Raw genomic sequence first — 72,089 nt, 5'->3', positions numbered from 1 at the left:
AAGGCCAGCACTACAGTCACGTCTAACAAGATTGGTAAGTCTGTCCAATTCTGGGTCAATATAAGTAAGCCTACTTTGCAATAAATAGAAATGCCTTACCCAGTTTTCATTCTCTGTCTTAATATTTTATGTGTGTTTTAACATGATCAGAAATTGAGTGGGGAAGAAGAGTGCTCTTACTGCGTGCGACTTCTGAAAATCTCAAAATGAGCACATGTTTTCATGCAGTCAGTCGACCTGCCTAGATTGAAGGGAATTTAGAGGTCTATATCTTGTCTACCTTGTAAAGCCAGTATGCAGTCCACTGCTGTTCACTGTGTACTTGAACTCAGTGCATATTAAATAAAATGTAGCTTATATATAAATGTTATTGTTGCATCCTGGACAAGGAGATATTTCAATGTTAGTTGGAATTTTAAAAGTTACCTCAAACATATGAGTTCAAACATGAAATATGAAACACATGAAATTCAGCAATCTGTTTTAAAGATCTGATGCTGCTGAAATCATTAAATGGGACTTTCAAGAATGTCCAGGGCACCTGGGTAAAGTGTCCAACCCTTGACTTCAGCTCAGGTCTTGACCTCACAGTTTGTGAGATCAAGCCCTGCATTGGGCTCCACACTGAGCATGGAGCCTGCTTGGGATTCTCTCTTTCTCTCTCTCTCTCTCTCTCTCTCTCTCTCTGCCCCTCCTCTGCTTGCACTCTTTCTCTCTCTCTCTCTTTGAAAATAAATACACATTAAAAAAAAAAGAATGATGTCCAGTGCTCAGTAAATGAGCCATCTTGATGTGTGATATCCTGGGAAGTTAATTTTTCAAGTTTAATTTATCATTGACTTTATTCCTTCAAGGTTTTCTATCTCATGCTGAGTGGATTACAGTCCAGCAACTACTCCTAGCAGCTAGCCAGCTGGTGATAATTGCTGTTAATTTCCTGGTATTTGGCAACCAATTGTTCCTTGACAACTGGAAGGAGATGACAGAAGTGTCAGAGGGAATTGCAAAAATAACATTTATTGCTTTTGCTTGATTATAAAAATGGTACATTCTTCTTGTTGAAAGTTTAAAAAATATGGAAAATATAAAGAAAAAAGTAAGAGTTTAACATGACTCTTCTACTCAGAGGAAATCACTTGCATAATTTAGTGAATTTCAGCTCCACCTATCATCTATCTTTATATGTCTTGATAAATACATACAAATAACCACCACCACTTCTAGTAACAAAAATGTTGCATCATACTATTTATTCAGCTCTGGATTGTACTTTTTTCTACTTAAAGATATATCCTCAGCATTCCCCCTCTTTAGTTTTCAGAAAGGTTATTTTTTTGGCACTATAATATTCTTTCAGACGGTTGTGGAGTATATTGGTTTAAGAAATAACCAGGAGCAAAAAAGTCCATCAAACTGGCAATTTATCCTGAAATTTATTGTTGAATACAGGAGGAGTAATTCTCAAAAGCAGTCAGATAATGTAATTTCACTTGCTAACCAGAGCCTATTAAAGGCCTAGGCAGCCATAGAAACAAGCCCAGTGTTGTTGGACACTATGCTATGTTTTTATTGCTTATATTAATGAGTAAAAACCTAGATATAAGGAAATGAGTATTTCTTCTTTTTTTCTGATGTGTGTGTGGGGGAGATATTTCTCTCATATCTATTTGTTTTCAATAGGCAAACCTTTCTTTCTTTCTTAATAACTAAATCTGAGTCTAACCTAGATTTACCTCCCTGGTTTATGGGTAAATTCAGTCATAGGTCTCCTCCTTCTCCCAGGTATGCGATGTATCCATAGTTCAGTGCAGCATCAAGATATTTTCTACCTGTAAGTGCTAATTGGGGTATAATGCTCACTGACCTAGCCTACAGGTGCTGTTCTAATGCTTAAAAATTACCTTAAAGGTTGGGACTTGTATTAGTCAGAGTTTTCAGGAGAAGCAAAACCAAGAGGATCTATAGAGATATACATAAGAGGATATTATTACAGGAATTGGCACACATGATTATGGAAGCTAAGTCCCACAATCCACCGTCTGCAAGCTGGAGAATCAGGAAAAACAGTGGTATAATTCAGTCTGAGTTCAAAGGCCCCGGGAACCAGGAGCTCCAATGTCTGAGGGCAGAGAAGATGGATGCCCCGGCTCAAGAAGAGACAGAATTTGCCCTTCCTTTACCTGTTTTTTCCCCATTCAGGCCTCCAATGGATTGGATGATGTCACTCATATTGGTGAAAGTAAATCTCCCTTTACTGAAATAAATGCTAATCTCTTTCAGAAATATCTGCACAAATACAGCAGGAAATAATGTCTTACCATCTTTCTGGGCATCCCTTAAGCTAGTAAAGTTGACATATAAAATTAACCATCACAGTACTCCTTGGTGAGTACTGTTTGGATGCCAATTTTTTAGGTATGTAACACAAGCCTTTCTGAGTCTTACCAGCCTCCCAGCTACTGTCCTAAAGTACATAGGGGTGAAACTATCCCCCCCACCCCATTCTCCAAATTTATTTTAGTCTGTGGAAACATCTTCTTTCATTTTTATGATCTTTGAAAACATATTTTAATGAAATAGGCTACTAATTAAAATAGGAAAAAATACTGTCTTCCAATAGTTTCTGTTTTGGTGAGCAAAAATCTTTAAGCTAAAGAAGCATCATGGTCCTGAATAACTGTTTGGGCTGGAGTGAAAAGAAAATCACATAAAGTTTAATATATATTTTTGAAAACATGAATGGATAAATGAATAAATGAATGAAGGGTCACTAATTTCTAAATACCAAGGATTTCTATAGTGTAGACAATCACATATATTGTCTTATTTTACCTCACAACAGCTCTGAGGTAGTAATCATTATTCCCATTTTTAGAGGAGAAATAGATGCTTGAAATAGTTTTTAATTGCCCAGGGTCACGTTGTAAAAAATATCCATGTAGTTTTGATCCTATGGTAAGTGTTTATTTTGCCAAACACGGCTTTTCTGTTATGATGGGGTAACCACTAGAGAAAGAAGAAATAGCACAAGAGTCTTAAGAAAACTGAACATCTAAAAAATCTGTATCAAGCAGTCAGAGAAATGGAGACTGTGTCTCACAAATGGAGACAACAGTTCTGTAGCTTTCTAACTAATACATATGAGACTTGTGGCATCAAGGGTCACACTTGGGAGGAACATGGGTTCTGTGAAAGAAAGATGAGAAAATATTTGGAAATCAAGACAAAGTCACACAGAGATTTTAGAAAAGTGATATAACTAGGAGAGTAGAGGGATAAACTGATCTACTGGAGCTCTAAAATCAGTAAGCATGTTCTATTATAGGAAACATAGATTTCTGGGAAAAAAACAATTTAGCAGTGTAATAAATCCCCTGAGTTTCAGTGATTCCAATAATCCAGTTTTGTTCCTGGAAAGAACTGATGATTTGTTGTTGACTCCCTGCTGAGGGTTGTAGAAAGAAGGGGATCCACTGGAAGATGTGCTCTTTAAGTAAGGAATTGTAACAGACATCCTGCCTCTACTCAGTCTAATCTGCTGGATGCTAATTGTTGCTGCTGAGTTATAATAAGGAGGTAAATGATATTTCCAGAACGAAGCTCCCTAAAATCTTAGAGAACTGTGTAATGTGGTTTTGAACAGCAAATGGAAGTACTTCAAGGAATAGTGATGTTTTCAAGTGAATTCAGACATTACAAGTGGTAAAAAAGGGCATCTAAAATCTGAATCCTAACACCAGAAGCTCGAGTCCTTGACTAAGAAATTAGTGTCACACAAACCAAGAAGAATGTTTGTTTTTTAAAAATGTACTGTATTTTATTTTATTTTACTTTATTTTATTTTAATTCCAGTAAAATAAACATATAGTGTTATATTAGTTTCAGGTACACAATATACTCATTCAACAATTCTATGCATTCCTCAGTGCTCATCATGATAAGTGTGCTCTTAACCCCCTTTACCTATTTCACCCATCTCCTTCCACCTCTTCTTTGGTAACCATCAGTTTGTTTTCTATAGTTAAGTGTCTGTTTTTGGTTTGTCTCTTTTTTTTCTTTCTTTGTTTTGTTTCTTAAATTCTGTATATGAGTGAGATCGTATGGTTTTTGTCTTTTTCTGACTGACTTATTTCACTTAGCATTTTACCCTCTAGATACATCTGTATTATGGCAGGATTTTATTCTTTTTTTTATGGATGAGTAATATTTCATATACACACATATATACCACTTCTTTATCTATTTATCTTTTGATGGACACTGGGGTTGTTTTCATAATTTGACTATTATAAATAATGCTGCAATGAACATAAAGGTACATATATCTTTTTGAATTAGTGTTTTTGTATTCCTTGGGCAAATACCCAGTAGTGGAATTACTGGATCATTTGGTAATTCTGTTTTTAACTTTTTGAGGAAACTCTGTATTGTTTTCCACAGTGGCTACACCAGTTTGCATTCCCACCAACAGTGCATGAGGGATCCTTTTTATCCACATTTTTGCTGACTCTTGTTTCTTGAGCTTTTGATTTTAGCCATTCTGACAGATATGAGGTGATATCTTATTGTAGTTATGATTTGCATTTCTCTGCAAGAAGTGATGTTGAGCATCATTTCATGTGTTTTGTTGGCTATGCTTATGTCTTCTTTGGAGACATGTCTGTTCATGTCTTCTGCCCATTTTTTAATCGGATTATTTGTTTTTTGGGTATTGAGCTTTATAAATTCTTTGTATATTTTGGATACTAACCCTTTATGAGATATGTCATTTGCAAATATCTTCTCCCATTCAGTAGGTAGCCTTTTAGTTTTGTTGATTTCCTTAGCTGTGCAAAAACTTTTTATTGTGTTGCAGTGCCAATAGTTTATTTTTCCTTTTGTTTCCCTTTCCTCAGGAGACATATCTAGAAACATGTTGCTGTGACCAATGCTGTGACCTTTTCTCTGTGATCAGAGAAATTACTGTCTGTGCTCACTTCTAGGATTTTTGTGGTTTCAGGTCTCTCATTTAGGTCTTTAATACATTTTGAGTTTATTTTCGTGTATGGTGTGAGAAAGTGGTCCAGTTTCATTCCTTTGCATGTAGCTGTTCAGTTTTCCCAAAACCATTCTTTGAAGAGATGGGTTTTTTTTCTCATTGCATATTCTTATCTTCTTTGTCAGAGAATAATTGACATATAATCATGGTTTTATTTCTGGGCTCTCTATTATTTTTTATTGATCTATGTGTCTATTTTTATGCTAGTACCATACTGTTTACTACCATTTTGTTATATAACTTGAAATATGGAATTGCAATATCTCCAGTTTAGTTCTTTTTCAAGATTGCTTTGACTATTCAGGGTCTTTTGTAGTTCTATACAAATTTTAAGATTATTATTATATTTTTTAAAATGTTTATTTATTTACTTTTGAGAGAGTGTGTGAGTAGGAGAGGGACAGAGAGAGAGAGGAAGAAAGAGAATCTCAAGCAGGTTCCACACTCAGCACAGAGCCCAACACAGGGCTCAATCTCATGACTGTGAGACCATGACTTGAGCCAAAATCAAGAGTCAGATGCTTAACCAACTGAACCACCCACGTTCCATGGATTACTATTAATAAATACAATTTATTTAAGACACATTAAAAAATAAAATTTATGGGGCACCTGGGTGGCTCAGTTGGTTAAGCATCTGACTTCAGCTCAGGTCATGATCTCACAGCTCATGGGTTCAAGCCCCACATCAGGCTCTGTGCTGACAGCTCAGAGCCTGGAATCTGCTTTGGATTCTGTGTCTCCCTCTTTCTCTGCCCCTCCCCCACTCACACTCTGTCTGTCTCTCTCTCTAAACTAAACTAAACTAAACTAAAATAAATTTATGGTCTCAGATGTATCTTATACCAATTTCCAGGGTATGGCTACTAAATAAACTAAATGTGAGATTATTACATAAGGTGGTAAAGTTTAACCACACTAATGTCCTGAAGAGTTCTTGGAATGGATTCACAAAGGTGATAAGCAATTGGAACTTGTAAAAATACACATAAAAGTCAGGAGAGGAGGACCAGCAGTAGCCAGCATCAGGAAGAAATATGATAATATATGCTGAACTCGCAAATTCACTGGAGCTGTAACTGATAACAGATGTGAATATAATGTCCTCCTAATGCCAGTGCACATATATTTTATGTGCACTCATCTTCGTGGAGTTAGGAACCTCTTGAAGAAAACAATGTGAACAAAACAAAAATGAAACAAATCAAACAAAATAAACCTTCACTTGTTCAGTACTTAGGGTATAGATCTAGGCTAGATAGGCATTACTGGTAAATTGAGACTATGGGAGGCATCAGAGGCCAAATTATAATGGGCTGAGGGTGGGGGTGGACTCTTTGGCACCTGAGAAATAATTCTTTTAAAGGAAAGAAAAATTTTGAGCATCACAGGAGTGCAATGGCCTTGACTGTAATGGGGAGTTGGAAGAAAAGTGAGTTTATAACTGAGTTCCTCACGTTTTTCCTTTGGGCAGGCAGTTTTGACTGGACTCTACCTCCTTATGAATGAATATTCTGGTGAAATTTTCAGGCTGGAAGATAAAAAAAGATCTTCCAGGAGCTCCTGTATACTGACCACCTATTGTTTTAGCAGAGAACTGGTTTGAGAGGTCTGTTTATTGTAAATAAACCTATAATTTATGGATTGATGAGATATAGCCAAACTGAAAAATAGAAATTAGTCACATAATTTGTGTAGCTACCTGATTTGTAAGGTGTGAAATCTAAGAGAACCTCAAATTAAGCAGCTTCCCTGTAAAGTTTATAGCAGACACTGTTAGTGCCGGTCATTCTAACTTGCAACACACTTCAGAGTGGAAGTAATTCTAGGAAAGGGACTTCTGGTGGAGTTAGGACATCCCAGATTTTGATTTGGCACTGATTATGTCTCCTTTCATGATTGTGTCCTTTGTGAGTTAGTAGTAAGGCTTGGTGCTGGGTAAGATGTTTTGTGTAATCCTGATTGAGAACTGAGCCCTTTGGAGGAGGGCACTAGCTATTACCTGAACTAAAGATGGACTAAGAGCCTACAGCCAGACATGAGAAATTAATGAACTAGCAAAGTCTAAGTCTGTGACTTAATGTTAAAATGACATCAAACTGGAGAGCATTTGTGAGAAAGTAAAGGAGAAAAGTGCTCAAGTAACATCATTATCATCTCAGAGCCAAATACATAAATGCTACTTCTTCAGAATTCTACATTTGAAGGTGACAGACTAACAGATGGAGGGAATGGATGATGTGTTTCTGACACAAATTACAGAACTGGCACAGAGGCAAAGTGAGGGACTTTCTGGACATCTGCTGGAAGTCTCAGTTGGCTAAAATCACAGTATCTGACAAGTTCTTGATTTGCCTTGCTGATGACTTCATCTCCCAAAAGGCAGAAAAAGCAAGAACAGAAATTGCTCTCCTAATTTTGACCCTCTTCTCAAAATAATTGGTAGGCTAAAAGAGATGGAAAGCCTTGAGGAAAAGAAACAATGCTGTTTTGGAAGTTAGTAAAGCCATGAAGGAAAGTCTGGGTGTGTATTGACAAATAGTCTACATATGGTGAAGGTCAGCTTTATAAATGCATGGATTTATAGGCTCACTTCCATGAGCTAGAACTCCACGAGGGAAGAGTTGTGAGTGTATTAGTTTTCTATTGCTGCTATAACAAATTATTACATAATTCATGACTTAAAACAGCACCAATTTGTTATCATAGGTTTGTGGCTCAGAAGTCTGGACACAGTGAGGCTAAGCCAGATTCTTGGCTTAAGGCATTATGTGCCCAAACTTAATATCTTGTTTGGACTAGAGTCCTACTGGAGGCTCTGGGGAAAATTACACTGTTTTTTAATGTTTATTTATTTACTTAGAGAAAGAGAGTGTGCAAGCAGGACAGGGGCAGAGAGAGGGAGAGAGAGAGAATCCCAAGTAGGTTCCACACTGTCAGCACAGAGCCCGTGGTGTGGGGCTCGATCTCAGGAACCGTGAGACCATGACATGAGCTGAAATCAAGAATCAGATGCTCAATGGACTGAGACATCCAGGTGCCCTGGGAAAATTTCACTTGTAAGTTCATTCAGGTCGTTGATCAAATTCATTTCCTTGAGGAAATGTAGTACTAACATCCCTATTTCCTTGCTGGCTGTCAGCTGGGGCTAATCTTTATTCTTAGGTTGCCTATGTTCCTCTTTCATGCTTTTTATGTCACTGTTTTCAGTAACAGCACATCAAGGCCCCCTCACATTTTGAATATCTCTGACTTCTCTTCCTCCTGCATCTATCTGACTCCATATGTACAAAATTCTCTGCCTTTAAGACTCTTGTGAAGGGCACCTGGGTGGCTCAGTTGGTTAAGCATCCAACTTGACTCAGGTCATGAACTCAAGGTTCGTGGGTTCAAGCCTAGCATCAGGTTCTGTGTTGACAGCTCAGAGCCTGTAGGCTGCTTTAGATTCTGTGTCTTCCTCTCTTTCTTTCTGCCTCTCCCCTGCTTGTATGGTCTCTCTCTCTCTCTCTCAAAAATAAATAAGTAAACGTTAAAAAAAAAAGGATTCTTATAATTAGATTGGGTACATATGGATCATCCAGAATCCTTGACCTTTCCTAAAGCCTGTAACTTTAATTATGTCTTCAAAGCCCCCCTGTATTTTTTTTTCATGTTAAAAGGCAGAGATTAGTGCATGGGTATCTTTGGAGGGCCATTTGCATACCACAGTAAGGATCTTCTTAAGATTTGAACTATACAAAGGATAAAAGTAAGGTATGAAAAAGGCAGATTAAATTACCTTGAGCTCACATTTTAAAAGAGTATTTATAAAAAGTTTTTTAAATACTTAAATTTTAAGAATAGTGTCGGGAAGACTAATACCCTAAATGAACTGATACATTCAAAATGTTTAAAAAAATACTGAGAGAGCCTTTACATTTATATTTTCTATAAAGAGATAAGGTTTTAGTCCTGGGGCTGGCTGAAAGAAGAGTATTAGTGAATATCCAGGAGATAACGGAACTTTGCCCTTAAGATAAATAATCTTGGTGGAAAAAAATTCACTCAAGAAATGTGAGAACTAATTGTTTTAGATGCTCAAATGAGCTGTGTCTTGGCCTACTTTAGCTGAATTATATGTTAGAGCAGTGAGAGGATTTAAGGAAGAAAGTACCAAACATGATTTTTAAGGAATCCTATTAAATGGGAGAGATTCAAGAAACACAAAGGAAAGGCATTGACATTGTTTTGTTCTGTTTAGTAGTTTAGACACTGACTTACATGGAGATATAGAAAGGGTTGCTCAGAAGTATCTTGTTCTTGGGGCACCTGGGTGGCTCAGTCGGTTAAGCCTCCAATTCTTGATTTCAGCTCAGGTCTTGACATCATGGTGATGGGTTCAGGCTCCATGCATTAAGCTCCTTGTTGGGCTCAAAGTCTTCTTAAAAAAATAAAAAAAGTATCCTGCTCTTTAATCAAGAAGGAGAGTTAAAAAGAAAAGGAGAGTTAAGACACATTTAAACTTTTCAAAGTTCTGATTTCAATGTTTATCAATGGCTACTAACCATGGATACTTATTCAGATGTCATTAATTGATGTTGACACAAATAGTGGCCAGATAATATTCTTCAAAAGATAAAAAAGAATTTACAGTGACTGAAGACTATTTTTGTTTGAGATAAACAAAAATACAAAGATATATAAGTTCTGATATCAACCTCTAGTTTTTCTATGTTAAGAAACTCAAAACCCATAACCAGTATGGAAAAAATTAATTTTCTGTTGTCTGACCTATAGTCTTTATTTCAGAATTTGGTAATTCTTTTACAATTGGGCCATGTTCCTCTTGTCCTGAACAAAAAGGGTTTTATGACCACTTTTTATTTTAAAATGTCAATAAAAATAACGTATTCATTTTTCTAACAAGTGATTTTTGAATACCTGTAATAGGTCAGAGCTGGCTCTAGACAAAATTGCATTCTTTCTTGCATCTCTGCTTGTTTGTGAGATTAATTTTCTTTCTGTAATGTATTCCTGAAGATAATTTCCTCCACTGAGGATCTGTTGAGGGTAAACTTCCTTAATTCTTATGTGTCTGAAAATATCTCTATTTCACACTCACTGTTAGATGATAGTTTAGGTAGGCATAAAATTCAAGGTTAATTGTTACTTTATTTTAGATATGAAAAGTATATTTCTTTTGTTTTACAGTTTTTTTTTGTTGTTGTTGTTGCTGTTGAGTTCTGTTATCTACTAATTGTTATTTTCTCGGTGATCTGTTTTTTTCTCATTGGTCACTTTTCCTTGTCTTTAGCATTCTACAGTTTCATTTTGATGTGTCAAAGTACAGATTTGGTTTTGTTTCATTTTCCCTGAATTGTTTTTATACTTTTTAAAAAAGTTTATTTTGAGAGAGACAGAGACAGAGAAAGTAGGGGAGGGGTAGAGAGAGAAGGAAAGAGAGAGGGAATCCCAAGCAGGCTCTACAGTGCCAGCACAGAACCCTATGTGGGGCTCAAACCCACAAAGCTACAAGAACATGACCTAAGCCGAAACCAAGAGTCTGACCTTTAACCAACTGAGCCACCCAGGTGCCCCTGTTCTTATACTTCTTGATTGCTGTTACTTGATTTTCCTTTATCAATTCTATAAATTTTTTAGTGATTTTTTTCTTTGAAATTTTGCCTCTCCCCTATGCTTTCCACTTGGTAAAATTTATACCTTTACTCTCTCAAGAGTCATTTAATGTCCATTTATAAAACTTTTCTCTCTTTATCTCTGCCTGCTACATTTCAGATAATTTCTTCAGCTCTAACCAGCATTTTATTAATTATCTCTTGAACAATGTCTGGTCTGTACCAAACCATTGAGGTTTATTTTTATTTCAATGACCACATTTTCAATTTCTATAAGTTCTTTGGCTTCTTTTCCAACTTTCCTGGTCTTGTTTTTTTATAGATTTCTTTCTCATATCTTCAATTTTTATTTGTATAATTATTTTAAATATCCATTTGATCATTTTTTAACTGTAATTCTCAGGGGTCTAATTATTGTATGTGTTGCTTTTACTGACTCTCACAATGTTTTTTTTCCCTCCCATATTATGGAAATTTGTATAATATGCTTATTTTCATGAGAGATTTATCTGTGGGAATCTTATGGGGCCTCAATTAAATATATTTTCTTCTGTCAGGCACCTATGGGATTTATTATATATAAAATTATAAAGTCAAAATTCACACTCTAACCTTATATGATGGCAGGACTTTGCAAATTCTTAGGAGGAGACTTTTTGTTATTATTTCTATCAAGATTCTAGGCAGGAATCAAATTTTCATTTGTTAGGAATTCAGTAATTTTTTAAATGTGAATATAAAATGCAAGGTAGTTTATGCAGAAAAGTGGGGCTTAATGATGGAATGCAGTGTAGCTTCATTGAGAACCAGACAGATGAGTTATAGAAAGTCATACAATCAGACACTGGCAGATAGATTATACCCAACCCATCTCTCTCCCTCCCTCTGTCCCTCTTTACAGTTATTGGGAAAGGGCATATGGCATCAATTCATACAATCTGGGAGCTTGTTCATATCATGCAAAATGGATTCTAGATGACTAGCTCTTTAGATAGGTAGAAAATTAAGGAACGGATAACTATAATTTTGAGACACTTAGGACTATTATTGGTATAATTTAAGCTAACAGCTCTCAATTCTCAATTACTAGGCTTATTTAGAAAGTCATATGGTAACTGATGGTATCAGCATATCAATAGAACTACCCAAGTGAACATGAAAGTTAGAGAGCAGACACATAATGAAAAATCTAAATTATGAAACCTAAAAGAAGAATGGAAGGAAACATGAAATGTAGAGAATGAAGAATTTAACAGTCACAAAGACCACTATAAAGACCAGGTACTGTAAATGAATGATGTCATTCAATCCTACAAGTAGTTGTAGGGGAAATGGAGTCAATGTTTTACTGATTTAGAGAATGGAGACTGTGAAGTTTAGGTGGCCCAACATCATACAACTAATAAAAAGAACTGGCATTTGAATCCAGGTCTTGCTCCAAAGGTCATCCTAAGAGCACAGTGTTTTGTAACGCTACACCATGAGGGGAGCACAGAATCATGCGACTCAGATAGACTTGAAGACACCATGTTCTTCCAGTAAATTTTGACAAGGAGTCACAGCATAGCTTCAGAATGAATAAAGAACTTACCTATCTTCAATGAATGAAACAAGTTGGTTTTAAAAAATCTACTTTATAACCTTGGTTTCAATCCTTTACCTACTGTGATGAATTTTTATCCTTCATGTAGTCTCTTCTGAATCCACATCCAAGTAAAACTTTAATTTCTTATGTCCCTCTCTGCTCTGCACCAACTAGTTCCTCAGTCAAAAGCCCAGGCTTTGGAGTCAAACAACCTGACATGAATCCTGGCTTCACCACTTAACAGCTGTGTGACCTCAGGCAAGCTATAAAATCTCTCTGTGTCTGAGTTTCTTAGCTAAAAAGCAAAAGGGAAAATAATAATAGTCAATACCTCCATATGGCACATAATAAGAACTTCCAAAATGTTAACTTCAGAAATATTCTTGATGGAGAGAGGGACAATACACATATGTAGGTGATACACAAAATCTTTATGTTTGGCATACATGTAAACCAATTAGAACACATACTGACCCTAACACTGGAACAGGATCCTGGAAGCATTTAGCTTTTCATTGCCAAATAGGGGGAGTCCCATGGGTCCTAGAAAACGACGAAATTATTTGGGCAGTGAGAAGGAACTCAGAGGACAAAGTGCTGGTGCTATTAGCCAGTTAATGTATGAGCATTCTTATCATAAACAAATAGTATAGTCACATAGTATGTACTAGTTTGATATAGTCCTGAGCATATGAAAAAAAAAAAAAGACGGTGATGAGAGAAACTAGTGTCTACAAAACTAAAACTAGCCAGGCTCAAGATTTTATATTGGAACATTGTTCTTCTGATGGGAAGATTGCCTTTAAATCTCATTCCACTAGTGTAGTTGGTGAGAAAAATAATAATAAATATTGATTGAGCATTTCTTAATTGTGAGGCATTGTGTTAAGTAATTTTCATGCAAAAACTAAGCTAATCTTCACAAAAACATATTGAGGTAGCACCATTAAAATATGTACCTTGCAGAAAAAATGAGGAAGACAGAGTGTTAGAATTCATTGAGGAAAGCAAAATACCAAGTATTTCAGAGTACATTTAATATGGAGGATAAAATAATGATGAAAGTCAAATAAAATAATGATGGAAGAGAGCAAAAAGGGGGTGCCAACAACATCTAAAGATAATAATGGTTGGGGCCACTGGGTGGTTCAGTAGTTTGACTTCAGCTCAAGTCATGATCTCATGGCTGATAAGTTCAAGCCCCATTTTCAGGTTCTGTGCGGACAGCTCAGAGCCTGAAGCCCATTTCAGATTTTGTGTCTCCCTCTCTCTCTGTCCCTCTCCTGCTCTCTCGGTCTCTGTATCTCTCTCTCTCAAAAACAAAAACGAAAACAAAACAAACCCGCATTAAAAGTAAAAATGGTTAGTAGCAGACATCATTCCTGGAGCTAGGAAACAAAAGAGAAGAGATATATTATCAGATCATAGGAGATTAGAGAAGACAGCCTACAGGGTTCAAGTTTGGACTTCTTTGGGGAAGCTCTGCTCACCAGGGCTCAGGCTTGGAATTCTTTGGGAAAGCTCTTCTCAACTGGTGTCAGATCTCTGTGAAAGTGTCATAATCTGCAAGGTACACAGAGCACCAAGGATATTATTGGATACTTGGATAGCCTAAGGATCATTTAAACTTTATTATGTAAAAAAGCTTATTTATTTATTTATTTATTTATTTATTTATTTATTTATTTATTTTGAGAGAGAGGGCGGTGGAAAGGAAGGGCAGAGAGAGGGAGAGAGAGAGAGAGCAGGCTCTCTGCTGGCAGCACAGAACCCGATGTGGGGCTCAAACACAGGAACCATGAGATCATGACCTGAGCTGAAATCAAGAGTTGGACGCTTAACTGAGACTACCCAGCTGCCCCAACATAAAGGAGCATTTAGCTCAAAGGATAAGTAAGTGAGGCATAGGAACAGGTTCAGGTTTATATCCAAACCTGAGTGGGTATGGTGAGGCCACTGTTTGATGTGAAAGAAGAAACCGTAGGCTACAGCCAACAATTTGCTGCTGTTGGATCAGTGCTGATGGAAACTGAATAAAATGTGATTCAAGGCCCTTCCCTCACACACTTTCCCATTTCTTTTTATTGCCCCCCAAGATAGAACCTAACAGCTGACAAAGGAGTCTGGAAAGTGTAATTTTCATAGACTCCACACCAACATCACAGAAAAATGTATGGAATGAAGAGCTTGGAGCTGAGAGCTGTGTTGCATGGTATTTTGTACAATGTAGGTATATATAGTTTAAAATGCAGAATTTGGAGCTGTGTTAGTTATTTGCCCTCACAGAGATTAAGTAAAAAGCACCATCTCTGGAAACCAGGTTTCTCACTGTTGGGAGGGTAAGTTTACAGATAAGCATGGGAAAGTGATCAGAATATTCCATGTGGCATGGATTAGAGTGGAGATGATCAATATGAACTCATTTTAGCTTAATATAGACACAAAAGTATGGTCACAAACAAAAGCATATATGTATATGCGTGAGTGTATACAATATGTGTGTATATATACACACATGCATGTGTGTGGGTTAATATACATGCATATATTTCCTTCTTTTCTCAGCTAGAGAGTCTAGAAGCAATGGCATTTAGTAGCAATGATCATACTCAAAACCCAGATCTTTTTTTTTAAGAGTTGGGCACTTAACCAACCACCCAGGTGCCCCCCTTTTTTAAAAAGTTTATTTATTTTTGAGAGAGAGAGCATGAGGTGCAGAGAGAGAGGGAGGGAGTGGATCCCAAGCAGGCTCCATACTGTCAGCTCATGGCCCAACACGGGGATTAAACTCATAAACCATGAGATCATGACCTGAGCTGAAATCCAGAGTCAGATGCTTAGCTGACTGAGCCACTCAGTTGCCTCCCAGATCTTATTTTCTAATGACATTTACCAGTAAAAACAAAAACAAAAACAAACAAACAAACAAACAAAAAAACAACAACCAGGGCTTCTTGGGAAACTTGGCTGATTCTAGGACTGGGAAAGGAAATATATGAGATGAGCCTGTAGCATCATATTATGTGAGAATGAGGAAAGTGCAAATTGCTTTGAAGGAGGTATGTCAAAGGGCACAAGAACCAACTGAAAATTCTCCCAGTGGAAAATTTAAGCAACAAAATAAAGTAGTAATGGGTTATAACATAAAATATAAAATAAATCGATGTGAGTCTATACTGATATAAATAGATGATTAAATAACACATAAATGAAGAATAAGAGAGAAATGTCCTATGCAAAAAATTCAAAATAATATATGTCAATACTCTGACCTTAGGTGGTGGAGCATAACTACTTTCTCCTTAAATGTGGGTTGTACACAGTGACTTCATTCCAAAGAGTACAGTATGGAAAGAGGTGCAGGGAGGATAACTTTACAGTGGAGAAACCTGACAAATACTATCTTAGCCAAGTGGCCAAGGTTAATATCAATAGTGGTAAGTCATGTTTATAGTTTGTACCTTTGGTATGATGTGATGAAAATGACACTTTATCCCTGTGGTCTTCTTCCCATCACACCAAATCCACAGTCTAATTTTAAGAAAAATATAGAGACAAATCCTGGTGGAGGGCCATTTTACAAAATACCTGACCAGCAATCTTTAAACCTGTCATGGTCATGAAAAACAAGGAGAGTCTGAGAAACTGTCACAGTCAAGAGGAACATAAGGAGACGTTATGACTAAAGGGAACGTAGTGTACTGGTTAAGACTTTGAAACAGAAGGAGGGCATTAGGTAATAGCTAAAGAAATCTAAATAAAGTATTGACTTTAGTTATTAATAATGTTTCAATATTTGTTAATGGTAACAAATGAACCAACTGCACTAATGTTCACAATTGGAGAAACTAGGTTGGAGGTATGTGGGAACTCTGTACTATTTTGGCAATTTTTCTGTAAATCTAAAACTATTCTAAAAAGTCACCATCTCCCTTGGAAATGTGGATTATATAATTTATTTTTGTATATATACGTGCATATAAGGTTAGATTATACTATTTTACATAGATTATATTATAGATTATATTGTAAGACTGGATAAGAGAAGATTTGTTGAGGGAAAGGGCACTATTTTATTACCTCACATTCAAGTTCTTAGGAAAAGAACCTGTAATCTGTCTTATTAGCATGCTCGGGGGATCTTAGAAACTTGGAAAAGATAATGGGGCATTTGAAATGAGGTGATGATGCGAGGTATGTGTTACTAGAGTGTCGAGGAAAGCTCAGAGAGGTAGGTACTGCAAGATCTCAGTACCCAACAGATAACATGTGCCCTAGGGTGCTAATAGGGTATCTTCTTAACAACAGATCAAGGAATGTACTATAAAGGGGGCTATCAGCAATACTGAGAAGCTCAGTGTTGCCTATCCTGTGTTGAGCAGGGTTGGTTGTAGGAAATTCTGGTGAAAACAGGTTCTCGAGTGTCATTAAAATAATAGCTTCCCAGAAGAGGAGCTAGGGATAGCACCTAAACATTTGAGGCAAGGTAGATGATATTAACATAATGGTCAGCAGACCAAATTGCTCCAAGGAGTTATCAACTGCAGGGATCAGCCTGGGTGTTCTTGGGCACTAGGTGGATTAGAACTGGATAAGCAAGTGGCTGATGCCACCTACTGCCATGGAAAATGACCATCATTATTCAGGTTTGAAATTTGATCCATTTCTCAGACCTAGAGCCCATCAATTGATGAATAGGCCATGTTCTCTAGAAGAATCCCACAACAAACCAAAGATATACAGTAGTGATTCCCTCAGTCATTAACCCCCCAAATACTACTGTCATTTCTCAGAGTAACTGCATTCTGAGGAAAAGAAATTTCCAAAACTTTTGAAAGCTGTTGGATATAGGGTTCAAACTTACACTGATATTGGGAGTTCAAAAATGCCATCAAAGGGACACCTGGGTGGCTCAGTCGGTTAAGCATCCGACTTTGGCTCAGGTCATGATCTCAAGGTTTGTGAGTTTGCACCCCGCATAGGGCTCTGTGCTGACAGCTCAGAGCCTGGAGCCTGCTTCAGATTCTGTGTCTCCCTCTCTCTCTGCCCCTCCCCCACTCGTGCTCTATCTCCATTTCTGTCTCTCTCTCTCACAAATAAATAAATATTTTGAAAAATTTTTAAAATGCCATCAAGGAGCCTGTATTAGATTGGGGCTTATGGAGGTCAGTTGAGAGCTCAAGCATCTCTTACTGTAATTTTGAGGAGTCCAGGGCTAACCCGTGTGGTTATTTGAAAATTTCCTGAGTGTCTGATATGTATATATTTAGCATATGGAAGAACCATCATACTGTTTCCATGTAAGGAAAAGCCAGATCTCTAAAACTATATTATCTTGGCCAGATTAATAAATCAGAAACTATAGTGCATCTGAGATGCATAAATGACAGAGTTTAGTGCCACCCTCAAAGATCAGTGACTACAAAGATCAATGACCCTCATTATATATCAATATAGTTTACTAAGCTGGCCCCTTCAAAGGCAGTAGATTGTAGTGAATCACAGTGGAATACTACAAAATTTTCCCCATGGGTGGAATGAGAAGAGTGGTCTTATTTGAGCAAAGAATGGCTGTTTCTTGTCTTTGTCCTGTATGGTTGGGACTGACCTGGGAAAGTATTACACCCATCACTACATCTATGGGAGGCAAAAGAGGGCATTGATCAGAGGGTTTTGTGGAAAAATAGTCTCAGAAGCCTTTGTATGGGTTAGGTGCAACAGCCCCAGGGGACTCCCTTACATAAGGCATAGAGCCTACGGAGGGGTGGTGATGCCCTGGGTGCTAGTAGTGGGGGATACACAGGGGAAAATATACCTCTCAAAAAAAAAAAAAGAAAGAAAGAAAGAAAGAAAAAAGGACACACACAAAAAAACAATAAAAGAGAAAATATACCTGTCACCATCTTCAGATACTGCAGCACAGTGGTCAGAAAGCACATATATGAGATCTGACACATGATTTTAACATAAGATCCAACACATGAGTTCAAGTCAAAGGGTGAGCAGTGCACTGCTGGTATCTCAAAGTTCTGAACTCATTCTATGCCCAATGTTAGTGAGCATCATACACAATCACTTGTCAGGGGTATTCTGGAAGCCAATCTTATGTAATCCTGTGAAAGAAATAATACACTGGCTTGCAGAGAGCAAGGCCACCCTCTAGGCCACCCTCCAGGAAATAAGGCCTAGCCAGGGGCCTTGGGATGACCTCCCAGGCATGAGTCATGGAGCACCTTGGGGCTTCTGGTTGATCTTGTGCACAGGATTGAAATTTGGGAAGTATCTGAAAGGGAAACACAGAGACCAGGGGAACCCCACTTGGCTCCTCCTCTGAGCCTAAGACTTTGCCCTGACATAATTTCTGGCATCAGCTGGCCCCAGGCACAGAGGGGGAATTTTAACAATTTTGAGGAAAGCCCATGAATGTGTGGGGCCTCTTGAAGAGCAGAGCCTGGATCTGAGGGAGTTCTTGGTCTCTATTATGAGTTCCAAGAGGGCAGGAATGGGTCTGTTTTGCTCATGGTTTCCCCGTACCAAACACTTAATTCATTTTTGAAGGATGAGTGAATTGGAACTTGATTGCCCAAAACATGAAAGATTAGTTAATCATGGAAAAATTTTAACTGAAGTTTGTAGTTCCTTAAATGTAAAGTATATAGCTTAATGCCTTTCTCATAAGATTTTTTTTTAATTTTTTTTTAACGTTTATTTATTTTTGAGACGGAGAGAGACAGAGCATGAACAGGGGAGGGGCAGAGAGGGAGACACAGAATCTGAAACAGGCTCCAGGCTCTGAGCCGTCAGCACGGAGCCTGACGTGGGGCTTGAACTCACGGACCGTGAGATCATGACCTGAGCCGAAGTCGGACGCTTAACCGACCAAGCCACCCAGGCGCCCCATCATAAGATTTTTAAAAACATTACTGTAGTAAGTTATATAAAGTGCTTAGAAGATTATCTGGCACAGAAATATACTTAATATATATTTGTTAAGAGATAAATGAATAATTAATGAGCCCATGAACAGAAGAAAAGTTTTTTTCAGTTTTTCATGATACTGACTCTATCATGATTTAAAAAATTAATTTTAGAAATGGTTGTTCTGGCTCTGATTTACCCTGGCTGATAATCAGGAGAACACAGAGATTTTGTCTCCTGACCATTTTTCTTCCTTCCTTCCTTCCTTCCTTCCTTCCTTCCTTCCTTCCTTCCTTCCTTCCTTCTTCCCTCCCTCCCTCCTTCCCTCCCTCTGTCCTTCACTCCATCCCTCCCTTCCCCCTCTCTTTCCTTCCTTCCTTCCTTCCTCTCCTCTCCTCTCTTCTTTCTTTCTTTCTCTCTCTCTTTTCAAAGAATGGAACTTCTGGGTTGAAGGAAACCAGTATTTACCTTAGTGTCTACACACAGTAGGTACTTAGTAAATTTTAGTAGAGCTCAGTTGACTTTATGAAATAAAACTAATTGATTATAATGGTGGTGCTCTTGTCTAAAAGCTTGCCAATATCTTTATAGGAGTTCCCAGGTTTTTCTTATCTGCCCTGTGTGTAGAGGCCTTGAAGATCCTGAGAAAAATCAGTTTTAGAAACTTTCCACTAGAAAGCCTAAAAAGTGAATTTATAGGAGTTAATTTCCTTATGGTTATTTCTAGTTTTTCATTTATTTAAATTTAAAAATAGCACTCTCAGAGGCTCAAAAGATTACAGAAAGCATAACTCAAATATTTTGAAGCCTATAGAAAAATGCTTGTTTTTCATTTAATCTTAAATTATATGCATTGTATAACAAGCAGCAATATGTTGGATATTTAATTCATCTGTAAGACTCTCTAATTCATATTAATAAAAAATATGTTGAGATTTATTCCCATTGTAGTTTTCCTTGGAAAATCTTTGAGGGCTAAGATTACTCTTTTATACATACATAAAACCCTCAGACTCTGGCACATTTTATCTGAAAATAACAACTACTGTTCAAGAAAAATGTATTAATTCCTTGGTAGCTAAAAGCTAGAAAGATCTCTGCAGAGGTTTAGCATATTTTGAAGGAGAATAAAAGAAAGTCTAAATAATCTTATTTGAATGTGGGTTTAAAATACTGAAAATGTGTACTTTTTTTTTGGTATTTAAAAAGTCATTAGTATGTAAGGGCACATAACTGGTATCTTAAAATGTCAGCCATATTGCTCATCTTTACAAATGACTGCATTAGGAGGACAGCTGTCAGTATGATCTTCTGACATAAAATCAGGACTCTGATAATTTCCACTGTTGCCTTAGTTACCCATGAAGATGGTGTCATCTTCAATAGTAAGTAGAAAACTGTCCTCATCACAGGATGTCATGATTTCCTTTAAAGTATTACAAAGATTCAACATGAATATGCTAATTAACATCATGCTAATGGGCACTTTATTGTTGATAATAGAGACTACTGTGTTTCCTTCTTTAAGGAAAACAGGACAACAGATAAGTTGCATCTGACGAATGCATGGCTGGACAGCAGCTATACATTCTTTGCTCATGACTAATATGCGCAGCATTTCTCCGTCTACTACTTTTAAAGCATCATTTGAAAAATAAAGCTTTTTTTTAACATTTATTTATTTTTGAGACAGAGAGAGACAGAGCATGAACGGGGGAGGGGCAGAGAGAGGGAGACACAGAATCTGAAACAGGCTCCAGGCTCTGAGCTGTCAGCACAGAGCCCGACGCGGGGCTCAAACTCACGGACCGCGAGATGTGACCTGAGCCGAAGTCGGCCGCTTAACTGACTGAGCCACCCAGGCGCCCCATGAAAAATAAAGCTTTTAAAAAAATCCCTTACTCCTTTCCTTACATAGAAATCCTGAAACAATGGCAGTGGCCCCTATGCTTTCGATTATTGTAATGATCATTGCTTTTAGGTTTCATTAATCTGGAATGGAGATTTGTTTCTGTTGAGCCTCACCATCAAACCTGTGAAAACACTGATGGGCTATGCAGTGAAGCACCTGTAAAAGGGGAGTATGTTCAAAGAGTGAGTGAGGGTGTGCTTTAGCTCTTTCTGCTTTCCTAATTGCAACTGAGTTCTGAAAACTGAAAGCCTCCACATTCAGAATGTTTTCACCTTGTGGAACACTTGTTCCACACTGTATGTTTTTTTATTATTTCTGGAAATTGTAACTGGTTATAATATCACTAATTGAACTTTTAGTTTGCTTGTGCTCATTTGATCAATTTTGATGTTGTGAGCATGCAATATACATTGTTAATGAAGAATGCAAAGAAAAATGATCTCACAAACAGATCTTGTTTGTTGAGTTATATTGGATTAAATACAGTAGGTATGTGTGGGGTGGGGGGGATCCAACAGGAAAGAAAACTATTGTTGATGCCATTCTTCTGGAATAATTCTATCAACTCAATCCAATGTATATTACTCACATCTAGACATACCTAATGTTAAAGATATATAGATATATACAAAAAGTAATAAAACCTATATGAACAGCAGAAAAATTAGTATTTAAAACAGATTAGTAGATGACAAGGAAGTTCTAAACACATATTTGAATGCTACATGACTTACAGATTTCACCATCATATCATTTTTAGAAAACTTTCACCATAATTTTGGGCCATTAATCACTGAAATAGACAAAGTACATCTGTAGTGACCTAGTTTAGGCTTAATATACATTGAAGTTTAATTTGGAAGGATTTTTAAATTAAGGTTGCTTTTAGGGCACCTAGATGGCTCAGATGGTTAAGTGTCTGACTTTGGCTCAGGTCATGATCTCAAGGTTTGTGAGTTTGAGCCCCTCATAGGGATCCCTGCTGTCAGCTCAGTGCCCCCTTCAGATCCTCTGTCCCCCTCTCGCTCTGCCCCTCCCCCACTCCCCCCTCTCAAAATGAATAAACATTTAAAAAATAATTAAATTAAGATTGCTTTTTTGCATCTGATATTAATGCATGATAACAATTAGGCAGTCTCCTAGTTTTCTTGACTCTCCAGTTATACCTGCACACATTTAGCATTCCCTTGATGACAACTCTGCTCCATCCCTAAGCTTCAGTCCCTTCCTCAGCAGTAGATATTTAAGACGCTTTAGAGAGCAGCTTGGCCTCTAACTACTTTTGCTATTATTCATGCTCTAATTGGCCCCAGACCAAGTATCTGAGCTCTTGTCTAGAGTCCCTCTCTATTACATGGGTTCCTGCAGTATTGGCCTCAATCTCATTCATATTGAATTTAATGCAGATCTCATACTACATTTCCTGCTCATGTTATGTTTCACACATTTTGGTCCCTGTATTAGTTTACTAGGGCTGCCATAACAAAGCACCACAGATGGGGTGGGTGGGGGCTTAAACAACAGAAATGCATTTTCTCACAGTTCTGGAGGCTGGAAGTCTGAGATCAAAGTGTGGGCAAGTATGGTGTCATCTGGGGCCTCTCTCCTTGGCTTGCAGGTGGCTCTTTTCCTTGTATTTCCACATGGTATTTCCTCTGTGCATGTCTGTTTTCTGTACTTATGTGTGTTTTAATCTTCTCTTCTTACTGGAATGGAGCATACTCCGATGAGCACACCTCATTTTCACTTAATTACCTCTTTAAAGACCTTATCTATAGTCATATTTTACACTGCGGGTTAGGACTTCAATGTATGAACTTGGTAGGGGAGTAGATTCAGCTTATAGAAGTTTCTTCTTTTGTTACAATAGCAACAACTATTATTATTTTTATGGCTAACATTCATTGAGTACTTATTATATGCCAGCCACTGTTCTAGCTTCTTCACATCTTCTGTGCCATAAAGACTGGAGCTCTGACCCCACACCTCAGATCTCTAACTTGTGATGTGAGTCTTGCTATCAGCTGCCAGATTCTCTGACATTAGCTGCTTGATGCCTGACTTTGCAGAGGCAGGGTTGCCTAGTTATGAGTGGACTCTAGAGGTGGAAACCATGGGTCTTTGTTCTAGTTCTGCCTTTTATTGGCTGTTCGACCTTGGGCAAGTTACTAACCTCACTGCGCTTCAGTTTTCTTGCTCTGCATAGATGGAGAAATGATACTAACTATAGGATTGTTGGTGAAGATTAAATGAGTTTACTACAAGTAAACCCCTTAAAGTTTTGCTGGGTGTACGACTGGCAGAATGAAACACTGAGATAATGTACTCTGCAATAATGACATTTTGGATAGAATGTAATTTGCAGTTAGACGAGTCCTCTGCAGCAGCCTCACCCCAGTTATTTTATTAATTTCATATAGTGTAACTTCACATCGTACAGGTCATTTTTTTAAATCTCACATACAGGTATTATGATGGAATTTTGCTGTACTTGCTATATTTTCACTCTTGTTACTATTTTCATTTTTCCTGCCACTGGTATTCCTACTTCTATTTCTATACTTGCCTTTGGTAACATCTGTTGTTATCTTCTATGTAGGTATCACCTACCTGAGTTGACCCCTCCCTTATTACTTGAATACTATGCCAGCCTTACGGTGCTTCTGACTGCTTCCTGTATTGAATATGTCTTATTTCTCCCCTGGCTTGGTCATCAGTGCCTATATCCCATACCTACAATAAGACATGAATCCCTAAGATTAATTATCTGTTGCAAATAATTTTGCTGTCTTGTGTGTAAACCCATGACCATCTTCATTGGAGGATAAATGCTGACCTGTCTGTGAATGTTTCATTCAGTAGTTAACTGTCAACAAACAAACAAACAAACCTCTATTGCCACGTGCAAGAAGTTGTGGGCATAGTAGTAGTACTTTTGAATATTGTTACAGTACATGATTTAAGACTACCACCTTTGGAGTCATATTGATGGATCTGAATATCAGCTCCACCATTTACTACCTGGATAATTTTAGCTTCAGTTTCCTCATCTGTAAAACTGGGATATTTGGACCTGTGGGGAGGATTCAGTAAAATAATTTGCTAAACAATACATGTCTCAAGTGCTCTACAAACATTATTTTATTTGATGCTCACAGCAACTATGTTAGTTTTATCATTCTTGTTTTACAGAGATATTATGATTCGACCAGAGTAGACCCTGCATTCTTTCTATACTTTCTTGCCATTTTCCTTTAAAATACCATCTATTATTTGGATGCTCAGATATTTACGAATATCCTGGACAGGGAGAGTTCGTTTTGTTTTGCAGCTCTTACTCCTGGTAATTACAAAATGCATCTTTTTTAAATAAGTAAATTAATAACTTTCCCAAAAGTGATTTTTGTAATGAATCTGTCATGGCAATTAGAAATAATTAATTTTTGGGTCACCTGGGTGGCTCAATCAGTTAAGTATCTGACTGCAGCTCAGGTCATGATCTCACAGTCAGTGAGTTCGAGCGCCGCGTCGGGCTCTGCACTGACAGCTCAGAGCCTGGAGCCTGCTTCAGATTCTGTGTCTCCCTCTCTCTCTGCCTCTCCCCTACTTGTGCTCTGTCTCTCTCTCTCTCTCTCCCTCTCTCAAAAATAAATGAACATTTAAAAAATTAAAAAATATATATACAAATAAATAATTATTTTTTTCACTTTTTTAACAGTACAGTCAAATTGGGAAGGTTATAAAAATCCCATAAATAAGAAGCATGATATCAGAAGACACTAATTGCAAAAGATCATTGTTTCCAATAGATCATAATGTAGACTATCTTTCTTTTCTACAAAAAAAGTTGCACAGCTTTTATTTAAAAAGGTCATTAATGGGTTGGCACATCTTTAAAATTTTTTTTAACATTTATTTATATTTTGAGAGACAGAGAGAAAGAGAGAGAGAGAGAGAGAGAGAGAGAGAGCATGAGTGGGGGAAGAGCAGAGAGAAAGGGGGGGAGACACAGAATCCGAAGCAGGCTCCAGGCTCTGAACTGTCAGCACAGAGCCCGACACAGGGCTTGAACTCACAGACCGTGAGATCATGACCTGAGCTGAAGTCAGACGCTCAAACAACTGAGCCACCCAGGTGCCTCGGGTTGGAAGAGCTTATATTCAATTTTGAGTTATTTTCAAAAATGACTGGATAGAAATCCCTTAAGTAAGGCAACCATAGTAGAAATGCAAACACATTAGAAAAAGGCATATAGCATCAGAGCTATGATTAGAACCTTGGTCCTACATGCTCAAAAATGTATCATATTGATAAATGTTGAAAAGAATGGCCTTTAAAACCTTGTATATGTTGTACAGATTTATTCTAGTATAGCAAAGATGTCAGACTTGCCTCATTTAAATTCACTTGCCACTGATGTAATTAAGTTCAGCTACTATTTGTATATTTGTAGCTCACTCTTGGGTCAGTTCTATTCTATAACTGCTTCACTAAAACACTGTCCTTTATGCCACATGCAGCCATTCAATTTGCTTTTGGTTGCATTCGTTGAATACATGAAGGAATTATGTTATGTAAACATAATTTCATTTTGAATTCATTAGAATGAAACCTAAGCCTAAATGCAAGGGAAACTGCCAGGACACATGGGACCTGGAACTCTTGTTGATCTTTCCTCTTGAGAAGATGGTTGTACTCTATCACAAATTGGTAGAAGGGGTAATTGTAGAGAGGACCACATATCCCATGACTAATCCATTTCTTTTCTCCTCAGTATCACCACATGTGGACATTTCAGTATATCAGACTTTCCTGAAAATACGGGTTTAATATTATATCAATGAAAATAGCTTAGAATTGAATATTAAGTACTCTCTCTTCTAAAACAATGCCTTTAGCCGCAAGAAAGCAATCCTCTGGTTCTTTTGTTGTGTTGTCTCTTTCTCTCTCCCCCTTTCCCCTCTGAACTGCTCTCCACTATACCATCCTCCCTGTCTGAATCTGTTCCTCCTCCCCCACCTCCTTCCTCTCTTCTCTCCTTTCTTCTCTGCTCTCTTCCGTCCTAAAATTCTCAATGATTTATTATGAAGTACAGTTCAGCTATGTTTTTTGTCTACTTCATTATTGTATAACCTAGATTCAGCTTCCTCCCTAATAAGGCTACATCCCTCTAGCAAATTTGGAAACAAGGAGTTTTGCCTCACATCTGCTGCTGAATCAGTTTTATACTGCAGCTGCTAATCTTACTGCCTAGCTCTCTTCCTCCAAGTGATGTTTCAGGTAGATTCTGTCCCACACAAAGATGCTCCCAATTTTATAAGCAATTGGGGTATCCATGTTGCAATAATAATTTTTTTTTTATCTTGGTAGACTTAAAAAAAATCTTGCTCTACTTTCTATTTGCCTGTGTCACTACTTGACCTTGATATTATCTAATCCAGTGTTGCTCCTCTGTACACTGAATCAAGATATTTCTAATTCTTATTTTATTTCCTTATCATTGTAGCAGTTGGTATTTAATATGCATTTATGTTTCTTGTTAGAGAAAAACACAGATGATTTATTATATGCTTCTGGTCTGTTCACTTTTCCTCCTAAACTTTAGCTTGGGAAAATAGCTTAGTATTTAGAAATTATGGAACAAAAACTTAAGCACAAAATGTAAATGGATCCTTGGCTAATAACTAGCAGATGTTATATCTACCTTTTACTTCTGCTATAGAATTATACAACTTCTTTAACATCTGAAAAGGCAAGACTGAGAACTGAAACAACTTTAAGGTTATAACCTGTAGACATGTCAACCTCATATGCAGAAATCAACTCATTATTTTCTGCCACAAGGTGTTTTTCCTTCTTGGTTTCATGGGACTTCCCTACATGTCCACATGGCCAATCATTACACAGGGATTGCCAATGGCATTGTTCTCTCCTTCACTTCTTACATTTAAATCTTCTCCAATGTCTGTCAATTCTTTTTTTTTTTCTAAAATTTTTTTTAAACGTTTATTTATTTTTGAGACACAGAGAGACAGAGCATGAACGGGGGAGGGTCAGAGAGAGAGGGAGACACAGAATCCGAAGAAGGCTCCAGGCTCCGACATGTCAGCACAGAGCCTGACGCGGGGCTCGAACTCACGGACCGTGAGATCATGACCTGAGCTGAAGTCGGCCGCTTAACCGACTGAGCCACCCAGGTGCCCCCAATGTCTGTCAATTCTAATAGTTGGATATCTCTTGAATCATTTATTGTTAATCTATCTCTACTGATAGCACTTTGCACCAGTCTGCTAACTAGTTTCCGTGTTTCTTATCTCAATTCTGTTTGCTCTTTACATTGAAGAAAGAGTGACATTTCTAACATGACTGTCTGAGTGAGTTCTTCCTTTACAGTTCAGTGGCTCTTGCTTATATGATAGAATCTGAAGTTACCTGCCAAATACAACAGGCCAGTTGCCTACATACTTAATTTTCCTTTTTCCATTGTCAAGTGCCCCTGGTTTCTATTGGTTCACTATGGTGTCAGGGATACGGATTCCGTGTAAGTTTCAAGGATTCAGCAGGAGACACAGGCTAAGGCCAGTCAGTCTGTTTCAGTACCTAGCTTTCATGTGACCTAAATGGACCAACCAAAGTGAATCTGTGGATTTTCCTGGAAATAGGACTCATCTTCCTTTTTTGTTTCTATGCTGGGTGTGATGAGGAAGCAAGCAGGTCTGTGTGGTGCTGATAGTCACTATGAGACCATCAGTGCAAGTGTTAGGGTACCAAGGATGAAATGTTGGTGAGGAATTGGACCTGGGAAAAGAAAAAAATTAACTGGGTCCTAGCCTAACTGTTTGCACAGTCATCTCAGGACCTAGAGGGATTTATTTCTGTTACTTGGTTTTGAAAGCATCTGTTGAAAATATCTTAACTTCTACCTCTCTCACCTCAATTTAATCTCTATAATGGAATTGTACAGAATTTCTTTCGGGTCATTCTTTCTCTTATCTGTGGATCATTGCACATACGGTTTCCTCATGTTGAACAGTTTTCTCTCTTTTCTGTTCACTTCTCAAAACTTGGCTAATTTCCAAACGTCTTTTAGATCTGAGTTTTGATTTCCAAAAGACTTCCTCCAATTTCAGAATTCATACCACCATTGTGTCCTTCTCTCTTAACAGTGTTTATGATACTGGTTCCTGTAATTGTTGACTTGTCTATACCTTCAGTGAACTATAAGCTCTCTCATGATAGGGACCATGTCTACGTTGTTTATTACTACATCTTTGGCACCCAGGTCAGTGCATGACACGTGATAACAATTTGTTCCTTCATCTACTCAGTAAATGTTTATAAAGCTCTTGGTTTGAATCTGGGCATAAAACAGACTATATTATAGAGAGCATCCTCCTCTTGTGGCATTCATATTCTCGCAGGTAGATATAGACAGCACACCACTGAAACAATACCTACATAATAGGTTAGGTGGTGATAATTGCTATGAAGATGCATAGATCAGGGGGAAAGCAGAGTGAATGAATGAATAAACTTCAAGAAATTGGGCTTTTGTTTTATGTTGACAGTGTTGTAAAATCTGAGAAACTTAATTTTTCTGGTCATTTAAAATGTTCCTAACAATTATTTTTTATATAGAAAATGATTTACATTTGAAGTAAATGACCAGCCACTGAAAGACCATTGTTTAATCATCACCTATAAACATTTCTCTTGAACCTCCCCCACTCTACATTTTTAGTGCAAGTAAGTAATATTTCTAAGAATCGTTAGGCATCTTCTTAGCCTTTTATTCATTGTGTTTGAATAGTTCAGATTATTATTAAAGTATAGGTTATGATAGCTTAAAATAATAAAACTAGAGAAAAATTATGAATATTTAAATTCCTCAATCATATCTTTGAGCAAGTTGTCAGTTTAAAATTGTCTTTAAAATGATTTCTTAAAGTCAGTTTTTTGTTTTCTTTTCAGAATCATGAATTATAAATTATAGTTTGGAAGTACCTATGAGATAAGATTTAATAACAGGGACTTCATAACATCTTTGAAGTGGTTTGAAATTACCTTAATTTCAGCTTTTGAGTCCTGATACAATTTTTATTGAGACTAGACAGAGAAACTATAATAAAGGAAGGAGATTTTTTTCCTATTTTTATGAGTACTGACACTTTTAAAAAAGATACAAAAAACTTTCATTTCTTGTTCAAATTGTAGTTATTTGGAAATACAAATTTCTAACCTGGCAGTAACATTTTTGCTTCTTGTGTATGTGTTTCTTTTAAAATTTATTCCCTACTATGGATTTTTAGTTTTTCTTAGAAGGACCACTTTTCTTTGAAATATTAGCAAAAAAATCTAACCTATTACAATATTTTCTTCTGTCATTGTACATAAAAATGGTAGAAATTTTGTACTTTTTAAATCAATAAATATTTAGACTGCCTATTATGTGCCAAGCACTGTGTGTTCATCACTCTCAATTATTTGAATCACAATGTAATATAACCTTATTAAAAATATCAATAGAATTCCATCAAATTATATCATTGAAATGAAAATTCCCTGGTTTTTGGACGTCTTTCTTTACAATTAGTGTGAATTCTGTAGCTCTGAGACCTTAAAGGGTAGGGGGAGAAAATATATTTCTTCTAAAGGGTAGATATGAATAAACTTGAGACCCTTCAAAGTATCTAGACTTAATGGGACACATTTGCTTAAGTATTTAGTTGGTTGGTAACATGTGCAAAGCATGATGCTCAGCAAACATTTTGTCCTCTTCTACGCTTTCAGCTTTGCAACAGTGAAGCTTTCAAACATCTCCACTGTTTTTGCATGATAATCTTAGGTTAGAATAAAACCTATGTCTCTAAAACATCCAGCTTGCTCAGCACACCTTGTCTGGGCCATTGGAACAAGTGGGCTCTGCTCCACAAGGTGGATAATGGCGGTGTGTGTTTGGTAGCCAGCGTCTGAGATGACACCTAATGATTCCCACCTTTTTGAATTCACACCTTTTTGTAGTCCCCCACCACACTGTACCAGGTTGTCTGTGTGATCAATAGAAGTTAGCAGAAGTGATGGTACGTCCCTTCCAAAATTAGGGGTAAAAGACTCAAGCTTCTGTCTTGAGATTTCTCTTTTCTTTTTCTTGCTTTAGGGAAGTCACGATGTTGTGTGAGCAGCTTTAGGAAGAGGAATATATGGTAGAAAAAAAAATGAAACCTCCATCAGAAGTCACATGAGTGAATTTAGAAATGGATTCTCAGTCCCTAGAACTGCAGCCCTGGATGACTTTGCTGCAATCACAGGCAAAGACTGACCCAAAAGCACCTAGTCAAGCCCCACCTGAATTTCTGACCCTTATAAACTGTTGCGATAATGCATGTTTGTAACTTAAGTTACTAACTGGGGGAATATTTTGTTACATAGTAATAGATAACTAAAACACTTTCAAGTTATTCCATTTTGTTTTGGGTTATAAACTAGGTCAGGAGTTCAGCACGATGAATTTTCAGTAACTGAAACCTATTAGGATGAACTCAGGAAAACTTAGAAAGACTAACCACTTTTCCATGATGTAGAAAATACTTGTCATCCTATTTTTTCAGCCTTCCTTTCTCTTAAACCCATGGACATGTCTTCAAAGAAAGGAGGGAAAAAGAGAGAAAATGAAGAGTGTTGAGGGGGAGTATAGTGAGTCCTAGCTATTTTTCAGGCTTGTGTTAGACAATCCATTTACTCTTGTCCATAATTGCAATAAGCCTTGACAACCCCCTTTTTACTTAAAGAAATTAAATGATATCATGTAGCTAAAACATTTTGCAACTGCAAAAGAAAGAAACTGGATCACTTTCTTACACGATACACAAAAATAAATTCAAAATGGATTAAAAACCTAAATTTGAGACCTAAAACCATGAAAGTCCTAGAACACAGCCAATAACCTCTTTGACACTGGCCAAAGAAACTTTTTTCTAGATATGTCTCCTGAGGCAAGAGAATAAAAAGCAAAAATAAACTATTGGGACTATTTCAGAATAAAAGGCTTCTGCACAGTGAAGAAAACAATCAACAAAACTACAGGGCAACCTTTGGGATGGGAGAAGATATTTACAAATGGCATATCCAATAGAGAGTTAGTATCCAAAATATATAAAGAATTTATAAAGTTCAACACCCAAAAAACAAAATAATCTAATTAAAAAATGGACAGAAGACATGAATAGACATTTATTCAAAAAAGACATACAGATGGCCAACAGACACATGAAAAGATATTCATCATCACTTACCATTAGGGAAATGCAAAATCAAAACTCCAGTGAGTTATCACCTGACATCTGTCTGAATTACTAAAATCAACAACACAAGAAACAGCGTTGGTGAGGCTGTGGAGAAAAAGGAACACTTGTGCACTGTTGGTAGGAATGCAAACTGGGACAGCCATTGTGGAAAACAGTCTGGAGATTCCTCAAAAAATTAAAAATAGAACTCCCCTATAATCCAGCCATTATGCTACTAGGTATTTACCCAAAGAATACAAAAACACTAATTCAAATATGCACCCCTATGTTTGTAGCAGTGTTTTTTACAATAGTCAAATTATGGAAGCAGCCTGAGTGCCCATTGATTGGTGAATGGATAAAGAAAATAAGTGGTATGTACAATGGAATATTATTTAGCCATAAGAAAGAAATTCTTTTTTGCCATTGGCGATGACATGGATGGATTTAGAGAGGATATTGCTAAGCGAAATAAGTCAGTCAGAGAAGGACAAATACCATATGATTTCACTCATATGTGGAATTTAAGAAAGTAAACAAATAAGCAAAGGTAAAAAGAGAGAGAATTACCAAGAAACATACTCTTAATTATAGAGAACAAACAGATGGTTACCAGAGGAGGGTGGGTTAAATAAGTAATAGGGATTAAGGAGTGTACTTGTTGTGATAAGCACAGGGTGATGTATGGATATTGTACACCTGAAACTAATATAACACTGTGTTAACTAATTGGAAGTAAAATAAAAACTTAAAAAAAATTAAAACATTTCACAACCAGAAATTAAATATGAGTATGCCTGACTCCAATGACTGATGTTACATTATACAAAACTGCCAAATACAAACATGAAAGATTTAAGTCCATAATGTTGGGATGCTATTTTTTTCCAGTTTAGTGAGATCCATTTTAAAGGAAGAAAAATATCTATATTGACGGATTTATTGTAAGAAAAAATGAGAAAGCAAATGCAAACAAAACTTTCACAACTGCAAAAAAACATGCAGTATAAGTCCTGGTATGATTTTCATAGGTCTTATGGTGGATGGTCAATATATATTTGCTCATGGACAAAACAGAGTGGAATTTTGTCCTTTTGTACATAAAATGAGTTTTAATACACATTAGCTTGTTAGACTGTACATTTCTATGACAGCATGTATTTCTATACATATTTCTGATATATGGCTATTTCTTGCATGTAGATTCTATTTTTGAAAGATTTCTACATATATGAAATTTATGAGACAAAATAACCTTTAAGGTATAGTATGAGAATATTATACGAACTGCACATTACCTGAAATGCAAGTATTCAGATGAAGCATTTTTATTTATTTATTTATTTAGTTTTTACTTAGTATTTTATTTTATTTATTTATTTTTTTAAACTATATGAAATTTATTGTGAAATTGGTTGCCATTCAATACCCATCACCCACCCTCCTCTCCCTCCCACCCCCCATCAGCCCTCAGTTTGTTCTCAGTTTTTAAGAGTCTCTTATACTTTGGCTCTCTCCCACTCTAACCTCTCTCTTTTTTTTTTTTCTTTCCCCTCCCCCATGAGTTTCTGTTAAGTTTCTCAGGATCCACATAAGAGTGAATACATACAGTATCTGTCTTTCTCTGTATGGCTTATTTCACTTAGCATCACACTCTCCAGTTCCATCCACGTTGCTACAAAGGGCCATATTTCATTCTTTCTCATTGCCACATAGTTATTCCATTGTGTATATAAACCACAATTTCTTTATCCATTTATCAGTTGATGGACATTTAGGCTCTTTCCATAATTTGGCTATTGTTGAGAATGCTGCTATAAACATTGGGGTACAAGTGCCCCTATGAGATGGGAAGCATTTTTAAATTAATGAAAATATATGTGTTGATGTCAATTTTGAGTAATTTATCTTACATATCAATTTGATTTAGAGGTGTATTTCGTTTCTGATTGCTTGACATTAGTTGAAGCATTACCAATGTGCGTTTTTGTGAATGGTTTGCTTCAATCAATACCATGATAGATTTGCCTTTGTTCCTTTCAGCTGAATGTGTTGTTAGTGGATGTTTGTATTTTAATCCTGTTGCTTTACTAATGTCAATTCCGGAAGCAGTCATATGCTGGGAGGGAGAAGGGTAGGCTAAATGGGTGATGCGGATTAAGGAGGGCACTTGTGATGAGCACAGGGTGTTATATATAAGTGGTGAATCACTAAATTCTACTCCTGAAATCAATATTACACTCCATGTTAACTAACTAGAATTTAACTAAAATTTTGAAACAAAAAAATAAAATAAAATCAGGGCGCCTGGGTGGCTCAGTCGATGAAGCATCCAACTTCAGCTCAGGTCATGATCTCATGGTTTGTGAGTTCAAGCCCCACATTGGGCTCTGTGCTGACAGTTCAGGGCCTGGAGCCTGCTTCAGATTCTGTGTCTCCCTCTCTCTCTGCCCCTCCCTGCTCATGCTCAGGTCCCCCTCCCTCTCTCTCTCAAAAGTAAATAAACATTAAAAAAAAATTTTAAAAAATAAAATGAAATAAAAGCAGCCATATTTACTGACAAAGTTTAGTAACTTATGTTTCTAGCTAATTAACTAAATGAAAAACTGAATAATAATCCATGCCAGCTATTGGCTTCTCATAAGGAAATGAAGATTCAAGTGAATAATCTGGGAATGAAGGTTTAACTGGCCCTCAGTGCTCACTGGTGTAGTTTTGATGGCCCACAGATTAGATTTCAGCATCTTCATATGTTATAGCAATAGTTAAAAAATTAGTTTGGAAATTATTTTGTGTTCTATGACATAAAAGACCAGGAATGTATTTTTATATTATTTTCTATACATAAGTTAAGACTAGAGTCCGAGCAGTTTGCTTGCTAAAGCTTCTAACATGGGATTCATGGCAATATTCATGCTTGTGGTCATTTAAAGAAGGGGAAATGGTGATAAAAAGGAAGCTCTATAGAGGTAGGATTGTGTTGGCCACATATTTATTACAACCATATATATATACATATATATATATGAGAAATTAATAAATAATTGTTAAATTTATAAATGAATTTATGAAGCTAGAGAGGCAATTGTGTGCCAGTCGTTTGGGTTATGATAAGGCTTTGTAATTTTATGTTGACAGAATTGGGGAACCATTGAAAGATCTTTTTTTTAAAAAAATATTTATTTATTTTGAGAGAGAGAGATAGAGCATGAGTGGGGGAGGGGCAGAGTGAGGGAGACAGAGAATCCCAAGCAGGCGCCACACTGCTAGTAAAGGGCCCAACATGGGGCTCCAACCCATGAACCGTGAGATTATGACCTGAGCCAAAATCAAGAGTCAGACACTTAACCAACTGAGCCACTCAAGGGCCCCTGCAGGATCTTGAAGAGGAGATGCATGGACAAATTTTGGATTATACAAAGATTATCTGATAGCAAATGGATTAAACTGGAGGCAATAAGACTAATTAGATGGCTGATCCAGGCCAGAGATGTTGGTGTGTTAGTAAGAATATTTAAATGGGATACAATTCTGAACATGCTAATTAGAAAGGCATTTGACTGAAAGTAATAGAAAATCCAACTTGCAGCGATAAATGTTTACTTTGTTTCTTTCACAAACAGATGCTTGGAAGTAGATGGTGGCTAAAATTGGTTCAGGAACTCAGTGACGGAAGGACCAATGTTTTTCTGGTTCTTTGGGAAATCTCATACTTGTTCACTCTTGAATACAAAAAAAGTGAGCCAGGAAATGGCTGAAAGGAAAAGGGATGTGCTAAGTGCATACGTTCTGTTTTATCATGAAGGGAAAACCTTCCCAGAAACTTATTCAGCAGTTAACTTTAACTTCTCCTTAACTTCTTTAAGTCTTTTAATCCAGAAACAGATGCCATAGCCATCAAATTAGGAGAAAATATGGTCACGATTGATTATCATGATCCATCACTGGGGTGCCATGTAGCTTTCCCAAAGAAAATAGGATTCTGTTAGCAAAGGAGAAAGGGGGAGTGGATGCTGGCAGGAGAATAGTATCTTCCACAGCTAGCCATTTTGACCCAGTGGCACAGTGAAATAGGTCGTCATGACTCTCTGTGCTTCGGTGTAAATGTGCTGCTTTATGGGCTGATTCGTGTCCATGATTGTTTACGATAGTCCTAATTAGTGAATATGTACCCTAAAGGAATGTGAAAATTCAATTAAAAAATAAAACTTCTCAGGCAATTTAATTTTCCTTATCTTTTATTTTTATTTATAACATCCACACACACAACCTGCACCCACCAAAGCATCTCTCTCTTTAGCCAGGCTGCTATGGAGCTTTTTTTGTTTCATGGTGATAAAAAGGTATGATTTTCATTTCAATTAGAAGGAATTGAAATAGACTTTAGCACTAGAATGCCAAAGGATACCATACCGCTGACTTGTATGAAACATTTTTTTATTATCCAGATATTTTATGGTTTTAAATTTTTTCATCAAGGCAGTTGATTTTCCCTGTGGCAGTAGTTTCTCAATAGGAGTAAAATCATATGATTATGCAGCCTGGCACAATCTGCTTCAGTACTTTGGCAGTAACTGCGGAAAGGACATTAACTCCAGGGAGCCTTCATCAGGCTTGAAGAGCTTTGGCATCTGGAATGTTAATCAGGGATTTTTGTAAAGTCAGTGAAAAGGAGATATCTCCTATGTATTTTTAATTTGTTTAAGAAAATTGAATACCATGGACCTTTAAATGTTATCAATTTAGCAATTGAATAACAGCAATCAAGCTCTTTGTCTACTGAAGTGAAGGTATTTTGCGTTTCCCTAAGATGTATGGAAAAGACCTTGCTTCCTGCTACTGTGCAATAAATACTACTTACTTTATCTTTAAGGGAGAATTGAATGTCTTAAGCAGTTTTGTTATGCAGTAATCTTTTGGGTGGAAACTACAAAATATGTACCTAATATAGATGATCAGAAAAAAGAAAAGCTAACTATCTTAGCCAATAGAATTAAATTTATGCCACATTTTCTACCATTTTCTATTATGTTTTCTATTTTCATATTTTATATTTACATATAATATATTTTTCCTGTTATCTACTGTAAATGAATACTTAGATTTAAATAGATATGTCTTATTCCATGGTGTTTTTACGTGTTAAATTATATTATAAATTTTATAGGCTAAATGAAAATATCCCACTTGTCTGGAAAATGAACAAAACAGTCCACATTGTAAATTCTTAGATTCGTTGAATTTTAGATTACAGAGATGGTTTGAGAGATCAACTTCTTCAACTTATTTTTGAGATAAGGAAATATAAAACCCAGATCACTGAGTTGCGTTTTCAAGATCTCACAGCTCACTAGGGACAGTCAGTAGTAGGTGCACAGGCTACTAATATTCAGTGTTTTCTGACAATTCCAAATTCATTTTTTTAATATTTTTTTTTTGATTGAACAGGACAGAGCACAAGTGGGGGAGGGGCAGAGAGAGAAGGAGACACAGAATCCGAAGCAGGCTCCAAGCTGTCAGTACAGAGCCCGACGCGGGGCTTGAACTGACAAACTGCAAGATCATGACCTGAGCCGAAGTCGGACGCTCAAATGACAGAGCCACCCAGGTGCCCCTCAAATTCATCTTTCTAAATGAAGGTAGAGTCATTGATCAAGCCAGGAAGTCTTTCAACTGTAACCTAATATCAGATTGATGAGATTGGTCTATTAAGAACCAAAGGGCCCCTTAAGTAGTTACTCTTTGAACTTCAATTTGTAGAAGGATGAACCTCTGGTGGAAGGGTGAGAGGTAGTTGACTGGAAATCATTAGTTTTGCTTCATTCGTTGATTGATATAGATACATACAGAGTATATGTCAAGAGCCATATACTGTTTGAAGAACTGAGGCTATAATAGTATACAAGAATTATATACTTGTATATAATTCTTATTCCATAAGTTTGCTTTCTCACCTGTAAAATAGGTCTAACACTATGCACAATACATATTAAGTACTCAATAATGCTATTTTCCTTTACTCCCATCATTCTTAGGGTTGTATCTAATTTGAGGATTATAGATTCAGTGTCTGAATTGGGCCTGAATAAATTTCCTATCTAAGGAATCTCTATCCAGAATCTAACTCTGTTAGAGGTACAGAGTAAGTAATTATTAAGAGCTGGTAAGATAGCAGTATCTAGACATTTTGTCCTCTAGTTAAGGACATAATTGAGTCTTCACTAGGTTTTCCACCATTTTATGAGTAAGACCGATAAATCCATAGACACTAACCCTTTGTCTATGTCTTTTGCCATTTGTCTGATGATTAGAAGTAATGTGTGGGACAAAATGTTGATGCATTAGGCATTTAGTAAGTCCACAGATGGTGGTTCTGATAAAAGATAATGAGTAAGGAAAGCAAATTCAAAAGCATAATGAGTGTTTATTTTCATGAGGATGTTTTACTGCCTTTTTCATGGTGGAAGAGATCCAAAGTAGTGATCTATTTCAGTATTGTCTTCCTGGTTGATTTTACTGAAGCATGATAACAATGCTGAAGGACTAGTTAGTCAGCACTTCCGAAAAACTGGATGACAGTGGTAGTAGGTCAGTCTTCATGAAGACAGTCTCATGGCATTATGTTTGTACATATTCATTCTATGCCCATGCCACCATGGCCACCCCCCTTACTTATGAGCCAACTGAACAAGCACTAGGTTGCTGAGAAGAAAGCTTACATACACCTAAAGTAGATGAATATATGCATCCAATTATTGAAGGTCTACTTCACTGTGAGAGTGTTTTGTTGAGTTTTCTCCCCTACTGTTCTTAGTCCCAAGTCTTTAACCTTGTTTTTTACAAGTCTCTGATCATTAGTCAAGTATTTATAATCCATAGCTCAATAATTGGTATGTCTCCTTATCTTAGGCTATGTATCTTTGCAGGCAGTGGACAATGAGGTATAAGGCTAATATTCTGCCTGCTGAAAGGATTTCCTTTAGTCCCTAACCTTCAGAATCTTTTAGAATGTGGTCAAAACAGCCCACTTTTGAATCTGTGTCTCAGTTTTAGACTATTTCATCTATTTGTCTCTGTCAGACAGTTTTGATAATATTTACTTTAAGACAAATTTTGATAGCTAAGAATATGTACTTTCAGCATTTTTCTTTAAAAATATTATAGCTGGGGTGCCTGGGTGGCTCAGTTGGTTGGGCATCTGACTTCAGCTCAGGTTATTATCTTGTGGTTTGTGAGTTCTAGCCAGGCCCCAGGCTGGCACCCCTATGGAGCTGGCTTCGGATCCTCTGTCCCTCTCTCTCTCTGCCCCTCCCCCACTGGCACCCTCTATCCTAAAGATAAATATTTTAAAATATATTTAAAATAAAAAGTATTGCCAATCCTTGCATATTTTTTTCCCTTGTTATTTTTATGTTAATTTAAGAAGACTTCATAGTTTTATTGTATAACTCATCAGTTACTAAAGGTTTAAGACTTTTAATAAAATTGAGTTTAAATGTTGCCTGGTTTTGAAGGCCCTCCAAAATATCAAGACCTCATTCAAACTACATAGCTTTGCCTTGGTAATCAGACTTTTCCCCTCAGAGATACCCAAACAGCTATTTAAATGAATGACAGCAATAAAATATTGTGGACTTATTATGTGCCAAGTAGTTAGGAAAATTGGTGAAAAAATGCTCTCTTTCTTCTAGAAATTTGTGATATAGTAGAGGACATTTGTTAATTCACAAATAACAATGGCACAGTCTAGTCTTTAATAAATGTTCCATAATAAAGATGTGAATGAAGTGTAAATCCAGACTTCCCATCCTATTTCTATCACTTTCCTAATGTTTAGCCATTTTCAAGGCCCAGATTAAAATCATCTTCTACATAAGATCTTCTCTCATGGCCATAATTCTTAGTGATCTAATTCTTCCACTATTCCATATTAACTACATTACCAACATTAACTACATTTACCAACTACATTACCAACTACATTACCAACATTAACTACATTACCAACATTTCCAGTTTGTGTTAGATATTGCAGTATTGGCTTTAAAAATTTATTCCCCAAATTTTACATAAGAGGATGTATTACTATCATATTCATTTTATTGATGAGGAAACAGAGGCTCAAATAATTTACTTCCTCCCAAATCATGTAGTTAATGACTGATGGAATTAGAATTTGACCTAGATTTGTTTGGTTTCAGTGTTCAAACTTTTTCCAACATATTTCCTCTTCTCTCAGATTAACACTAATTTATATGCCATATTTTCTTAGCTTCTCATTGAGCCATGTACATTATATCCTCAGTGCCCATTTGACACTAAAATTCGGTCAACATGTCTACCTCTTTCAGCATCATAAAAAATTCTTCTACATATTTAACAAGTTTTATTTTTCATCTCTACCTTAAAAGAAAATCTTCACTTTTACCTTGAGAATTTTTCAGTTATGTATCTTTGTATTTTATCACTAGGTGATCCTATAGAGTAGTGAATTTAGGAAGTAATTCATAAATGTTATAGTTTAAAATGTAATGATGGGGTATCTGGATGGCTCTGTTGGTTAAGTGTCAGACTCTTGATTTTGGCACAGGTCATGATCTCACAGTTTGTGAGTTCCAGCCCCACATCTGCTATCAGCCAGAGCCCGCTTGGGATTCTCTCTCTCTCCCTCTCTCTCTGCCCTTCACCCACAAGTGTGCTCTCTCAGCTTTCTCTCAAAATAAATAAATAAACTTTAAAAAATAAATAAAATGTAATGAGAATTACACTTTGGCTATACATGACACTTAAATTTATCTAATATAGTCATCTTCTTTATTGTTTATTTATTCAGTGTCTGTTAACTGCCAATTTTACTATCTCTCTGCTATACTGAGGATACCATGGTAAATAAGGGGGGATACAAAAGGGCATACAGGCAGGAAACCTATACTGATTCTTAGTATTTCTGAAGAATGTAACACCTAAACTGAGAGCTGATGGATGAGGATTAACTAGACAAAATAGGGGAAGGGCAGGTTGAACAAATGGAAAAAAGTATATGTTTAAACTTGAGATTAGGAAGAGCATGGAGAATTACTGAAGAATAGAACATATGTGTAGGTATGGGTGGGACTTGAGAGTGTGTGCTTGGTAATGGAGAGAGAAAAAGGGCTCAGTTGTATGCAGGGGAATGGTTGTACAGTTTTTGGAAAGTCTGGACTGTCTTGGAGTCAGTGAATGATAGCCAGGAGACTTCAGAGTGTAGTGTTATACTCAGAATTGGGTTGTGGAAGAATTATTTTACTCTAGCTGCACTTTGGAGGATGCATTGAGTTGGTGAAAGTGATAAGATTAGAAGCAGACTTCTCAGGTCAGCGGACAAACAGAAAGATACTGAGGTGGAACCGTCAGGACTTTGTGACTAAGGGAATGTAGAGATTCAGGAGCGCAGCCAACTGAAAACAGTGTACCCCAGCAACATGCAATCTGAAGCTACAGCATTTTGAAGAAAATATTAAAGCATAATGAATGCAAAGGTGACTATAATTACAGGAGTTATTTCCTGATAAGTTATAGAGTAGAAATGAATTATTTTATAAACAGTATTTAAAAATAATTTCTAAGTGACACATCAAATGTTAAAGGGGCCCTCAGAGGTGATCAACATTAAAGGCTGTTTGAAGAGTGTTGAAGCTACAACTTGATCTATTCTTGGCTTTATTTACAAACAATATTTACTTAGCTATAGATTTTTGGGAAAACAGCAGTCTTAAATTATACACAGTGGGTTTGGCTAGTTCAAACCTAATTAGCTACTTATATTAATCCTTACTTGACAATGTAGAATGTGTTGTAATATTTTTAAATGCATGTATTTCATGTCAATTTTATGTTCTTGCTGCTGTAATATATTAGTACTTCTCAGAAATCCATTTTTAAAATCTTTTTTATTTATTTTGAGAGAGAGAGAAAGAGAGGGAGAGAATCCCAAGCAGGCTCCATGTTGTCCACACAGAGTCCAACACAGGGCTCAATCTCACAAATAGTGAGATCATGACCTGAGCTGAAACCAAGAGTCGGATATGCTTAACCAACTGAGCTACCCATATGCCCCAGAAATCTCTTTATCTTACTTATTACTCTTTTCCTCATTGCTACCTAATTTTGATTCTCTCCAAATTGTTGCATTAACATTGTTTTCTCAGATTTTTCTGTTATCCCTATAGGTAAAATGTACAAGATGAAGATTAAACTAAAATTAGGCATAATCAAAACATGATTTCATCATAACTCACTACATATTCTCTAATGAACAGAAATCTTTTGTCTTGTTATACACTAATGCCTTAAGAATGAAAGTAGATTACACAGAAAAATTGCCACTGAAGAAAAGAGGGAATAAATGAACTAATTGCAATGAGAGGACAAGTGATTAATCTGTGAATGTTTCTAAGTTGTTTAATTGCAGTGCACTCTTGTGGTGTCAATATTACTCAGTTATTTAATCCTAGCTACTGTTATTTGAAGAAATTCTTATTCCAGGATACAAGAAAAGGCAAACACCAATGGTACTGTAACACTAATTAGAATTTTTGCATAATACTGGTGGGTTAAATTTGTTTTTGTTGTTTTATTTATATTCTACCTTCATTTAAGAGTATTTGGATATTTCATTTTATAAAATGCTTTCATATTCTTTATGTTTTTTATATTCCCAATAATTCTCTTGGAAAATCATCTTTATTCTCATTTTATATGTGAGAAAAATTGAGACTTTGTGAGGTTGTGTGACTTTTCTGACACCAAACTTGTAAATATCAGAGCTGGCCTTCAAACTTAGATATTCTGACTCTAAATCCTAGCCTTTTTCCTATATCATCTTCATCATGTTAAAAACCCACAAAACATGATGAGTTGTAGTAGCTCATTTCCAATTCCACTAACATTCATTGAATGCTAATTAAGTGCTGGATGCTAATTATGTACAGCTCTGATCAAGGTTTTGAGGCTAACAGCAGGATCTCTTCTCAGATATGAATAACCTCAGTGCATCATAGGGTATGCTACTCCATTTACATTTTTCTTGAGTTAGTATATTCTTCAGTGAAGAATGTTCTCTTATTATTATGTTCATGAAAACAAGAGAAATGTCATCCACTGTGAAAATTGAGAAGAATCAAATTCCAATCCAGATCGGTTTTCTTAAATACTGGTGATGAGATAGGAGATGATAGTCTTTACCAGTAGCCAGCCTGTGAACACAAGTGTTTTTGTTTTTTCTTTGTTTGTTTCTGCTTTGGTGCTAAAGAAAAGAGTCCAGTGACTCTAAAAACCATTAAAGCCCATGCATAGCCATCTGCCATTTGTCTGATTTTACATAGCTTTATTCAGCAAGACAAACAACACAGTATACCTAGTTTCCATATATAACATGAGCTAGTGGGATAGTCCAAGTACTACATTTAAAGCTATTTCTCCTTGAGTGAAGAGGATATAACTTTCTGAATGGTGTGAAGGCTCAACTCTGAGAAGCTTTTCATGAAAAAGAAGAAACAAATATATACTTCTAACTGGCTTTTATATAGTTATTTTTCAGCTAGGAATGGGACTTACCTTTCTTTGTCCTTGAAAAGTAGTCTTAAAGGAAATAATGATTTAAAAACTACTTTTTAAAAATTAGGGATCAATGATAATATACATTTCTTACAGCAAAATTTTCCTCCTTTATACAAGCTTGGGTCTTGGGTGTATTTAGATAATGTTTTCAATTACAGAAAATAATTTATTAGGGACCTATTAGAGATGAAAAGATTGCCAGTAGAGCAAACATTGCTTTCAGCTTTTGGCAAGTTGATTATAAGGTTAATAGACTATAGGTAGAAATTCTCAGAGGTAAATGGTCAAATACAAATTATAATGCTCTGAATGAAATTATCTTGGGGAATGTGAACATTTTAATACGTTTGAAATTTTTATTCATAGCATTTTTGTTGTTTTAGTTTACTTCTGCTCATAGCCAGAGAGAGAGAAAAAAATGTACTTGTTGATGTTTGAACCAGTTTAATCCTGCTAGAACCAGTTTAAAACTTTTTTTTATTGAAATATATTGGACATATAATATCACGTACATTTAAGGTGCACAACATATTGATTTGATCCATTTATATATTGTGGTACGATTGCCATTGCAGGGAGGGTTAGTATCTCTGTCACGTCATGTAATTATCATTTCTTTTTTGTGGTGGGATAATTAAGATCTAGTCTCTTAGCAAGTTTGATGGTTATAATGCAATATTGTTTTCTATATTCACTACACCATACATTAGATCTCCAGGATTTATTTATCTACCCCTTGTAAGTTTGTATCTTTAAACAACATCTTTCCTTAAACAACATCTGCTTAAAAAATATTAAAGACCTGGGACACATGAATGGCTCAGTCGGTTAAGTGTCTGACTTCGGTTCAGGCCATGATCTGGTGGTTCCATGAGTTTGAGCCCCAAGGTAGGTTCTTTGTCTGTCAGCATGGAGTCGCTTTGAAGCCTCTGTCTCCCTCTTTCTCTGCCCCTCCCTCACTCATGCTCTCTCTTTCTCAAAAATGAATAGACATAAAAAAATACTGAAGACCTTTTTTTCTGTGATCATGAGGTCTACAAAGTATAAATAAGCTCCAAGAAACTACCATACAAATTCTGAAATAATGAATGAAGGCAGAGAATTCCTACTTTATATCCTGAGCAGGTTGTCTCTATTCTCTAAAGAATTTAAAAGAATCCAGTCCTGGTAAGAACACTGTATTTACTCTAGATACCTACAATGTCCTGTCTCAGGCTAATGGAAGAATTGGAATCATTTGCAAGTAGGGACAGAGTAACCTTGTGCAGCAGATGGTAGCTGAGTAGATTGCCTGAGTTGGGTCCCTGAGAGACTATATTTGAGGGAATATTGATAGATATTAATCATCTTTATTACTTTTTTAAGACATATCCACAAAAATAATGTGACTACTGATCAAAGTTAGTTACGAGTGCAATTTTGTTATGAATATTGTACAATTGTATTCTTCTGTAAAGTTATAGAATTTAGAGGCCTCAGAAGCTTCTGGCCTCATGGAGGCACTTCAGAAAAATAGCTTGAAAGTGTTTCTATTATATTTATGTGTCATCAAGTGCCTAAGAATATGGGAGGAAAACTAAATATGTGTATAGATTAACAACATTTTTAGTGAAAATATGGTTTTAAACTTATATGAAAGATATACTGAAGACAAGTTTATGTTCCACTGTTCCTTGAGTCTGATGAACAAAAGCTTTGTTATCTTTTCATTTGGAAATAAATAATAGACCTAAGATTATTATTGGATCTAAAAATAAATTATCAATACATATTATTGTTATCCTTATGTTAAACAAAAGAATATCATTTGAATGTATTGCTCTTTTACTCTACAAAAAACAGTGTTTCAACACAATTTTATCATTGATTATTTACACCTGCAAAGTGTAGCTACAATAATGAAAAAAATGTTTTCCAAATAACAAAATTTGTAAGATTATCAAAAAGTCAAGCATGCTTAAAGTTGATTTAAATGCTTTGTAGTGAGAGATGTATGGATCTCTGCTTTTGAATCATGCATCTCTTGCTTAAGAGCTATATTACTTCTTTCATCTCATCTTCCGTCCATGTAACATTGGGTGATAACCATTCCCATGCAAGAGATGTCATCAGGTAACAGAGGCCAGACTAAGTTACACTTTCTGAGAATTCCATTATAAAATGAACAAAGAAGCCCAATTTTATATAGTAGAATTATAAAACCTGTGGTGTATTTTAAACATTTACTTTTATGTATTTATTTTGTAGAGAGATAGAACGTGTGAGTGGGGGAAAGGGGCAGAAGGAGAGAGAGAGAGAGAGAGAGAGAGAGAGAGAATTTTAAGCAGGCTCCAAGCTCAGCGCACAACCCTGGGATCATGACCTGAACCAAAAGCAAGAGTTGGACACTCAAACAAGTGAGCCACCCAGGCATCCTTAAACATTTACTTTTAAATAAATAATATTAGGAGCTTTTTTCTCTGTTTATACATGGACTCTCTGAAGCATAAAAAATGCAGAAACTACATACAAAAACATGGTTCCATTTATAACCTCATATGGTATATAACCAAAATTCCTCATTTAAGTGAGTCCTGGCTAAGGAGATCTCCTGGTTCTTGCTGGCTATTCCACTGCCTTCAATGCTGAATTAATGGTAGAGCAGCTGTGACGACTAACTACAATATTTGAAAAGTATCCAGTAAATGCTTATTATATTTTTTCTTGTCTTTTCCCTTCATCTGAGGAAAAGCATTTGTAACTTTTGGATTAAATATAGTTATGAGGTCATGGAATTCAGTGTGGATTGTCCCCTACCCCCTATTTTTAGAGACCTAAATTAACACTTCTATAGTGTTGGAGTAAAAGAGTTCTCTAGGGGCTTCCAATCTTTTCTGATAGTGACTTACATGATCAAGTACACACACATGCACACAATATAGGCATCTCTCATTACTGAAACTTAGCCCATTTCTATAAACTTGTTTAATATAAAATTTTTAACATAGTAGGAACCTTGATGTTCATCATTTAAAAAAATTCAATGATTTCTCAGCCCATACAATAGTCCCCTCAAACTTTGCCAAAGTTTATTAAAACAAATAACTCAAATGAATATATAAAAATCTATTAGGAGTTTAAGGATATTATAAATCACTTAAAAGTCTAGTTGACTAATATTGTAACACTTAACGAACTCATTTGTAGGCATATTTTGAGGAAAAACACAATGATATTGTGTATTTTATTAGATACAAATTACATTATCATTTTTCAATGCAAGGGACATGTAACATAATATGATGCAAACAATTAATGGCATGATATTTTAAAATTTCATAATGAAGCCAAATACATTTGGAAAAAATAAAAAAAAATGTAAAAACTTTTAAAATGAAATCTACTTATCAGTTGAAGGGAGGAAGGATTTAGTGGTGAGAAGGTGGAGATGAATGTGGTAGTCATCATTGATGTTTGAGGGATGGGCGAGAATGAGCCAGTGAAGGAACAAGTAAAAGAGTAAATGTCCAAATTCCATTTGTGACAAATTCAAAGATCTGGTAGATAGTCTTTTCTTCTTGGGTCCCAAGATTCTTTAAGAAAATGACTATGCATCACCTATCGTCTGAAGCCTTAGTCAAAGCAATGCAATGAACAACAGAAAAAGTCTTCTTGAGATCCTTTCCCTGCTTAATACTGGGCCTGATAAACCAAGATTTTTTTTTTTGTAATTGCATTTTTGAAAATAAGCTTTCAGCTTATGTCACACTCATTCTCATTGCAATTTAAATGACTTTGTCTTTCTAATATTTTCTTTTTCCTTTAATATTTGATGTCAAGTATCCCTGGATCTTTAGATTGACAGTGAAAATTAAATTGACTGAGTGCCTCAATGATAAGCATGGAAATTTGCTTTTTAGTGTAATTTTTTGGGAAAAATTGTTTCCACCTCGCTATCTGTGGAAGACATTTCACCCATTATCTTATATAGATTTGCATATTTTTCTCAGGTCATTGATGCATCCAATATTTATTGAAACCCAATTCCTGCACCAAATCAACTTCTTTCTTGATTTCCTCTTTCCTCAGATTTTTAAATATGTACAACATATTTTGTAGTATGCATGTGATACTTGATGGCCAATAATCCATTACAGAAAAGATTCTTTAGTTAGTGCAAAAAGATTAAATTGTAGTTTGGTAACATGATAAAGCTTTCTAGAATCAAATGCCATGTCCACCATATTTGTTTATTTTCTTACTCATGTCCAGGTTTACAACCTTATGTGCTTTACTCTATCTATATGGTTTACAACTTCCAACTTCTAATGCATGAGCCTTTCTAGGTCTCTGAATTCAATTACCTTATTTGAAAACATGTACCATTTTTTGAAGACATTTTTAAGTTAATAAGGGGTGGGTTGTAGCCATAATACACAATACATTTAAATGACAGAAGTACACAATTTGATCCTGTTTGAAGAAAATCTGAACGATGATAACAAGTTGATCTTATATTTTCTTAGACTCACAGGCAACTAAACTATTTTTGTTGGAAAATGCATATATATTTATTATAAAGCTTTTTAGATTTTGACATGATATTTTGAATACACATGATTGCATTCCATTGAAGCATATGTTCAGATAGAGAAACTTTGGCTAGGGATAATGTGGCTAACTGGATTATTGTTCCAACTCTTCAGTAATAGGATTATATATCCATACCCTTTACCATGTCACTTTGCAGTGCCCTTCCACTGTAAGAAGACTGTCCTTCCTGATCTCTTGGCTCTAGGTTCTTAGGTGACTTGGTCTGGCCAGATATTTGCTGATATAATGCAAACAGAAACATGAAAAGTATATGTGCCCCAACTACTGCCAAGGGAAGAACATGAATATGCAATGGCAGCTCTCTGGTCCTAGGAGGAAGATGACAGATGATGGAGTAGAGCCAAACTGAGTCAAGTTGACCACAGAACCATTGACACCCATCCTTTAAAATGAATGAGCCCAGTTGAGATTAGTAGAGGCATTTGGTGAAGCCTAGACTAGAATAGGCAAACTCTAACCAACCTACCAACTTTGGAGCTAAATAAAATTTTACTGTATGCTGCTGAGATTTAGTTTTCCCTGTTTCTTTTTTTAGTATAGAGTTATTATGGCCATAGTTAAATGATACAGAGGATACTCATATAAATTACTGAAATATAAATTTCACAAAACAACGTTTTTATATGCTAGCTTAACATTATTAAATGCTATGAACTCTGATTTTTTCTATAATTATACTAGTCTATTTTCATTTTCCCTCTTTTTTGTTTCTATTTCATTATTTAAAAATGATGATTATAAACAACTGAAATAAATTATTAGACAACCAATGGATCTCCATCCAAAATACTTTTACAGTTTTGTTGTTTCAGTTCTGGTCTCCTTCTATATACCTCATGGCATCTCATGTTCTGAGTTTAAATGTAATATACTCAATGTAGAGCTTCTGTTATTGTCAAGCAAACACACAAGATTGGCAAGGCCAAGCCCAAGGCCAGACTACTTGAGCTGGTAAGGATACAATGAGCCATTTACAGATTTAGACAGTTTATTACTTACATAAACAATGAAAAGAATTATAAGCCAAAGGTGCCCATTCCACGCTATTTTTGTTCCATACACCAAAAAGGATAATATGGAAATGAAAAGGATGGGAGGTTGCGATGAGATCTTTTGGGCATACTGTTGCTGAGGAACCAAATATAGACTGTAGCTAAGTAAGTTTATATTCTGACACTATTCTGGGGGAGATGAGCTAGAAAGTCCCACACCTCATCAGACCCCAGAGACTATGAAAAACTGTTTCATAACAGCCTCTCATGGGATAAAAAGAGTGAGTAGGACAGGGCCTTACATGTTGCAACTTTGCAAAGGACCAAACGTTGTAGGACAATATGGCCTGCTTCAGCCCACTGCAGACATGGTAAAACTCTTCACCAAAGAACCCCACTGACCCCTCACATCCTCCATATCTATATTCATTATAGCACCCATCTTAGCCCTCTCACTCGCCCTACCCATATGCATCCCTCTACCAATACCATATCCACTCATTAACATAAGCCTAGAAGTGCTATTTATATTGGGTATGTCAAGCCTCCCCGTCTACTCAATCTTACAGTCAAGATGAGCCTCAAATTCAAAATACGCTTTAATCAGAGCCCTCTCGGCCAAAGCCCAAACAATCTCACACAAAGCCATCATCCTCCTATCGCTCACATCTCACACTAGCCATCATCCTCCTATCAGTACTACTAATAAATGGATCTTGCACACTAGCCACATGAATTACCGCCCAAGAACACCTATGATTAGTTTTCCCCACAAGACCCTTAGCCATAATATGCTTCATTTCAACATCAGCAGAAACTACTTGGGCTCCCTTTGACCTAACAGAAGGAGAATCAGAATTCGTTTCTGGATTCAACGTTGAATGTACAGCAGACCCCTTTGCCCTATTTTTCCTAGCAGAATATGCCAATATTATCATAATATAATCGTAAAAAACATCCACACAACAATATTACTCTTTGGAGCATTCCGCAGCCAATATACCAGAACTAAATTTATACAGTCAACTTCACCGTCAAAGCCTTACTCCTAACAATTACCTTTCTATGAATTCCAGCATCTCTCCTATTCCAAGAGAATCATAAAGCATCCTGCCAAGACTCAGATATGATGTGATTCAAACCTCTGTTTGTATGGATGTGTGCAAGGTAACCAGGGCACAATGGTGGAGCTGTTTCCCTATAGTTAACACCTTATCTATTTTTGTGGCAGTTAAAGGTCAAAGTTCACAGACTTTGCAGAAGTACACAGGCCACCAATTGTCTATAGAAAAATAGTAATGGCCTGCCTTACTTGTATCCCAATGGCTGCACAATACATATGTTAGCATCTTTTTTATAAGTGCACTTAGTGACTGATTTTCTCCTCTGACCTAATAATTATTTTTTCCTCAGTGATTAGCATTATTCAGACCCTCGTGATTAAAGGGTTACTTAAACCTCTTTTGGAAGGATGAGTAATTTTCTGCTTGACGTCTTAGTTAAATATGGAATTAGATTGCAGAGTACTATGGGGTTTCTTGTTTAATGCCAATAGCTCTTGTCCAGAAGCAATTGTTGGGAGATTTTAACATTTAATCATTTCATTTGATATTATTAATTATTTCATCAGTATTATGCTAGAGGAAAGATACTGATTAAATAAATAATAGTTTGAAATTTGCATTTCAAATAGTGTTGTCAGATGTGAGTTATTTGTAACCAAACTTTTCAGGGTAAAATATTATTACTCTAAGACAGTGAAAATCCTCTATATAATACTATAATGATAGATATGTGCCGTTGTACAATTGTCCAAATCCTTAGATTCTGCAGCATCAAGAGTGAACCCTAAGGCAAACTACAGAATTTTAGTAATATGATGTGTCAGTATAGGCTCACCGGTAGTAGCAAATGTACCACTGTGGTAGTAGATATTGGTAATGGGAAGGGTCTGCATGTGCAGTGGGTAAATAGGAAATCCCTGTGCCGTCCTCTTAATTTTTCTGTAAACCTAAAACTGCTCTAAAAGAGTAAAGTATTTTTTTAAAAAAGGCAAAAGAATTTATTACAGCTCAACCATTATGTTGTACGTACTAAAAAGGAGTTTGTTTCAAAATAAAATTCATTTTCTATAGTATAACAAACTCCTTTTTAGTACGTACAACATAATGGTTGAACTGTACATTTTCTATGCAATTAGAAAACAATGAATTTTCCCAGCATTGGCATAATTATAAATTACTGCAATAATTTCATTACATTTTTTGTGAACAAACATGGCTTGATTATTCTGAGAGGGAAAGCAATTAATTCTGCACACAGGTTCTACAAAATATTTCAGCTAATGAATTTATCAAAATAGCAATTTATATCTGTTAAGTTACTTTTTATAGTCTATAGATAAAAGTGAAAATATCCCCCAGTGTGAGTGCTTACTCTGATGACTTAAAATAACTATCCTTAAAGAAAGTTTGCACAAGTTCAAAGTTAGATAATAATTGTTGCAAAGATGTTAAAAATAAAAGAAGAAAAAATATGTGCTCCTTTAATATGCGTAGTCAACAGTTGCAACACTTTATAAAAAGAAGGTTATTTCACAACTTTCCTAGAAATTGTACTGGAAAAATTCTGCTATTTTTTGGTTTTCTTTCTCTTCAGGATAAAAGTATACTCTTCATTTAGGGATCCCTTGTTTGCTTGAACCACAATGGTCCATTATAACCTTGTGATATGTCCATTGTATTTGTACCAAACAGTTCTTTGATTTATTGATGTCAGAGACAAAAATGGTAATGGGATCCCGATATAGCTTTCTGGTTTGGAAGACTACATCCTTTAAATAATCTAGAATAGAGAATACTACTTTTGGCAACGTGCACTAGTGTTAATCTTGCTCTGGCAGGTCATCAATGAACAGGGTATTTTCCTGCCCTACCCCGGTAGGAAGTTCTGCTAATGCCAGAGTTAAAAAGTTCTCTTAACATTCATGCATAATTCAACATGTGCCTTCTGATTTCTGAGAACTGTGCCTATCGTTGCAAAAGAAAAATACTTCATTGAAATAGAAAATACATGTGATGAGGCAAAATAAATTTCTTTGTATGGGGAAAGAAAATATTTTTATTTAGTGTTTATTGAAATGGTGTTAGATTTAAAAATCCTAACATTAAGGATAATACAATGAAAGTTAAGTTTCTTTCCATTACATATCCACATCTCCTTCCTCAGAGGTAATAACAATGAACAGATTTTTGTATCTTTCCTGAAATAATATTCTATGTTTGCAAATATAAATACTTACGCACACACGCACACACACACACACACACACACACACATATATATATTTAAATTTTTTAATGTTTTTATTTATTTTTGAGACAGAGAGAGACAGAACATGAGCAGGGGAGGGGCAGAGAGAGAGGGAGACACAGAATCCAAAGCAGGCCCCAGGCCCTGAGCTGTCAGCACAGAGCTCGACATAGGGCTCGAACTCACGGACTGTGAGATCATGACCTGAACTGAAGTCAGATGCTTAACCGACTGGGCCACCCAGGTGCCCCTGTTTTTAAAGCAAAATTGGGGCATACCTTGGAAAATATTTTAATTAATATACTATATATAGGTATTCATATAGATAGTAAAGTGGACATATTTCCAATGGGTATATTTAAAGCATTTTACTGTCAGTAGCTATTTCTCCCTAGAGTCAGTTTATGGAGACTAATTCAACATTACCTACAAATTATTTGAGTACTTTGCCAGACTCCTATAGGGGACATATTATTCAAATAAGACATTATTAACTTGAATAATAACAGTAATGAATAAAGTTAATTGAGTGATCCGTATGTACCAGACCCTCTAGTAAGTGATTTACACATATCAACTTATTTAATCATTGAAACAAAAGCTTACTATGTTGATACCATTTTATAGATGAAACTGAATCACAGAAAGACAGGTAACCTGTGAAAACTCACACAGCATATGAATAGCAAAGGCAGAGTTTGGATCCACATAATCTGGCTCATGTTTCTATGTTTTCTGCTATATTAGCTATCAATACTTAATAAGGACTACTTCTTTGTTCTTAATTTGAAAACATTGTCTTTGAATATAGCATAGATCTTTTAAAGAAAATGCATGTTATGACATAATATTCCCTTTTTTCCCCATTCTGTGTGTTCCAAACATAAATGACAGAAAAGTCTCTTTCTTTTTGTCCATCATAATATACTTTCTCTGCATTACTCTCCACAACCTAAGTTGCTGTCATCCCCAACTCTTTCCAAAGAACTCTCAGCAATCCTGTCTATGAGACTGTCTTGACAACCACACAGAGTTTGCTGGATTCATCTTATGTATCTGAGGTTATGGCACCAAACTTCTGGTCTTATATGATCCATTTGGAAATTGACTTCCTGTCTCTCAGCGTTGGGCTCCTCAGCTGTGTGTGACAGTTGGATAGCTATTGGGCTCTCTCTTGGCTTCCCTCCTACCTTCCCTGTCACTTCCATCAAAACAAAGAATCCTTCAGTGATATATTAATTCTTCTAGAATCAAACCTTTGTTTAAAGGAAGTGATCGTGATTTTACAATGAAGTCCTCATAAGTGTGGAAATGTTGACCCATATTATCTTCCTCAACAGCAACATTCTGCTAACAGTGCCTGAGTGCAGCTGTGCATGACCAAAATACTTCCATGGACAGTTTCCATTTATCCTTACAGAGCAGAAGCTAAACAATGTTGCTGAAAGGAAAAACAACCAAGATTTTGAATGTTTTGGAGGAAGATCTCAGCTTCTTTTTGAAATCATATGCTTTCTTACCAGTGTAATTAGATATCTTTTTTCAGTTTTGTATCTCAAATTATAAAACCATCAAATCATGTCTAATGAAGAAGTGAGAGTCACCTGAGAGAGAGAGAGGGAGACAGAGAGAAAAAAGAGATTACTGCAGAGTAAGGGAGATGTTCCTAAAATTACTCTAAAAAGAATATTGGCTTAGAAGCATGATTTAATCCTTCTTGCCTGACTGGGAATACCCTCTATATTGCATTTTACATTCAATTTTATGCAAGGGTCAGTTTTGTTCCCTTGAGAATAATGAGCTAGAGGGATAGGTTGACTTGGTGCCAATTTCTATATTTTTTTAAAGGGTGCAAGTTGTAAGACAGTATTATAGATTTGGTAGGAACTGGAGATTTTAACTGCTTAGTTGAATTGAGTCTTTCCCCTTCTCCACCATTTATACGTGTATATTTGCGGGGGGGGGGGGGTTCTGTTTATTTGTTGTTATTTTGTTGTTTATTTAACTGGTTTATTTTCTTATAATTTTGTTGTGACTATTCACAAATATTCCATTTCTCTGCCTTTGTTGCTTTGATGGACAAATTATGAGTAAATGTGGTATGTAGAACTTCCAGGTGTTATCATGTCAGTATGGGATGGAGACTATCAGTCTCAGACCTTGAATGAACTACATGAACAGGCTCTTTGCTGATCTGCTTTGGACATGTAGTGTGAGGGAGAAATAACCCTTTATTGTGCTAATGCACTGAGATATGGGGATTATTTATTACTGTAGCATAATTTAGACACCCTTGCCTATGCTAACACATAATTTTTCTCTTCTGAATATATCCCTATGGATCTTGAATGGTGTAAAATTTGTTAAAAATTATATCAAGATATCTTACTGGAGCACATTAATTTTGTTATTTCAATTGTCATATATTGTTATATCATTACATTACAATCCCCATAATTCTTATCCTTTTTTCTGCTCCTAGGAGAAATTACACCTGGTTTTCCATGCTATTACTTTTTTCTTTCAAATCACATCTATATGTTCTCTGATTTTGTCTGAGTTGTCATATTCTCACACAATCTGAGCAGTGAGCCACCACTAAGTGAGCCACAACTGACCATGGGTTTGACTCTTAAAATTAATAAGCATCTTGCCCATAGGGGTTCACCTGATACCTACTCACACTATTGTTTGTAATAAGAGGATGTATCAGTCTTTTGAGAAGTTGTTCTGATCTCACTAGGAAAATAAGCTTTTCTCTCCCTGCATTTATAGCATGGAGGAAGAATTCCTGTTCCATTTCAATTGGCAACCCTGGCTCTATAAATAGAATGTATTCTTTTGGAGTCTGATTTCACAAAGTCATATAGTCTTACTTAATATTATTTAAAAATAAAATCCAGAAATATCGTATATATGGTATATAAATATTGACTCAGGTCAGCCTTTCATTCAACAACAAAGCTTTAAATTAAGATAAGGGACCTCTGGGTGGTTCAGTTGGTTGAGAGTTCCACTTCAACTCAGGTCATGATCTTACGGTTTTTGAGTTTGAGCCCTGCATTGGGCTTGCTGCTCTCAATGTGGAGCTTGCTTTGGATACTCTATACCCCTCTCTTTCTGCCCCTCCTCTGCTTGCACTCTCTCTCTCAAAAATAAATAAACATAATAAATAAATAAATAAATAAATAAATAAATAAATAAGACCATTGGGGAGCACAAATTTTACATCAATCATTTTCTTCATTAGAATATATTTCATAAATGATATTAATTTCTCAAGGATTGTATCTCCTATTTTGCAGTCACTTCCTTGTGACTTAACTTTAAGCATTTAAATATATTCATGTAAATAATCTTTCCACTACTTTATACCCTCTGGCATTGACCTCCTCTCCTCCATGACATTGTCCTTCAACCTGCCTCAGCCATACATTTCCATGGGAATACCTTAAAGATCTTGTCCTTTATAATTACACACTCCACATTTCAATTTTATGTATCCCTCTAACTACATCCTCTTCTTTCTTCTTATTTTACCTCAAGACCCAGACCCCTAATCTTCTTCAATCTAACCACACCTCCCCATGTCTTTTTCTTCCACTCAGCTTAAAATCACGGTTTCTGATTTTAATTTCTTGTATATCCTCCCTATAGTCTTTTCTTTATGTTATCCTTGCTTTATTTTTTACCTCCTTAGCAAAACACAAATCTCGTTTAATTAAACTCTTCTCCTATACCAAGTTCCACCTGTGCACCATAAGGCTGGGGGGAAAAAACACAACTATGCTAACTTGTTTTACTTTCAATTCATGATTTTGAATCACAAACAAATCCTCCATTTTTCTCAGCAATCACACTATATATCCCTAATCATTTCATATTTCTTATCTTTAAATGACCGTTTCTCTTCTTTCCTTCTCAAATTCTTACATGTCTCCATCCTCACCTTACTTTCTACTTTGCTGAGAAAATTATAGCTATCATCAGTAAACTTTCACAGAAATCCATGACTACACTTCTTAACCAGCCACCAATATTAGCATATTCATACTCCAGTATTCGTACTTGTTGCCATATATGAGACCACAGTGTTTTTATTTAAACATAACACCTCTGCTCATGATCTATATCTCATCTCCTGTCACCTAGTCAATGTCATTATTCCAGAATGCACTCTTCTCCAATATGTTTGTTTCTTTTTTACCTGCTGCTGAATCAGTATACAAATATATTATTATTTCTTCTGTTTGAAAATTTCTCTCCCTATTAGTTCCAATGCCAGTTTGGCAAAGATCTGCAAATGACCAATAGGTATATGAAGAGGTGCTCAACATCACTAATCATCAGTGATATGCAAGTCAAAACCATGGTGAAATGTTACCTCACACCTGTTAGGGTGGTTATTTTCAAAAAGACAAGAGACAACTGGTGCTGGAGAGAATATAGAGAAAAGGGAACACTTGTGCACTGTTGGTGGGAATGGAAATTGGTATAGCCATTATGAAAAACAGCATGGAGTTTCCTCATAAAATTAAAAATAGAACAATCATATGATCTAACAATCCCACTTCTGGGTATATATCCAAAGGAAACAAAATCACTATCTTGAAGAGATATCTGCACACCTGTATTCATGTGGCATTATTCACAAAAACCAAGATATGCAAACAACCTAAGTGCTTGTCAACAATGGAGAAAGAAAATGTGGTATGTTTCTACAATGGAATTTTTCAGCCTTAATAAAGAAGGAAATCCTGCCCTCTGTGGCAACATGGATTAACTTGGAGGGCATTATGCTAAATGAAATAAACCAAACACAAAAAGACAAATACTGTATGGTATCACTTATATATGGAATCTGGACCAAAAAAAAAATTGAACTCAGAAACAAAGATAGATTGGTGGTTACTGGTTCCTCCGAAGGTGGAGGAAAGAGGCAGACATTGGTCAGAGGGTACAAATTTTTAGTTATAAGATGAATTATTTTTGAGGATCTAATGTACAACATGGTGACTATAATAAGTATTTTGTATACTTGAGATTTGCTGAGATTAAACGTAAGTGTTCTCAGCACACACAAAAAATAACTATATGAAGTGATGCATGTGTTAATGAATTTGATTATAGTAATCATTTAACAATGTATATGTATATTAAATCATCACACTGAGCAATTTAAATACATATGATTTTATTTGTTGATTGTAGTTGGGAAATGCAGTTGTCAATAAAGTTGGAGAAAAATTAACCATTTCAAATTAATTCCTTTCATAGAAGAATATGAGGTGTCCCATATTTAGCCACACATTTATATTTTTTAGCTTCTAATTATTTTTCTTAAGTTATATATAGTTTTCTTATGAAAAATCTATTTGTATACCTTGATTTCATGTTGAAAAACTAATTAACATCCCACAAAATAATTGGTAAACCTGATGATGCAAATTTACCCCCCAAAAAATGATACCTTCAAATAATTTATTTGTTAAGACACTGTAAACAGATTTTATTCCAACTGTTATTTCTGTTCTTACATGTCCTTTATAGAAAAATGACATAGTGTTATAATGTATTCCAGATTCATTTGTAGATTTATTCAAGAATACTGTTAAATATGGAACTGAAGTTGGTCTTAAGTACTATAAATGGTACACATAATTCTATATTATTCTATAGGAAGGAAATATCTCATTTAAGTCATATGCCTGCTTATTCTATATATAATTCAAAGATATCTTTGGCCAGCTCAAAATAGAGTCTTGCTAGCTCCCAAACTCAAAGTGGAAGTTGAGAGAAAATAACAGAATGAGCAATTCTTGTTGCAAAATATTAATGGTAGATCGTTGCAAAGTTTTTTTGAATGTTTTGCCTGACTTTTCGATGGGTGGTATTTTACATATATTTTGGGTGTGTTTTTTACAACACTTAATTTATAAAAATGATACCACACTTAGATTAATCCTTGTTTCTAGTTAATAAAATTACATTTATTTGCCTGGAAAATGTTCTAAGAGTCCCGGGTTTTATGAGGTTACACTTTACAAAATTGTACATTATTTCCTATACATTTACATAAATGATAGTGTCTTATTTTAAATACTTTGAGCACTTTTTTGAAATTGTTTTTAGAATCAAGTTTATTGTAAGAGAACTAACCAGATGAAATTGAATTGTGTTTCCCTCTTTTTGCATTGGTTATCATATTTTTATATCTGTTAGGAAAATCATATGTAAAATACATATATATGTGTACGTGTGTGTGTATATATATATATATATAGTCAGTCTTCTAGCAAATTCTTATAACTCAACTCATTATAAGCATCATCAGCCTTCTTCAACAATCATTTATGATTTTATTTGTGATCCTGAGTTTTTTCTTTCCTAGAGAAGTAATCAAGGTGAGAAGTGAAGTCATAAGACTTTTAAACTGAAGTAAAATAGCTATATTGAGTTTTCTCTTTAAAAATAATCGCCATTGGTGACTGATTTATGTCATAGTAAGTATTTTAGAGCACCTTTCTGAAAATTGTTTTTGAGTCAAATTTATGAGTAATAATGTAAGTTGCTTATTGTTAGGCTTAATATGTAATGGAAATGTAGTTGTAACCATACCTGTATTTTAAGAATCAAAACAGCACTATGAAATATTAGTCTGGCAACTTTAAGTTGTCTATTACTTTGAATGAAGAAAACTTCAAACACAAAAGGAAAAAAAAAAAGAAAAAGTGTTTAATTTCCTATATTGAATTAAAGATCCTATCAAATTCTACTAATCTGTGTTATACATTACCTTAGGGGAATGATGGGAAAAACTTATTAGGGAACACTATCACACATGTAAAAAATTATCTGACATTAAAATATAAATATTGCCCAAATCATAATCCACTCATCAGTGGTATCATTTCAGTGGTTCTTTACAACCCACCATTGGTCATAAGACATGAGTTAGCTACAAGCATTTCTATTGATTTCCATTGTCTAGAAAGAAACTAAAATATTTCATTTGAGCCAGTGTGCCAACACTGAAATTATTTTTCTGACAACTGGGCAATGTTCATCCTGGTTTGTTTACACAACCAATTAAAGTAAGATATCAAATCAATTGCTGATTTTTCTATTGTAGTAAAGTCAACACCATGATATTACCCCTTTCATTTTGTCTCATATTTTCATTTTGTCTCCATGAGAATAGTCCTGTAGAGTATACCAGCTTTTTTCTATTTTCTCTCCACCCCTAGATTCACTGGATGTGGTAAGTAGAAAGTAGGGAGTACCCAAGGGATTAGTAACATATGAATGCCAGAGAATGAGAGATAAACTCCATGAAACTTAGAAGCCTGCCACTTCTGTGTTGATTCTAGAGGCTGAGACATCTGCCGCATGTCAGGGGACTCTGTTTAAAGAGAAAGGTACATTTCTCTACATTACACCACTCACCCATTAATAAAGAGGCACAGCACCTACAGAACCTCTCTGGATGTTGGTGTAGAGGCCACATTTCAGTATGCTGCTCTGATGCCCTCACCCATAAGCTTTGAGTGGGATCCAGCAACACAGGGCTCTGCAGAAAGTGTGTGGTGTCCACTCTCCTGCTCCTCGGGCCTTAATTATTCAAAATTAATTGCACGTCTTTGGTAGATATTGCCTCATTTATAAAAATGCTTGTATTTTGCATATGTGTAACTGTGTAAGTTAACTCAAATTCTTAAAAAGGCATAAACAACCAAGCTGTTGGATGAACATAGAATTAAAAGAATAAAACTAGAAATGGATTTGCTTTCCTTTTTATAAAATGAACTTGCTATGAGGCGTAAGAGACAGATCTATGAATGAAAATCATAACTCCCGCCTGGGTGGCGCAGTCGGTTAAGCGTCCGACTTCAGCCAGGTCACGATCTCGCGGTCCGTGAGATCGAGCCCCGCGTCGGGCTCTGGGCTGATGGCTCAGAGCCTGGAGCCTGTTTCCGATTCTGTGTCTCCCTCTCTCTCTGCCCCTCCCCCGTTCATGCTCTGTCTCTCTCTGTCCCAAAAATAAAAAAAAAAAAAATCATAACTCCCAATTAGTTAATTAGCTCATAGGTTTACTAAATAAACAAGTGAATGTTAATTTTAAGTAAAAACTGTCATTCACGAGTCTTTTTGGTGGTACATGTTAATCAAGAGTTGAAAATTTTTTGTGATAGATTTCAAATATCAGCAGCATTTTTCTACATTTCTCATGCTACTGAATTTTTTTTGTTGTAATTTACATTATGAGATGGGAGGTAGTATGATATAGCATTTAAGAATTTAGACTTTTGGGGTGCCAGGGTGGCTCAGTTCGTTAAGCGCCTGACTTGGGCTCAGGAGATGATCTTGTGTGCGTGGGTTTGAGCCCTGCATCTGGCTCTGTGCTGACAGCTCACAGCCTGTAGCCTGGTTCAAATTCTGTGTCTCCCTCTCTCTCTGCCCCTCCCTTGATCCCACTCTGTCTCTCAAAAAATAAACATTAAAAAATTGAAAAGAATTTAGGCTTTTTAGTTAAACTGTATAAATTTAAATGTTAAATGTGTCATTTTTAAGTTTTGGTGGCCTTTAGCAGGTTGTGTAAGTTTTCTGAACTTCAATTTTCTCCCATGTAAAGTGGGGATAATAATGGTACTGGGTCAGAGGTTGGTATGAGGTTTTAATGATATAGAACACGTAATGTGCTGGCCATAGAAGAAGCCTTCAATAAATATGAAGTATTAATATTCAGGAAACTACATGTCAGCTTCTTTAATTGTGAAATAACAAGCCCTTTGAAGCCTTAAAATGGTAGATGTCTGCTATTTTAGGTAATATCTATGTAAAGTGAAGGGAGGATTTAATCAGTTATTTCATGAATAGAGAAAAGAACCACTATGTAATCAAGGTTTATGAACAAATTATAAGGACTGACTTTATAGTAGTGACCTACTGAATAATTACTCATGTTTTTTAACTTTAAGAAGTCAGTCTCGTTAAAGTCCCTTTTAAAAGCATTTAATTATGCCATAGATCTAGTTATCTTGTATGCCAAATTGTCTTAGCTCCTAGCTACCTCATTCTTTTTCTTCCAACTTCTATATTTTTATATCTCCCTCACATAAGGGATTTTGCAATTAGAACAAATAATGTGTACAATTAGCAGTTTAATTTAGGTTGAAATACTGTTTTCATCTCATGTCTGGTGAAAGACAATTTTTTTTTCTAAAACACCTTAATTCTCTCATCAGTACTGTCAAAGTAAATATTTGTTAAAGGCAGAAATATTAATGGGAATGTGGGTCCATTTTTTTCTTCCCATAGAAGAGCAAAAGGACCCAAACACAAAGCACTTTTTTGGCATTTGCAGTTATAGATCTCACAGAAAATAACTGGGTAATTGTTTTGTCAGTTTAGAGATCACACGCAGAATTATAGCGTTTGCTTCATTTCACTTCTGTCTTGGATTGATAGGACAAGCTATTTGGGGGAAGATTCTGGTTTCAAAATACGCTGTGGAATTTTTCCATCAAATCAATATCTCTAAAAATTTGTGCATGATGAATGAAATTTTGTGCCTTTAATGATGACCTCCACCGTTCTCAACTGTCTCACTGGGGAGTACAGAGTAGTTATCATAAAATGAACTTACATCAGGCTTTCTATTGTCTTCTTCAAGTTGTGAACTGATTTCATATATTTGGATTTCACTGCCTGACCTGAAATTGGTTCATTGATTGTGATATGTCTCTCTGTGCTTCTTCTCATAATTGTTTTCCAGAGAATGTGACTTACACGTTAAATGCTAAGTACTTTGTGTAGGATCGGGGGACATCGATAATGAACCCAAGAAGAAAATGCATGATATATAATGAAATATTGATAATCGTCAACACATATAACACTGTGACTAGCAGTTTTCATAGAAACCCTTACAATTAAAAATGAACTTATAGTCACAGACACTTATAATTCTATTACTCAAAAATCTTTTTCTCAACTATGAAAAACATTAATACGTTAGTACTGGTGACAGCATCACAAACATCCTGTTGGAAAACCAGCTTTACCTGATTCTTTCTCTGCAACTCTTCTGCTACTCCTAAATTTAGACCAGATCTCACAAACTTAAATGCCTGAGGGAATTGTACTGTTAACATCTCTTCCATAAGAGTATCAGGCAATAAATGCATTTATGAACCCTATGCATAGCATCTGCCTAATTTCACTGCTATTTATACCAGCCCAAACAAGTCCTACATTGGTTTAGATTAATTGACACAAGTTGGTTTAGACCATACCTTACCATATACTGTTTCTGCCTTCCATCTCTAATAACTCAAGTACACTCTGCATACTGTGTACTGGTCTCCTGTATAACAAGACTGATGACATCGTTTTCCTGTTTACAATATGCTTTACTTTCCCTATGTTACTTGATGCACACACTTCACTTTCTAATCCCATCTTCTACCCCTCACCTCATTGCCGCGCGACCCGTGCTCTGGCCCCATTGAGTATCTGTCATATTGAGACTCTTGAGTCCCTCAAGATTTTTCATGACTAACATTTGTCCTTTAATATCCTTCACTCCTAGAAATGTACATCGTCTGTGAATCTTTCCTTGGAAATCAGCAATTTTTCATCCAGGACCCAGGGAATAGGTTCTACCCATTTCCATACCACTTCTCCCGTTGTATTGCAATTTTCAGGGTATGTGTATGTTTCCACTATCTGCCTTTCAGGGCAAGGAAAAATTCTTGTTTATGTTTACAAGAAAACCTAACAACACCTAAACAATTTCTAATTAATTAAAAATTAATATGTGCGTGCGTGTGTGTGTGTGTGTGTGTGTGTGTAATAAACATACAAGGTAGCAGTATGGTAAATTAAAATTCTATGTGCACAGCAAAGCACAATAAATGTTTCTTTTAATTTTTCATGTAGTGAAGATTTCTTTCAGCAAAAGTGAAAATATAGATAAAAACAACAATGCAATGAGAATTTTCAAAGGCAATGTGTCCTTTATTTTCATATTAACGGAGGTCAGTCTGTACACAAATCCATATATCTACCATTGTTTCTTAGCCTTGACCTAAGTGCCTTCCATATCTGCAGTTCTTTTATAATTTTCTACTTTTCTGTAGAGTTTTCACCTACTTTTCATTGAAGTAGCAGAAAGAACTGTCCTTGGAATTTGAATGTTTTAAAAAGTAAATGTTTAGCTTTATGCTTATGAGGTAACAGACTTTTTTTTATGATTTCCTGCACCTGAGTCTCAATTAGACCTCAAAAGTCAAATTGGAAAAAGCACAATAAACTGCCATTTGGTGCATGAATGTGTGTGTGTGTGTGTGTGTGTGTGTGTGTGTGTGTGTGAATAGTATGGGGTAAAGCTAGTGAGTTAAAATTCTAAAACACATATTATTACTATTCCTCCATAAAATCTCTGTTTTTCATTACTGGACTTAGAATATTGCTATTACCTGTCTTTGTGATGATTCTGCTGTAATATCGCTAAGATCTCTTCATTAAGCTTTCATTAAAATTGATTTAAAGACGGATGGAAGAGCATAGTGATTGCTTATTTTTTTCAATAAAGGCAATGATGTATATCTAGGGTGTAGCATAAAGCTTCCTCTTTTTTTAATTTTGGTATTTTTTCTGATTTCTTTAAAAATACTATCCATATTTTTATTAAATCACACTTTTAAAATAAGAAATGTTTATTTTTTTTTAATTTTTGTTAATGCTTATTTATTTTTGAGAGAGAGGGAGAGAGAGACAGAGAGTTGGGGAGGGGCAGAGAGAAGAGGGAAACACAGAATCTAAAGCAGGCTTCAGGCTCCAAGCTGTCAGCACAGAGCCTGATGTAGGGATCAAACCCACGAACCATGAGATCATGACCTGAGCTGAAGTCGGACACTTAACCGACTGAGCCACCCAGTTGCCCCTAAATGCTTACATTTCTTATTGCTTACTTTAATAGTTTTCTGTCCTTTTCCATTTCTACAAAGTTCTAAAACTATTCTCTTTGATTTCTGAGTTCATCAGAGAGTTCAGGTAATGAATTAAAGCTCTAGTGTCAGAAATGGTTTGAATAACATCTTTGCCAATTATCTCTATCTTGATTAAGATATTTAACCTTTCCAAGCTGTACAAAAAAAATGGGAATAATACTGAAACCATGTCACAGAGTCTGGAAGATTAAATAAGCTAATGTATGTAAAACAGATTGTAAAGTATCTAGCCAATAATAAGCATTTAATAAATGTCAGTTGTTGAGATAATATGATGTTGATGATGATGATGCTATTTTATCAGTGTCTATTACACTGCAATGCTATTGCAATCCAGCTTCCCCCTATGTCACTTCACACTAAAAAAATTGCTGCCTATAATGATAACTGTTTGTCACATCATTCAAAATGATCTACAGTGCACCAGGCCCTGTTCTATTGGATGGAGATACAGCAGTGTATGAACAGATGAAAGTCCCAGTCTTTTAAAAAAGTTTTTTGATGTTTTATTTATTTTTGAGAGACAGAGAAAGACTGAGCCTGAGTGCGGGAGAAGCAGAGAGAAAGGGAGACACAGAATTCAAAGCAGACTTTCTAGGTGCTGAGCTGTCAGCACAGAGCCCAATGCAGGCCTCAAACTCATGAACTGTGAGATCATGCCCTGAGCTGAAGCCAGATGCTTAACTGACTGAGCCACCCAGGCCATCCAGTCCCAGTCTTTTTAAAGGTCGAGAGGCGATAGACAATACACAAAGAAAAAGTGAATTATGTTGTATTTTAGGTAATGCTACGTGTCATAGAGAGAAATAAAGCCAGAGTGAAGTATAGATAACTGGAAGCAATGGTGAAGTTTTAAATAGGGCAGTCACAGGGCTCCTACTAAGAAAGTGATATTTGAACAAAGACAAAATGAAGTGAAGAAAAAACAAAAACACTTGGGTAAATTTCCTAAGAAAGAACATTTCAGGTACAGGGCAAATGCTTACTAAGTGCAAGATCAGAATAAGGTCAGAGGATTAAAGGGATCCAGTATGACTAGAGATCAGTTCCACTATGATATAGGCCATTACCATATGTTGCTTTTCTTCAGGTTAGTAGAGACTTTGAGCCCTAGTAATGACACCCTTTTCAATTTAAGATTGGTTTATGTGTTTGTTCACAGTAACAGTGAGACACTGAGCACCAAAAGGCCCCAAGTGGATCATTTGATCTCCACACAGATTCTTCTCTGTCTTCACCATGTAAAAGCAGCTCCACCTCCTGCTGATTGGAGTCAGTATCCCAAAGATGATGGCCAACTCCTCTCTTTGCCGTTGATTCCTTGCGAGAGGAAGCCTAAAGCTCTGACAGCAGCTGCAACTTACAATTCAATAGGCCCCTTGTGGTATCTCCTGATGAGCCTGTGCCTCCTCTGGGCTCTGAGGCTTCAAGCACTGACAAGCTCAGAGGGATGGGGCCAGGAAGCACAAAATTCTCCAGAGTGTCTTTGGAAGGGATGATAAGTGGGATAACTCCTGCTTCCTGGAAGGACCTATATGTAGCTTTCCTATTACAGCCCTATACCGTGGTCCATGATTTAATGACTACATTACCTTGAAGGATAATGCATTGTCTTTTCATAGCGCTTTCACTTATAACAACAGTTACAACAGTCAGAAGATTGTTGTAGCATTGCATGAGATTAGCTGCTTCTGGATGGTGAGGTTTCAGATTTGACCTGTGGATTCTATGGTCATGGGCTCACTCTCACAACTTTAATGTGAAGTGGGTGCCCTGACCAGAAACTATGTCATGTGGGATTCCACGCTTAAGAACTAGATATTCTATAAGCCTCTTGGTGGTGGTATTGGCTGAGTCTCTGCAGGAAGGGAAAGCAAACCTAACCCACAGTAAGTATCTCCTTCTGAGGGGACAAATAGCTGGCCCTTCTAGGATGGAAGGAGGCTAATATAGCCAATTTGGCATTCACTGGCTGCTTAGCCTTGTTAGAGAATAATGCCATTTTGAGAGCTCAGTGTTGATGTCTGTTGTTGACAAGTGAGACACTCAGAAGTATTAGTAGGTAAATTTACTTTGAGAGGTGGAGTCCATCATTTTGGTATCCGTATGTACCCTTCATGTCTGTCACTGGGGCTACTCTCGAGCAGCTTGGGCTTGATCCCAGCTGTGTTATTTTCATTGTTTTGATGGGCTGCTGTTAGGCGTGTTTAACTTTATGACTTGGCAGTTCTGAAAGAAGCCAACTCATCGTGAGTAGCTCTGGATGCATATTCACTGAAAGTCCCCTTGGTCAAACATTTCTTTTCTATCAGGTCCTCAGACTTATTTTTCAAAGGCATACGATTATCCACACGGTGTTGCTTCAGAGTCCCTGTGGTTTACATCTGATTCTCCATGAGAGCTTGCTATAAGCTCCACAGTTAATCTTTTCCCATCATGGACGTCTCCAACCCCATAACATCTGCCGGATCACATAATGTAAGCAGGAGAGCAGACTGTACCAACTCTGGACCTACTACAGCATCCTTTTGTGCTCTAGGCCCTACTCAGTGTAGCCTACAGTTACATGTTTCATTTATTCTGTAGAGAATTCAAAATGCAGCAATTTGTATTTGAATTTGTGGGAAAACACAACATTCTTCTGACCACAGGATTCCTGAAAATTTTACTGGAGTTTCCTGTCTCTAAAACTTTCTAGCATTTATTTCTCATTACTATGGAACACATGTGTCTTACCACAGCCTCTAAACTACTAACTGTCTTCTGCTCATCCTGTTCAATCAACATGATGTTCATCAATGTAATGGATCAGTGAGATGTTCTTTGGCATGTCTAGGTGATACAGGTCTCTTCAGACTATGTTATGACACTGGATAACACAATTAACACAGCCCTGAGGCAAATATGCAAGTGAAAATTGTCTATTCCATATGAATGGCAGTGATTTCTTATCTTCTTTTCTAATTAGAATGGTAAAAACACATTCACCAAATTAACAACCACCAGTCATATACTTGTGGTTTTGATAATCTATTCCAGCAATGAAACCATGAGCAGAACAGTCCCTGTTATCAGTACTGCTTTATTAAATCGGAAATAGTCTACAGCCATTCTCAGTATCCATTTCTTCAGGGGCTAGTCTGTGAATTAAGTTAAGGTATAATATGGAGCACTGCCCTTCATCTTTAGTCTTTAATGATAGCACTTATCTCTGCTATAACTGCTGGGACATGATATTGGTTTTAATTTTCCATCTTGGCTGGCAGTGGATGGTTGGAAAATGGACAGTTCCAGAGATTTCCCTTTGGCCTTTCCTAATATTATAGCTCTTATTCTAGACTAGGGACTCTTATGGACTCTACACTAATTCCACTATTCCCTCAAGGACTGGGAAAACAAACACTGACTTGGGTTTCTGGACCCAGTGGGCACACAGTATTTTAGAATTTTTCCAGGATTCTGTTCATTACCTGTTTTCTATAGACTTTAGCAAAAAGGACTGTGATAAAACTATGAGTCTTTAGGTGTCAAAGTCATCTCAGAACATTTGTCTAATAGTTATTGAGAAGTCTGGCTATTTCCCTTTAACTAGGCTACAGTGTCTGAGTAAATGGTCATATGTAACTCCCTTTGGAGAGTTTCCATGTTACATACTTGCCATGGTGTTGCCAGGTTATTCTTCCCAGAGATTGGAACACCTCTTCAATTTGTAGGCTACAGATATGAAAATGGGCTCAGGTATGGAAACTGAGCAAGGAATTGTGATTTTAGTTGAGACTCATCGTCCTGTTTTGCCATTCTTTTCAGCTTGAACTTTTTCCACATTTGTTAACTGCCTGGGTATTTTTCTTTTAGGGACATCATGGTCTATTAATCATCTTCACAACTTTCTGTAGGCAAAGTCCCCTTGTTTGCTCCCCTGACCTTACTGTCAAACAGTAATTACTGTCTCTTGGCTTCTGAATATTAAGTACTACCTATAACATCTATTACCCTGAGGTCCCTATTCGCCCAAGAATGTTAATGACAGCAGCTCACTGATCTATCTCCTCTTCTACATCTACTTCCCTGGGCCTTAGAGAAGATCTATCAAAGATGGTACTCCTGTCACCACACATGCCTGTAGGATTTGGTGAATTGTGTGTTCTTTGGACCCTCTCCTGGATCAGAATTGTTTGGTGGGTCCTGTGTCCTTACATAATATATCCATTCCAGCATTCCCACTTCTCTTAGACTCTTAGTTCCTTTTTCAATCATCTGCCAGGGAAACTCAGGCATTTCTACTTCACTTAGAGTTGGCTATCATTTTTTCCCCAGGCTTCTATGAACCACTCCACTGCAACTTTCCTTCATCTGATGGTGTCCTTGGTAGAGTTTTAAATCTCATGTCCCAAGAAAATGCTCTACCTTTCCAAGTCAATGAATTCTTGTTTATTCAGTCTTACATTCTGGCACTCTTAATTAAACACACTTCAAATCTAATCCCAGGAGGACTCTTTAGGCTCCTGCTGATAAATGCCAGCTAATTCTTATAATTCCTTATTGTATATAGTCTCTATCCTACCTTATCAGACTGAGCACATCCCCAGCTGAGTTATACTGGGATTTTACTCTGGTTGTCAGCTTAGTGGCCACCAGAGAAGGCGGAAAGACACCTGACGCTTCCTGACAGAGCGGCTTCTGCAGCATATTATAGCAGAGTGAAGTGCTCATTCTTACCAGAGAAGCATGGGTCAGCTCTTACCAGAGAAGCACGGGTCAATCCTCTGCTAGACCTGAGAATTTGAGTGGGTCAGGCATCTCCATTCAGATGTCTCTGAACCATATTTTAGCATTTCAGGTTTTCCATACCAGGCCCTGAACTTTGTATAACATACTTGCCTTAATTGAGCATTCTAATATCTCTGGAGCTTTGTACTCTAACAATCATCAACCTGGTTCTTGACTGTGTTTGTCCTTCTACTGCAGGTAATAGGGTTCTCTATTGCAGAGGCTCTTGGCTCTAGAACTTAGCCATTAACTGCTTGTTAATAGCCTGAGTCTCTCATTATTTTTCCACAGGGCAGCAATACAATATAGCAGTACCCAGGCAACTCCACTATCTTTGTAAGCATCCCCCCCACCCCGTTAAATTTTTCATTGCCTTCATTCGTGTCACCTGCCATGGCACTCTTCTCCATTGGGGCTGATTTCTTCTTTCGTTTTATTTTTTTTTTCAAGTCACTACACGTAAAATTGTTAGCAATTACACTGCCGCTTTGAACTAGGGATCACCCATGCCTCATTTATCAACCAGAATGACATTCCCTTCACTCTTGGGGTGATGACGAGTCAGTCCCAAATCCAAAACTTACTTCCCGCTTTCTCAGATTACTGTAATTCTGATATCACTTCTATAGTCTAGACCTAATAAGAAGTAGATAATAAGATGGGCTTAGTTAGGCAAGGATTTTCTTAGAGGAGATGCCTCTGGGACAGAAAATGTGAGGGAGCTGGAGAAACCTGGGAGAGGTAAGTCTGACCCTTACTAAAGAAAGTTGTATGGAAGCATCCTAGTCTGCCCCACTATCTTAGAAGTTTCAGCAGAATCATCAGAGTCTTGGAGGCCTTTTAGGATCCCTGTGTGTTCAGGGAGAAGCCAGTGAGTATGGCCTTGGTGAAAAATGTGGTGGTGTCTTCAGAGTGTAGCAGCCAATTCCTTTGGCCAATTAAGCTTCCTAGACCTGGAGGTCTGCAGGGTGCATCCTCATGCTGCCATATTAAGTGAATAAAATATAATACATTAGTTCAAGGGGTAGAGGGGGCTAGGTTACAAACTCAAATAACTACAGGTATGAGTCTATATTATCTAATATACATATATATTATCTAATATAAATGAACAAAGTAGGCAGCCTAGTTACTGGAAAGGAACACTGCTCAAGCTTGAAGATAATTTTGTCTCAGTGTTGGGAAAACAAGGTTTGGTGCTGTGAGGGAATGATTGTTGCATGCAAAAATTGGAGTCAAGCATTTCCAGATCTTCTGGGGTTTTTTGTTTGTTTGTTTGTTTTGTTTTTGGTGTTTTCTTTTTGTGAAGCCAGAAATGTAGATATTTATATGATATATGAATTTTACATACGGGAAACTAATTTTTAAAATAGCACAATAGAACACATAAACAACTTGATTTTAGGTTAAAGACTGAGTTTATGCTCCTCCATTTAATTATCTTAACCATTCTTCTCATCTTCCTCTCTGTTCACATACCCAGCCAGCTCATTCTACACTCAAATGTAAGATGGGATAATGTCATTGCCTACCCTTTCTTCTATGTGCCTCCTAGTACTTGAATTCCTGGCATTGCAAAGACAAAGGCTTAAGATACCCTGTCGAGGCAAATTCTGCTCCCTTGTGCTGTGTCAATGTCGTGGTCACTGCCAAGGATGCCCCCAATCATTCTCTACTTATCCCCATTAATATACTTTTTAGAGTTTCTTACAGCCCTTGCCAATATCCTTCTCAGACCTATTGTCGCCACTGAGTATCTGTTGTCATTTCAATTCGAACTAGTAGACACTTACACACTAAGACACTCTTACCTTTACACAAAATATGTTCCATATGTATGCACCTGTAACTTGGTAGCTTGCTTCTTGTTTTTCAGATTGATAAACCAAGAAAATAAATATTCCTGGGATTTTTTTCCCTTGCTCTAGAATGTCAGCGTCAAAATTTTTCTAAAATTAGGGTGGGCTGAAAGTTGTTGGCTACAGTAGAATGTGAGTGCCTTTTCCCAATGCATAGTTTTCATCTGAATCTTAAAGGAGTCCTTGACCCAAAAAATATGTATACGAAAATTTATGTGCTTTGTTTTGTTTTGTTTTCTAATTCAGAATCTCTTCTATAAGAGAAATGTACTTGGTCCCATGCACCCTTAGGACATTTTTCTATGCTGTTTCAGAGCCATAACTTTCTCATCCACCAATAATAGAGATTTATAAAAGTACATTTTTTCTCCTTCACATCTCTTTGCATCCCAATCATTTCTCTCCTCGAATTAGTCAGATTCAATAAATACAATGATATCATTTCACCGTTCTTTGCTTAAGTGTCTATCTGAGCAAAGAGTGTTTAGAGAGCTTGGGAGTCTGTTCACGGACATTTTTTTCAACCTCTTGCAAGCCCAGTCTAAGCTGCTTGTTTATTCTCAATGCTGAAAACAGTTTAAAATAAGAAATAGGAAAAATTATTGTTGCATGTGTAGATATGAAAGACTTATTCATCTAATTCCTTATAAAAACAATGCCACGAATCTTACATTTACCATAAGAATGTTGTTGAGGATGTCACCCAGTGCATTAAAGAGGGTCTTTTATAAGTATCCACAAGATACATTTTACTCTGACCTCAGAACCAGAAAGTTATAGCTTTCCTTGAGAAACTACTTTTTTTTTTTTTCAGACACTGAGAATGTAACTGAATACATGTCATTCTTCTGGAAAACTTAGAGCCAATCTGTGAACCTTCCAAAAGTTTAATAGTATTTATTTATTTGTGCTAAGTTCATGCTGGCTCCATTTTATTTATCCATCCTTATTTTCTCTTTGCCTCATTTTTCTTCTCATTTTAGAATTTAATCTTACCTAGCTATATCATTTCTGTCTTTCATTGTATGTCTCCTTAAAACTACTTTGTGGACCAAAACATATAAATAAATTATACATAAGTCAAAACTCCTGCAACTAACAAGTTCCTAATTACATTGAATGGCCACATCTGATATTTAAATATCATGTAAAATTTCATGGGAGCCTTTATCCTGTCCAGTGCAAAGACATATTACCACAGATGGGATTAATTTTAGAGTTGTTTCCTGAGTACATGGTGACATTTATTGAAAGCACATTGCAGTACGAATGCATGGAGTGGAATTAGGTTGTGTCTACTAGCAGAAAACTTGTTAAGTGTGGCTGCAAATGCTGACATTCTTCAATCTCTGCTTCTTACCAGGCTCAGAATAGTCCTGTGAGATGTGACTTCCTGAAGAAATAATTTGATCTTCTAAACCTAGACATTTCTAAAGTAGAGAGGAATTTACCATTCTTCCATACAGATAGGAGTGAAGAGAAGAACAACATGAGCAAGTCAAGGTTTCTTTAAACTTCTGAGGCTTAAAATGTTTGGTAGATCAATAGCTTCTCAAAAGAAAGTCAGACATCTACTTTAGTTGACATTGTCTTTACAATT

Source organism: Acinonyx jubatus, chromosome B4, assembly GCF_027475565.1.
Source record: "Acinonyx jubatus isolate Ajub_Pintada_27869175 chromosome B4, VMU_Ajub_asm_v1.0, whole genome shotgun sequence".
Lineage (NCBI taxonomy): Eukaryota > Metazoa > Chordata > Mammalia > Carnivora > Felidae > Acinonyx > Acinonyx jubatus.
This window is presented reverse-complemented; position numbering follows the sequence as displayed.